At 29.4% G+C, this 66,205-nt stretch overlaps 7 protein-coding genes across 14 annotated transcripts in view; 5 read left to right on the top strand and 2 right to left on the bottom strand.

The window, feature by feature from the left end:
- The first annotated feature begins 7,164 nt into the window (after window positions 1-7,164).
- Window positions 7,165-14,949, top strand: LOC101497505 (protein NETWORKED 1D). Of its 2 annotated transcripts, none has more exons than XM_073367238.1 (5): window positions 7,165-7,454; window positions 7,869-7,949; window positions 8,081-8,296; window positions 9,109-13,313; window positions 13,620-14,949. In XM_073367238.1, exons 3-5 carry the CDS (start codon window positions 8,194-8,196, stop codon window positions 14,685-14,687), a joined length of 5,376 nt encoding a protein of 1,791 aa, XP_073223339.1. In that variant the 5' UTR covers window positions 7,165-7,454; window positions 7,869-7,949; window positions 8,081-8,193; the 3' UTR covers window positions 14,688-14,949. The 2 variants fall into 2 exon arrangements, with proteins under 2 accessions (XP_073223339.1, XP_004495177.1); XM_004495120.4 differs by having other exon boundaries at window positions 7,865-7,949.
- Window positions 14,950-15,438: 489 nt separating this feature from the next.
- Window positions 15,439-20,676, bottom strand: LOC101497174 (sulfate transporter 3.1). The gene is made up of 11 exons (XM_004495119.4): window positions 20,213-20,676; window positions 19,918-20,125; window positions 19,602-19,839; window positions 19,073-19,186; window positions 18,611-18,727; window positions 17,207-17,333; window positions 16,792-17,078; window positions 16,512-16,702; window positions 16,328-16,413; window positions 15,966-16,042; window positions 15,439-15,840 (listed from the first exon to the last, which is right to left on the bottom strand). Exons 1-11 carry the CDS (start codon window positions 20,550-20,552, stop codon window positions 15,655-15,657), a joined length of 1,971 nt encoding a protein of 656 aa, XP_004495176.1. The 5' UTR covers window positions 20,553-20,676; the 3' UTR covers window positions 15,439-15,654.
- Window positions 20,677-35,438: 14,762 nt separating this feature from the next.
- LOC101496848 (serine/threonine-protein kinase Nek4) lies at window positions 35,439-40,221 on the top strand. Of its 3 annotated transcripts, none has more exons than XM_004495118.4 (15): window positions 35,439-35,571; window positions 35,761-35,848; window positions 36,013-36,079; window positions 36,221-36,286; window positions 36,781-36,827; window positions 36,923-36,968; window positions 37,090-37,170; window positions 37,298-37,340; window positions 37,483-37,532; window positions 37,608-37,689; window positions 37,814-37,863; window positions 38,003-38,076; window positions 38,447-38,498; window positions 38,649-39,104; window positions 39,422-40,221. In XM_004495118.4, the coding sequence occupies exons 2-15, from the start codon at window positions 35,763-35,765 to the stop codon at window positions 40,046-40,048; spliced, it is 1,827 nt and encodes a 608-aa protein (XP_004495175.1). In that variant the 5' UTR covers window positions 35,439-35,571; window positions 35,761-35,762; the 3' UTR covers window positions 40,049-40,221. The 3 variants fall into 3 exon arrangements, with proteins under 3 accessions (XP_004495175.1, XP_012569716.1, XP_073223794.1); XM_012714262.3 differs by having other exon boundaries at window positions 35,477-35,610; XM_073367693.1 differs by lacking the exon at window positions 35,439-35,571 and having other exon boundaries at window positions 35,631-35,848.
- Window positions 40,222-40,771: 550 nt separating this feature from the next.
- LOC101496515 (uncharacterized) lies at window positions 40,772-42,405 on the top strand. The gene is made up of 2 exons (XM_004495117.4): window positions 40,772-41,124; window positions 41,225-42,405. The coding sequence occupies exons 1-2, from the start codon at window positions 40,900-40,902 to the stop codon at window positions 42,185-42,187; spliced, it is 1,188 nt and encodes a 395-aa protein (XP_004495174.1). The 5' UTR covers window positions 40,772-40,899; the 3' UTR covers window positions 42,188-42,405.
- A 5,014-nt stretch (window positions 42,406-47,419) lies between these two features.
- LOC101496186 (VAN3-binding protein) lies at window positions 47,420-51,261 on the top strand. Its single transcript, XM_012714273.3, has 6 exons — window positions 47,420-47,817; window positions 48,449-48,574; window positions 49,761-50,436; window positions 50,640-50,689; window positions 50,779-50,836; window positions 50,936-51,261. The coding sequence occupies exons 1-6, from the start codon at window positions 47,485-47,487 to the stop codon at window positions 51,148-51,150; spliced, it is 1,458 nt and encodes a 485-aa protein (XP_012569727.1). The 5' UTR covers window positions 47,420-47,484; the 3' UTR covers window positions 51,151-51,261.
- A 2,433-nt stretch (window positions 51,262-53,694) lies between these two features.
- On the bottom strand, window positions 53,695-55,840 carry LOC101495859 (protein LIFEGUARD 2-like). 2 transcript variants are annotated; one of them, XM_004495115.4, is made up of 4 exons: window positions 55,420-55,833; window positions 55,200-55,313; window positions 54,183-54,340; window positions 53,695-54,089 (listed from the first exon to the last, which is right to left on the bottom strand). In XM_004495115.4, exons 1-4 carry the CDS (start codon window positions 55,673-55,675, stop codon window positions 53,883-53,885), a joined length of 735 nt encoding a protein of 244 aa, XP_004495172.1. In that variant the 5' UTR covers window positions 55,676-55,833; the 3' UTR covers window positions 53,695-53,882. The 2 variants fall into 2 exon arrangements, with proteins under 2 accessions (XP_004495172.1, XP_073224185.1); XM_073368084.1 differs by lacking the exon at window positions 55,200-55,313 and having other exon boundaries at window positions 55,420-55,840.
- A 9,290-nt stretch (window positions 55,841-65,130) lies between these two features.
- LOC101494888 (ETO1-like protein 1) overlaps window positions 65,131-66,205 on the top strand; it is a 5,217-nt gene continuing 4,142 nt past the window's right edge. Inside the window, exons 1-3 of one of the 4 annotated variants that reach the window (XM_073367222.1) lie at window positions 65,131-65,340; window positions 65,870-66,072; window positions 66,182-66,205. In XM_073367222.1, coding sequence (XP_073223323.1) covers window positions 65,945-66,072; window positions 66,182-66,205 — 152 coding nt within the window. In that variant the 5' untranslated portion in view covers window positions 65,131-65,340; window positions 65,870-65,944. Of the gene's footprint in view, window positions 66,073-66,181 lie in introns of all 4 variants that reach the window. The other 3 variants (XM_073367221.1, XM_073367220.1, XM_073367223.1) reach the window with 3 other exon arrangements.

Raw genomic sequence — 66,205 nt, 5'->3', positions numbered from 1 at the left:
GTGATGCATAATTATTTTTCAAACTCTCATTATTTTTTTTAAAATAATCTCAATTGACTAATATTTATACCTCTGTCTCTGTGTTCACTTTGTATAAATCTCTTCTATATATCAGTTAAATTTGTAGATGATTAAAATTAAAATTAAAAAAAAATGAAAATTAGGAAATTTTAAGAAAATAAAGAATGAGAGGAGAAACAACTCTTGTTTAAATACCAAAAAGCCTACTTGAAACAGGCCGGAAGTTATTGGGCTCTGTTTGAGCAGGTCCATTTATTGAAAATTATCTTCCATACCCCTTTCATGTATCCCTCTACCTTCACTTTCTACTCACGTATTACCACTTTTTTATCAAAAAATTTATTTTATTCGCTAGATTTAATTTGTCTTCTGAAAAAAATTTAGTTTTCTAAAAAATTCAATTTAAATTACCAAAAGATAAAAATATTTAAAAAAATTTAAAGCTTTAATTTTTCAGAAAAAAAATGATATTAATAATCATTTCACCAACATTACCTCTTTATGACTCACTTGGTGTGTATGATAACGTAAATATATAATATAATATAAAATTAAATAAGAATAAAATATGACAGTAACAAGATAAATATTATCACATTCTATGTGTTGACGCACGCATGATAATATTATTGTATGATGCAATGTGTTTAGTGTACATTTCATCATGATATGATATAATTTATATTAAATTTGAATAATAAAATTACTATTATGACATAATTACACACAATTTTTTCCAAAGTAACATACAAGACCTAACAAAAATATATTTTTAATAAGTAATAAAATAATTTTATATTTAATAAAATTAATCACACTTTTAAATAAATAATTTCAATTTTTCTCTTTTAAAATCATGAATAATTAAATAACTCTATTTTATTTGTTGGGATAGGATAAATAAATATGATATATAATATATGTAAATGAAAAACTACCCTTATAAAAAAATTAGATTTATTTTAAAAATTTAAATTAATTGACATATTTTTATAATTTTGACTAATAACTTATTAGATTATATAAAATAACAAAACTATCCTTATAATAAATCATACATATTTTCTAATATTACTTATTAATATTTTATAATCAAATTTAATATCAAATTCTACTATTTTTTCTAATTTATATTTTATTATTTTCAATTTTGTGTATTTTAAATTATATTTAAAGATAATTAAATAAATTATTATTTTTATTGTATTTTGACGGTTTCTTTGCTCATATTGAAAATAAATTTTGTACCTAAACAGACAAAATTAGAAATTATTTTAAAACACAATACAATGTCGATAAAACCTTCTCCAAATTACATGAGTTAGCATTTAGTAGTATAATTTGATCCAATAATCTAACTAATTTTTACATTGTATACCTACCCAAAAAAAGAAAAAGAGTCCTCTTAATAACTTGGCGTATAGTGCAACAAGAAGAAATTAAGAAGGCGTACAGATGGGATGGTGGTACCGTGAAAGCTATGAACATAAAAACAGTTGTTGGAAAAGGTATGGCCCACCATGTCCTTCTTAACAAATGATCATATATACTTCAACATCACAACATGATGACAATTAAAGGATTGGATCAACTTTCGGCTTTTCTTATCTTCCATCTTTGGGAATTCAGATCGAGACATCATATCTTCCTTCTCATTGCATTATATATTATATATCTGGACACCACACTATACTGTGTACTGTGTTGGCATGACATGGCCACTATACACTTCCTCTCCCCATCCTTAATGATAATAATAATTAAACAATTAGCCAATTAGTTATTTAAGTTTGTATCTATCTTCCTTGGACTAATGTCCGGACGACACTTTGATAACAATTATTTAAGTATGATAGTGAAATGCTTTCTTTAATTTAAAATATATAATAATAATAATAATAAAGTAACAAAAAAATTATATTTGGTTTAAATTTGAATCAAATAAATAAAACTAAGTACGATTAAAAAAATTAATATATTTAATTTAAATTTTAAATTAAATATAACAATTTTCTTTAATTTATTATTTTATTATATTTAAGATTAGATAAAATACTTATTTAATTTAGAGGGATAATATATGATCTAATTTTTCAATACACCTCGGTGCAAGGAATATGCAACATCAATTATAAATCAACTGTGTATATATATATAGTATATTGATGCATGCACCACAGGTTGAAATATAAAATATATATGAATTGAAAAAACAACAAACATAGTGTTTATTAGTAGATGGAGTGGAATGCAAACATTACTTAGTACCAAATGCTGGTAGGACCTTGACAGTGAGGCCATCAACATCAATCTCTTCATAAGAGATTTTATAATTTACATTTGATACTTGATATATAATTTAGTTTAATTAATACATGGATGCAATCATGGTTTATTTGTTGGGTAGTATGTATCTGACTTATAAGTCTTACATTTAATAAAAAATAAAGGGAATATATAAATAAAAAGATTTATAAATTTAATGTTAAATTTTTTTTTGTTAAGATATGATGTTCAACTTACTTGTGTAATTATTTTTTACTCAATGTGGATGATCTTGAGACTCTTTTCATGATCCAACATCAGAGTTGATAGTTGACCAATGATGTTTGACTGACTCGTTATATCGAAAATCTTTTTTTATTAAAGATGTTCAGATGGTGTTAATACAAATGAATGATATAGTGCAAGTATATATGGATGGAAAAAGCTTTCACTTGAGGGGATAACATCATCAGATGAATAGTATAAACTTGTAGATTGCTTCGAAAAAGTAAAGGTTGAATAACATATGACTAAGATAATCCATAAACTCAATATCTTATGTAATTGTTCTTGCTTAATGTAGATGATCTTCCAAACACCCCACATGATCCATCATTATTTTCTTTCATATGCTCTTGAGCTTATCCCACAAAACCTTTAATTGTTTGATGTTAGGAGTTAGAGACTTAGAGGAGATTAAATCGTACTTATAGCATTTTGTTGGATTCTACTTCAATCCCTGGTGCTCATGATAATTGACTTTTCTTTTGAGCTCGTACAATAATGATTTTATGTGAATCTCGGTTGAACATAAAATACTTTATAATCTCAATCATATTTACGAATCCAATCATATAATCTCAATCGTATATTTATATTTACTTTGTAAATAAAATACTTTGTAAATCGTACTTATAGCATAAAGTATTTTATAAACAATCATTCAATTTTGCATCAATCACTATATAAAAAGTGTCAATCTATTGTGAAAAATACACCAAAATTTGATACAATTTCTAACTTTTTTCTCTTCTCCGGCTCTTGATGCACTTTCGAACCACTTCTCCAATTTCTTTTCGTCATTTTGATTTTTTTTAAATTATCATAATGCCACTTTCCATTTAATTTTAGAGCGATTTTTGTGTCATAATCTATTTGATTTAAGAATGATCTTAAATACCATATTTTAAGAGTGGTCATTATAGCCATATTGATGGTGTAATTTTAAAACAGTTTTTCTATAGTGCAGTTGAATATCAATATAGTGTTAACTGAGTTGTTTTATTCTAAAGACATCGTGGTTGATAATGTACAATTTTAAACAATACCACAAAACATCTTAAAGCAAACGATCAAATCCACGACTCAACACAGTAATATTTTCGATGACTGAAAATTATTTTAAAAAACAATTATTCAAAACTCAAAACAACAAATTATAATTCACCTCAGATTATATATATATATATATATATATATATATATATATAGTCTTTTCATTAAAGAAGGAATCATATCAAGTTTCTATTTTCATTGCTAATCAATAAAACGCCTTTTAAAATTTGTTGATTTGAATATATAATAATATTATACCATGGTTCACAAATTTCATAGGACTTTGCAAATTTGTTCAGAATTTAAGTTTGACATTTTTGCCTCCAACATTCTATAAATTGCACTAATTTGCATTATTTATCACCTCGAGAACAACTTTGAAATAAAAATAAGGATAAATTAAAATTAAATAGATATTCTCTTAAAATTCTACAAATAATGAGTTTATATCAAATACATGTTGTCTAAACCAACTTTGAAATGGTAGAATTGACAAATTTATATATATATATATATATATATATCACCTACAAACCTAAATACATCAATAAAAAATTTCAAAAAAATGATAGTTTACTCGCAAGAGAATAGATACACCTACAAAATAATACTAGAAAGTAAGTATAATTGAAAATTAGAAATGAAAAGTTTCTAAGTTGGAAAAATATAAGAAATTATATTTATATGAGAGAAAAAATGTATCTAAAAATAAATATAAATATAGGTGATTGAATGATTGAGATTATAATGTGATTCCCCTTGTTCAAATTTGTATGTTCAACCGAGGACCTATATATCCCCACGAAAACCATGTGACAGATCAGAAAATTAAATCCCTTTAAGTGGCGATAAATATAATGATGAGTCAACAATAAAGATGATTCACCGGCCAGCCACCGCCAAGAACAACATGTCACTGTCCTGTCGTCCCCATCTCGCATACTCCCATTTCCTATCATATTTAATTCCTCCAAACAAGTGTCATCATTTTTTCTCATATATTTTTCACTCGTTATTTATTATTTTTTAATAATTTTTTATTCTACTTTCTTGTATATTCATTAATTAAAACATGCCACGTCCTTATGTATCAGATAAAATTCTATCAGAACTACTCATGTACTACATTTTTTTTCTTTCACTCGTGAGTACTATAAAAAATGTACTATTTCCAACACTATCCTGATAATCACGCGCACCGGCCAGGTTTGGTAATTGCGGCTTCTGATTTTTATTTGAGTTTTAAATTAGTATTAGTCATAGAGTTTAATTGGTCTAAACAATTTTATACCGATAATTGATATCAGTCATAAATATATAGTTATTAATTAGTAAAAATTATAAATTACAATCAGACATAATATAAGTGGAGAAATGAGAGATGTTTTATGTATTCAATTGTGGAAAAATGAGACATTTTACTAAATATATATATTCTTTTAGATGAGTATTTTCAAAGTGAATATAAGGTTGGAAAAAAAAATTGTTTTTGTGTTAACTCTTGAATTTTTAAGAAAAATAAATTATGGTAATTTAAAATTCGAACGAGATATAAGTGTTGCATTCTTGTGATATGCAAACAATAATTAACGGCAATTGAGAGATAATCTGCAATAGAACCAAAAAATGAAATAAAATGAGGTGTTTGAAGAACTGCCCTTAAGAATTTATCACCTGATGTGTACAACAACTTTGTCTCCAACGTAAAGGAGTTTAAAACAATAAGAACCAAATAAAAGTAGGTCGTATTTAATCCATCCATTTAAAAAAAAAAAATTCAGTGTAACAAAATAGAAAATGAGAGAGTATTTATAGAGTTACAAATATTGACCTTTAATCAAAAGACTATTGCATAATATGGATGGAAAAATGAGGCATGTTTTATCAATTATCCGATTGTGGGAGAAAATCATAGATACCTTTCCTTTTGTGGGCTTAAAGAAGAGACTAAGTCAAAATATAATTAAAAACATGTTTTTCAGCTTAGGCAACTTAAAACAAAAATATTTAATGACCCAAAGTAAAAAATTAAGGCGTCCATAATGGTGCGTGTAGGAAAAAATGAGTAGATTTACATTGAATGTGCACATTTTGCTATAATCGCGAGGAGTCTCCCTCTTTCTAGCTTCTTTAAAAACTCATCACACACATTAACATATAAAGACATAAAAGTTCCCCTAACTATTTTAAATAGAAAATAAAATATTTGTTTATTTTAACCTCTACTCTTTATGAGGTGTATATATTTTCTTCGTACGATTATCTTGATCCGATGATCCTATAGCTAGAACTGTAGAAGAATTTTCTTCTCTGATGTGTGTTCATTAGGCTTGTTGCCATCGAATTTAACATAAATTGATTTTTCCACAATTAAAATATTTTAGTTTCTCAAAATAATCCAAGATAGTTCTTTTATTGTATTCAGTGTCAAAATTTTCAAATTGACTCTCATGATTCAAAATATAACATACATCAAAATGCATAAAAATATAAAATATTGTTTACTTCCTTTCCACAATTTATAAGAAGTATTTTTTTAAGATTGATTTGATATGTATTCAATTTTGAACATGATACACATTGCTAATTGTTTATGTTTAAAAGTGTTTAATTATTGTAGTTTTATTGAACACGATTCTTGTCATCTTCTTAAAAAGTTTATCTATTTTTCGTTTCAAGAACCACTTTTTTATTAGATGTTACATGAGAAAAAAATTTTGTAACATACCACTCTTTTCATAAAATTTCTTAAAAACTCTTATTCGAATAAATATTACAAGACGACTTCATATAATACATTCACAAATATATTTTTTAGTTTGTATGTTCATGTAAAATATATAAATGACTTCAAAAGACTCATTCTTAAATGCAAATAAATTTATCAAAGTCTTTTGATATAGTCATCGTGCACAATCATTTATTTTAATTTTTGTTTCTTGCTCATAGATGTTATTTTGATGGAAATAAATAGATTTATTTAGATACATCAAAACAAAAGTTTTAGGAATGTAATGAAGAAGTTTAAATTTGTTTTATTTTTTAACATCTCTCAAGTAAAAAGTTAGATTTAATTTCTTAACGTATTAATCAATAAAAGTTTGATTAATATTGTTTTTCGGTTTTTTTTGGGCTTGAACCGTTCTTGTTTAGAAAAAAAAGAAGTAAAAGTTGGATCGGTAATTGATATTAATAAATGATTGCATGATAAAAAGTATATATTTTGAAGCTAATTTTCTGAGTGTAATATGTTTACGGAAAAATACTCAAATCTCGAAAAGAAATAAAGTGGTAGGCTTATTCTAAAAGTTAATAATTTTATAGCAATAAGTAGCCTAAGGAAGAGAAAACAAAAGAAAACAGATACATTGGATTGGACAATAAGAAGAATTTAAAAAACTGAAAAAAGTAGTGCATTGAATGCATTTAAAGTTGAGTTATGTAACCTTGAATAATGAATTAAATCGATATTTTAAGAAGGTTTAATAATATTTCAGTGAATTTATTTACCATTAACCTCAGCCACCCTTTTGTAGGCATTTGTCTCTTCGCTGGTGGGGGACAGAGTGCCACCAACCCAGCTAACCAAAACCAAAAAGCCAGAGAGAGAGAGAGAGAGAGAGAAAGAGAGAAAGAGAGAGAGAGAGAGAGAGAGAGATATCATTGCTCACTGTGTTTATGCGCAAGGCACGGAGATCTAACTAACATGGGCTGAGTGAAACACAAAAACATCAACAACAAAAATAATGAAAATTATAAATACTAAGAAAATAAAAGGAGCTCAACTTGTTTATCGCCGCCACTCAATATTTTGATTTTTACTTTCATTTTTGGTGAGTAATGACATCATCTCTCAATCATAATTCTTTCAAACACTGATCTCTTCTCTTTTCAATTCAGTTTCTTTCGATTCTCTCTTTTTTGTGCTTAACACTCATCTTCAGTTTCCTTTTTTTTTTTAAAAAAAAATTTGAAGATTAATTATTTTGATTTGATTGTTCATGTAGTTTCAGTTATATACTTTTGATATCATTGATCATGATATTGTTTCACTTCATCATAATTCTTGTTTCAATTTCAGAACGGATTATTGATTTGTCATCTTCTTATGTACGAAAACTAAAAAGTGTTCTTGTTGATTCAGAAAATTATGATAATTTATTTTTCTGCTGTTTTAATTGAAATTGCCAAATTATGATAGTTTTTATTTTGTCATTTTCGGTTGTATTTGTTGGATGATCAGGTAGTTTGTACTCATTCCAGAATATCAAATATTTGTTCATTCAATTTTGGAATTTGAGAAAGAAAATCCGAGTTCAACCGATTAGGTATGTTTTTCTGTTGTGCTAGCTTTTTCAGATTAATTTGAGAAAAAAAAAGGCATGAACTTGATTTATCTGAAACTGAACATTTGCGATCCTTTCATTTTGTTTGTTCCAATGAATACACACACAAACAGAAAGGTGATGACTTGGTTGACTTTGTAGTCAAAAGCATATTCATGAAGGATTAATTAAGTTCCTACAACATCACAACACTAAAGTGGTGGTGTGAGTGTCCTTTGTTGGAGGGATGGCGACTTTGTCTCATGCAGATTCTAGGAGAATGTATTCTTGGTGGTGGGATAGCCATATAAGCCCTAAGAACTCAAAATGGCTCCAAGAAAATCTTACAGGTAATAACCCCTTAGTAGTTCTTTTTAACATATTATGACTTGAAACCTCATGGTTGGAGGTTGAGTTGCACCATTTGTTGTTTGTTCTTATCTACTATGAAACACTGACACATACATGGTAAATAAAATCAATTACCAGTAATAATTTAGGAAAATACAGCGCGTTAGTGTCCTGTCGGTGTCAAACACCGACACACACACCTATAAGGGAAATAAATGGAAATAATTGTTGGACATTAAACTTCAAAGTAAGTTAAATTGAGCGTAATTTACTTTTTTGCTGTGTTATTAATTACTGATAATGCTATGGCGCCTTAAAAGTTTTCGTGTGGAAGTGTGTTTTTCTGCAAAAAAGAGCTTTTAGAGTATTGGAATGAATCAATGGACAATAGAAGTATATTTCATCAATGTCTGACAATGATATAATCTGATTTAAGTCTATTTGTCTCCCTTAGGAATTTTCTGGCAGTTATAGTATGCACTCAAGTTGAGACTTTATAAAGCTGGGTAATATCGATTTTTATGGAAGCATTTTTTCAAAACTGCAAGTTTGTATTTACATTTATTTTTTAATTCATCTTTGTTATTTTTCTATCTTGTTCAAAATTCTTTTCCTTTTTTAACTATAGATGTTGAAGCATGAGGAGACGTGATTTATGTTGTTTTAGAAAATGTAACCAAATCTGCTTCGTTTATTACAACTTAAATAATATGTTTTATTCGTTTAGTTACCAAGAAAGATATGGCCGTATTTATTTTTTTGCTATCATCCATCATTTGAACTTATCACGATGATATCTTGGGTTGTGCAGATATGGATGTCAAGGTGAAGCAAATGATAAAGCTCATTGAAGAAGATGCAGATTCCTTTGCCAGGAGAGCAGAAATGTATTATAAAAAACGGCCAGAGCTTATGAAAATGGTCGAAGAGTTTTATAGGGCATACCGGGCATTGGCTGAAAGATATGATCATGCAACTGGAGTGATCCGCCATGCTCATAGGACCATGACCGAAGCATTTCCTAATCAAGTTCCGATGATGCTCACAGATGATTTACCTTCCACGGAGACCGAGCCACGTACTCCAGATACGCGCCACCCTTCACGTACATTTCGTAACTCAGATGAATCAGAAAAGGACATTAATGCTTTCAAAAGAAATGGAGCTGAAAGTGAAGAACATAATTCTGCTTTGAACAAGACAGGGTTGAAACAGCTCAATGATCTCTTCATCCCTCAAGAACATGCAAAGTTTGCGGAAGGGCATGCTAGAAGGGCGCTCAATTTTTTAGAGACGAAAGAGGAGAGTAGTGAGCTAAACAATGGAGGCCACGGCACTAAGGCTCAAGTCTTGTCCGAGTCTGAACGCATGATAAAAGCTGAGGCAGAAATTTCGGCCTTAAAGAAAGTCCTTGCCAAATTAGAAGAAGAAAAGGAAGCTGGTTTGCTTCAGTATCAGCAGAGTGTGGAGAAATTGTCTAATCTTGAATTAGAAGTATGTTCTGCACAAGAGAATTCTAAAAGACTTGATGAACGAGCAAGTAAAGCAGAAGCCAAAGTTCAAGAATTGAAAGAAGCGGTAATCAAATTACAGGCTGAAAGGGAAGCTAATCTTCTTCAGTACCAGGAATGCTTGGAGAAAATAACTAATCTAGAGAAAAATATTTCTTTTGCTCAGAAGGATGCAGGAGCATTTAATGAACGTGCTACTAGAGCTGAAACTGAAGTTGAGTCCTTGAAGCAGGACCTCACTCGAGTAGAAGCTGAAAAGGAAGCTGCCCTTGTTCAATACAAACAGTGCTTGGAGACATTATCAAAAATGGAGGAGAGATTAAAAGAAACTGAGGAGAACGCTAGAAGGATTAATGAGCAAGCTAATATAGCTGAAAATGAAATTGAGGCTTTGAGGTTGGAAGTTACTAAACTTAATGAAGAAAAGGACGACGCTGCTCTCCGATATCAGCAATGCTTGGAGATAATTTCCAGTTTGGAATATAAACTCTCTTGTGCTGAAGAGGAGGTGCGTAGGTTATATTCAAAGATAGACGATGAGGTTGAAAAGTTACGCGGTTCTGAAGAGAAGTGTCTTCTTTTGGAAGCGTCAAATCACGCTCTAGAGTCTGAATTACAGTCTTTGGCACAAAAGGTGGGATCTCAAAGTGAAGAACTTAATGAGAAGCAGAAAGAATTGGGTAGACTTTGGAGTTGCATACAAGAGGAGAGACTGCGATTTGTTGAAGCTGAAACTGCTTTCCAAACTCTTCAGCATTTGCATTCTCAATCTCAGGAAGAACTTAGAGCTATTGCTTCTGATCTTCATGGTAAAGTGGAAATACTGGGGAACGTGGAATCGCATAAGCAGGCTCTAGAGGATGAAGTGCACAGAGTCAATGAGGAAAACAAAATTCTAAATGAGCTCAAAATTTCATCATCTTTGTCTATAAAAACTTTGCAGGATGAGGTGTTGAATTTGAAGGAGACAATAGAGAAACTTGAACAGGAGGTTGAGTTGCGACTCAATGAAAGAAATGCTCTTCAGCAAGAAATTTATTGTCTTAAAGAGGAGCTTAATGATATGAATAAAAAACACCAAGCTATGATGGAGGAGGTCAGGTCAGCTGACTTAGATCCACAGTGCTTTGGCTCATCTGTGAAAAAATTGCAAGACGAGAACTCGAAGCTGAAGGAGACATGTGAGGCTGACAAAGATGAGAAAGCAGCTCTTTTGGTGAAATTGGAAACCATGGAGAAACTTTTGGAGAAAAATCATGTTTTGGAGAATTCCCTTTCAGACTTGAATTCCGAGTTGGATAGTGTCAGAGGAAAGGTAAATGTCTTGGAAGAAAGGTGCGAGTCTCTGATTGTGGAGAAATCAATTCTCGCTTCTGAGAAGGCCACCTTGTTTTCTCAATTACAAGCCGCAACTGAAAAGCTGGAGAAAATCTCAGAAAATAACAAGCTTTTGGAAAATTCACTATTTGATGTCAATGCTGAACTTGATGGATTAAGGGCAAAGTCCAATATCTTAGAAGAGACATGCCAGTTACTTGACCATGAGAAGTCTGGTATCTTTTCGGAGAAAGAAGTATTAGTTTCACAGTTGAACACCACTCACGAAATGCTGAAAGATCTTGAACAACAACACAATGATTTGGAACTAAAGCATTTGGAACTACAAGGAGAAAGGGAGTCTGCTCTTCAAAAGGTGGAAGAGCTGTTGGTTTCCCTATATTCCGTGAGGGAAGAACATAGCAGAGTTGTGAAATTGAATGAAGACGAAGTGACGAGCAAGGAATTACAAATTCATATTCTGCACGAGGACGCGAAGTGCCGTAAAGAAGAATATGAGGAGGAGCTGGATAAAGCTATAAATTCTCAAATCGAAATTTTCATCTTGCAGAGTTGCATCCACGATATGGAGAAAAAGAACTTTTCCCTTCTAGTTGAGTGTCGGAGACTTTCAGAGGCGTCCAAAATGTCTGACAGAATGATTTCTAAATTGGAAACTGAAAATATTCAAAAGCAGGTTGATGTGGATTCTTTGTCTGAGAAAATTAACATACTGAGGATTGGGCTGCTTCAGGTGTTGAAGACTCTTGACAATAACGGCATGCATTTCTTTGAAGATAGGCTTGACAAAGACCAGATTCTCTTGAACCATATACACGGAAAACTAGAGGAGAGACAAAAGTCTTTTGACTCAACTTTCAACGAAAGCCATGACATGGCCATTGAGAATTCAATTATGATTACATTTATTGACCAGTTGAAACAAAAGGTAGAAAATCTTGTGATAGAAAAAGGCATGCTTGATAATGAGTCCAGGATACAGTCTAAGCAGTTCATGGCATTGCAAATAGAGTTCCAAAAGGTATTGGAAAAGAATCAGGAGTTGAAGTTAACAATAAACAAAGGAGAAGAGAAAATGGAGGGAATGACAACTGAAATTGGGAATCTATGCAAAGAGCTATCAGACTTGGAAAAGAGTCGCAAAAACTTACAGGAAGAAAGTTGCACGATATCCGAAGAGAAGAAATCGTTGATGGGAAGATTTAAAGATCTCAGTCAGGAGAAGGGTAACTTGGAAGAAGAAATTTGTGTCCTGTTCCGTGAAACATTAGTTCAATCTAATATTTCAGTTGTTTACCAGAATATTATCTTTGAAAAACACCTGGAACTTAAACAGCTTGGTCAAGAACGTGATAACCTCTGTTTAGAAAATAATAACCTTGAGGAGAGATTGAAGATAATGGCACAAAAAATAGAAAATTCAGAAATGGAAAATTTTCATCTTAAAGAGTTATTTGTAAAGTCAAATGTTGAATTGAATTTAGTTGAATCTGTCAATGATCAATTGAGTAGTCAGATTATGAATGAAAGGGAAGCATTGTGTCATAAGGAAAATGAGCTTTTGGAAGCGGCCAAGATCTTCCATGCTTTACACACTGAGAAAACAGAATTACAAAGTACGGTGGAAGATCTGAAGATTAGATACAATGATGCAAGTGGGAAACTTGAAGAGAAAGCTAACCAAATTTTCCAATTGTCCTCCGACAAGGATCGTCAGAATGAAGAGCTTGAATGCCTTGGTGAAGCAAACCAGAAATTGGAGTCTGAAATGAAGTGCCTACACCAAGAACTTGAAGAAACTAAACTGAGGGAAACAAAGCTAAGTTATCAAGTTCATGAAGGAATAAATGAGATTGAACAATGGGAAACTCAGGCTGCAGAAATTTATACTGAACTGCAGATTTCTGCTGTCAATGGAACACTATTCGAAGGGAAGACCTGTGAGCTAGCTGATACATGTGAGCATCTTGAGCGCATAAACTGCTCGAAAGACGTGGAAAGTGAACAGATGAAAGAATTAGTTAGCAAGTTGGAAGGTGAAAATGGGAGACTGTGTGATCAATTAGCTGCTTATGTCCCAGCTATCTGTGCTTTGAATGATTCTGTAACATCTCTTGAGATGCAGACTCTTGGATATGCAAAACATCATGACTATGTAAAACCGGAGGTATTAACATATTTTTCCAGTACTTGGTTGTGACTTTGAAACTCGTGACTTAGTTAGAACCTTTATGCCAGGAATATGTGGTAACATAATCGGAAACTATTTTCCCCCATATTTTTTGTGTTTCAATGCTAGGGAACTTTGTAGTAATGTAGGCTGCTGCTTCCTTGTATGTTAATGACATGTCATTGGTCGATGATTTTGTGACAGAGCGGAATTACTTTCCTCCTTTTTCACCTTGCAGCCAACTATTATTTCCTTTTTTTGGATATAATTTGATTTTATTCGCCCTATGATCACCATTTCCAGGTTAAAAATTTAGTGAATTACCAAAACACTGAAAATGGTCAACAAATTGATGATCAGTCTACTACGGCACCAGATCCATTCCTTGATTTCCAACACCTACAGCGGAGGATCGATGAAATTTCAATGGCAGTTAAGAAGTTAAATGAAAGTTTCAAGCATGTTGCTCAAGTGGACGAAGCAAAGGAGAATGAACAGAAGATGTTGATGTCAAGGCCAGATAATCCTGTAACTGAGATTGAAGTACTTCCAAAAGACATCATGCTTGATCAAATATCTGAATGTTCGTCATATGGCATAAGCAGGAGGGGAACTCTTGAGGCTGATGATCATATGCTTGAGTTGTGGGAAACGGTTGATAAGGATGGTGCTATTAAGTTAGCGGCGGAACCAGCAGAAGATTATCCTAAAAAAGGAGCAGCTAAGAAACCCTACAATAAACATCCTTCAGGAGATTCCTTGGCAGAAAAGGAATTGAGTGTGGATAAGTTAGAGATCTCAAGAAGATTGACACGGCCGCGTGAAGAAGGCAACAAGAACAAGGTTTTGGAAAGACTTGATTCCGATGCGCAGAAGTTAACAAACCTTCAAATAACCATACAAGATTTGATGAATAAAGTGGAAACTACAGAGAAGAGCACAAAGGGAAAAGGTGTCGAGTATGATACAGTTAAAGGACAGCTTGAAGCTGCACAGGAGACTGTCACAAAGTTGTTTGATGCAAACCACAAGCTGGTGAAGAGTGCAGAAGAGGGTACGTTTTCTTCAGCCGGGAATGCTTCAGAAGTGCCAGATGAGAGTGGAAGTGTTAGCAGGAGGAGAGTTTCAGAACAGGCACAGAGAGTATCAGAAAAAATAGGACAACTTCAGTTGGAGGTGCAAAGGCTGCAGTTTCTTCTTTTGAAACTCAATGATAGAAAAGAAACCAAAGAGAAAACTCGTATGGCTGAACGAAGTACAAGAGTACTTTTGCGGGATTATCTCTACGGTGGGACAAGAACCAACCACCAAAATAAGAAGAAAAATACACCTTTTTGTGCATGTATAAGACCACCAACCAAGGGAGATTGATTTTGACCATAGTTTCAAGTTTTTGAGACATTAGCTTTCTTGTTTGTATATTTTCCTTTCTATAGATGCTTTTTAAGACCCTATAAATCATGTTTTGATCCTGCTGTACATGTTGTGCCTCATGTATTCGTAAGAAGAGGCTAGGATGAAACTTTGCCATTTCTTTTTCTTATCTTTTTGTTTATATTTGATTTTGAATAATGCCTTCCTTTATTTCTGGTTTAGTGCAGTGGGAGATGTATAAAGTCATTTTCTTGTGATTGGTTACCTGTATCATATTATAATTGATTGTACCTTCAATCCATAGTTTGATCAGAAGTGAAGACATTTGACTTGAATGCATTGGCATATTTAATGAGATATATTAGTATGATTTCTAACACGTTTTTTTTTTGTCTAACACTTCTCATTTATATATCACCAACTCTTCACTTTTCTGGGATCTAACACGGACACTTGGGGTTACTTTCAATGGTTTCCATTTTATCAAATATATGTTAGTGTCGTAGTTGTGTGTATGTCTACATCAATACTTCATAATTCCGCATCTAAGATTTTATTTATTTATTACTGGTAATTTATTGTCTGATATTTTTATATTTACTTTAAGATATGTATGTATTTAACAACGTTGAAGGTTTTTTTTAGGTCCTACCTTATGAAAAATAATCCGCTTTAATTTGCTCCAATTCCAAAACGTTTTCAAAGGGCATTTTCAATTTTAACATTTGAATACATTAACACAAGCATGTTGCATAATTACTCAACAACTTATATAGGAGATTTTTTCCAACTTAGGATGCAAGTTTAAAAACTTTAAGACTCATACATCTTTCATTTTCCTATGGCTCTAAATATTTAGTGGCATGATTCACAAACTCTCATGGCACATATTGGTATGTAATACATAAATGAGAAGAAAACAAGTAAGCTTATGAGCTCTTTAAACTATGCATTCATATATGGCTCAGACATTGTTCCATCCCTCTGATTCATCTCTTTTGGGATTTGTTTTGCATGCATGGAGCATAAAGTTACATGCTCTAACAGCCTCTTCAAGTGTCAGATAGATCCATTTTCCTCCTATATCCTTTTGGAAGTTGGATTTGTTTAGTTTCTTCATCACCTCACTTCCGGGATTGACCAAAACAAGCTGCACTCATAGGAATGAAAAGATTTCAAGGTTAACAGCAACAACAAAAATGCTACAAGTACAATAAATAGACTATAAGAAAGTTTTGGTTCATGATTAACAAATGACATGAGAGAAAGAATTACTTGCTGCTCTCTTCTTTCAGCAATTTTCTTAGTCTCTTCAAGCATACTTATTCCACTTGTATCAATATTCCCAACAGCTGCCAATAAAATTACACTGCAAGTTAGACTGGAAGAAATTCTACTAAACCATGTTTTAATTGAAAAGTTTAATCTTCATACACTATCAATATAAAAAAAAATTATACCGTAAACAAATCACAATCAATCATACATGTAAATTTTAAAATAATTATGACTAAAATCAAATGTTTTTTATGATATGATAGTTATGATTGATTGACATCGTAAATTTTGTCTACACTAACACCGTATACAAATTAAATCCTTAATTAGTTAAGATATCCCAAAGGGTCATTACTCACCACTCATATCTATTATAATATACTGCAAATTTGTCTCCCCTGTAGCTTTAATTCTATCTTCCTCTTCATCAATCCACCTTGTGATCCTATGAACAATAATAACAATTATCTCGTGTGTCACAATTATTCTAGGCCAAAAAGTTTACATGATAGAGAAAAAAATCCAAATTATAAAGTAGCTTACCTTTCTCTTAAATAGCTTGCATTGGCAAAGTAAATTGGTGCATCAATCTTTAGAATTAGTATTCCAGAAACACGGTTTGCATTTGGATAATGCTCAACATTTCTGTATATTTCAGAATTTGGAATCTTTCCTAAAACAAATGTCCTTGGTCTTGCAATAAATAGCAGTATCCTAAGAACAGATATTGCAACCTAAATATACATTAGGAAACACATATTAATTTCACAAACGTGTATATCAAACTTAGAAATGGGAGAACAAAGAGGTCATTGATACATACTGCTATGACTAAGCCAATTTCAACACTGCCAAAGACAACACCAATATATGCACTAATGCATACGAAAAAATCGAATTTGTCGACCTTCCACAGATGGATGGCTGCTTCATAATCTATAAGGCCAAGCATTGCAGATACAATTATAGCTGCTAGTACCACAAGAGGAGTGTAATAGAACAAAGGTGTCAAGAACAACAATGTCAACATGACTGCAATTGACATTACAATGTTGGATGCTGCAGTCTTGCATCCAGCATTATAGTTCACAGCCGAACGCGAAAATGGTCCTGAAAATATAATTATTTTTATACCACAAATGTCAGTAATTGATCATGTAGTAAAAGTAATATTGATTGTTCTTGTGGATGAAGTGGATTGTATATATATATATATTGCATTTGGTGATTATCTTTACCTGTAGTGAGGTAGCAAGAGGTGAAAGAACCAACTATGTTCATGGTTCCAATAGCTATCATCTCTTTGTTGCCATCAATATGGTAGTTTTTAAACATTGCAAAGCTTCTTCCAACAGCTATTCCTTCCTGAAAAATATCATTAATAATATTCAACACTCAAAGATCCTTTTGAAATCTACATTAACAAAATTAGCAGATCTAGGACTTTGCCTATTACATATATCATTTAATTGGAAAAAAGGCATTGCATATGCCATTTCATAGATTTAAAAATATACTCTTGATTTAAAAGGATGTGAGTAGCAGAAGTGCAACTCTTTCTATTATAATCTTGTAATAACAGCTATGGTATTGCCATATTGATGTACATGTTTGTCAGCTACCAAAAAATTTCCTATATGCACTTAACCTTAGCTTTAGAGTTGTATTGTTTTTACACACAAATTTTGACAAAAATTTAGATTGTTGACAAAATTCAAATAAATGGTTAATTATATTCAGTTTAATAGATGGTTGACAAATATGATAAGATATAGCAATTTATTAACCTTCCATTGAATATAAATAAATAAGATTTTGAACGTTGTTATCAACAATTTTTAAAAGTATATTTGAACAAAAATAATAATTAATTTTTTGTGTATTCAAATATGTAAAAATTATGTATATTCAAAAGCAATTTAGATGGTTAATGAATATATATATATATATGAATATTCAAAAATTATGGTTAATCATATTCAGTGGATGGTTAATAAGATCCGCCACCTTATTATATTCATTAATCATATACAAAAATAATTAATCAAATTTTGTATATTCATTAATTATATTCAGTAACTATCTAAATTACTGTGAAATTTTGTGTAAAAATATATTTGTGTAGCTTTAATATTCCACTTATTGGACTAGTGCTAACTAAGCCAAAATCTATTATTTCAGTGAGGGGACAATTTTTGTATTTAAAGACTTCTAACAAATGCTACAATATTCCATATGACTATAACCTCATCTAAACCTTGGCAAGGAACAAGCTTGCAACCAAGCATAAAAGAATATAGATATAAGATAGAGAGACAATGAATGATATATGCTCTAGGAGCATTGATGAAGGACATGTGATCTGGTGGGCATTTAAATAACTTTGTAGTACAATGTTGCTTTTCTTTTGTTGAAGGCACAATTTGGCTTGTATCTAAAAAATTGTCAAATGAAAGAGGACGCTATGATAACATTTAACAAAAAAACAAAAACTCCACTAATAATAAAGTTATTCCCTTGTGTAGTTTCCTTTTATAGTTGTTTGGTTAAGGATGTGACATTTTATTATGTTAAGTGAGTCATGTTATAGTGTTGCCGTGTAGCAAAGTTTATTATTAGGCAAATTGAGAGGTACTAATTACCGCAAGAGCTATGATGCCAGTGACAATTCCTGTTTTGATAGCCGTTGTCATATAAGGCGACACAAACACCAATTCTGTGAGTGATGCTGGATTTACTCCTTTCTTCAATTCTCCTATCTGAATTAATCAAATCAACGTGTGCCAGTTAGTTACACAATTACAATACACAAATCACTCGAAGAATAGTTTAAAAGTGTATGCAATTTTATAAAAAATGTGATTCATGTGCATGGTCCTACCGGATAAGAATAAAAATAGTGATTGAATGGATGGCATGGGTTGGACCCAATAGAAGTGAACAAACAGTGTTTGATTAAGTGCGCGCGTTGGGACAAAAGATACACTATGCAAATTCATTCATTTTTATTAGTAATTCGATTGCCTAAAAGATTGCATAGTACTGTATCTTTTGTCAAAAGATACAATCTAAATAATAATAATAATAGAGAAATTAATGCTCACCACTTGAACGCCGTGATTCTCAGCATGAGTGAAATAAACCAACAGACTTCCCAATATAACGGACATCAACGGCGTCATTGCTGACACCCAGAAGAACTTCGGTTGTTTTTTACTCTGCAATTTAATCAACGTAACAAACCAGCGTTACTGTTAATTCCTATTTTAATAAGTTAAATTAATCTAGTTAGGTAGTATACACGAAATAGTAATTTCATATTTTTTATTAACGTGAATTGCCGCTGAGTAAATTTGCTGACTTTGTTTATCTATATCTTAACAAGAGTAGCTAGGGTAGGCCTGATATTAATATTAATATTAATCTTAATCAAACCTCATTTTGAAATTCCATTTCCAGAAACATTCATTATGTGTAAAAGTCATAGCTCTTGGTGTGAAAAGAATGAGCATCTAAAATTAGCTAGAAATCTACGTCACGCATAAGTTAATAAGAAACAATATTAATTAATACATATAGTAGTAAAATATTAGTATAATTTACGCAAATGAATATGTGTTAGGTAGTACTTACGAAGTATCTTGTGACAAGGAGAAAGAAAATGAAGCAAATTCCTAACACAGCGCTTTCCCACCTCCAGTGATGAGTTTGGGTAAAAACAGAGCGCAAGACTGAAATGAGATCCGCAGCATGGGTGAAATGTTCAAGACCTAAAATCGATTTGAGCTGCTGAAGACAAACCACCGTGGCTGCTCCTCCCATGAATCCTACTATGGCTGCATGTGATAGGAAATCCACGATAAACCCTAACCTGCATCATGCACCCCCTCATGATATAATTTGAATATATAGAAGTTAATAGAAGATTGATTAGAGAATTGTTAATTACCTAAAGAGACCCAAGGAAGCCTGAAAAACGCCAGCAAAGAATGTGGCGGTGAAAGCAAGGTGGAGAAAAAGCTTTGGATTTTGGTTGGGATTAACTTCACTGCCCAACATGGAACCCATTAGAAGAGATCCAACTGCCACTGTCCCAACTGCTAAATCCCTTGAACTACCCATCATTGCATAAATCAACGGTGGTATAAAGCTCGAATCTGCACATTAATTAATTAAATATTTTACTGTTGAGTTTATAAAGTTAAATTTATTTAGAGAAGATCATTTATCAAGTAGTTAGTTACATAGTCCAAGAATTGGAGGAAGGTTGGCGAGTTTGGCATAACTAATGCCTTGAGGAATAGCTAAGCTAGCAATAGTGATTCCAGCTATGAGATCAGATTTCAAGAACTGAAAACTGTAGTTAGGTGCCCATTCAAATATTGGGAAGAAATATTGAAGAGCGAGGATAAACTTTTTTGAAGGTGGTTGATTCTTAAACCTCCTCAAAGGATCATCTGGAAAGAAAGTCTCTTTCAGTGAATATTTCATAGACTTCAAAAATGGCTGATCAGGTGGTACAGCTACTCGCTGCACACTCTCTTCAACCGAAGAACATGTGTACGCATAGTCTACGTTCCCCATCACAACACTATTTTATTTCTCTTTTTCTCAACGCTAACTCTTACTATATATCTCACTTTTTTTTTTATTATTCTCAACAAATGTTCACTAACAAGTCAAGAGGATGAGGAGCTCTTGAGACAATGATGAACTTCTCCTAACATGGCTTTATATAGTGCTTTTTATGTGCATTTCCACATTATTACTATTATTATTATTATTGATTGAATATACTAATATTAAACCATCAATCATTTCAAGTTGTCATTTTTATATTTATTTATTTATTTTTTTTATTTTATAATATCGATATTCACTATTTTTCAATAGGTGTCATAGATTTTAAATTATTTATTTTTATTAAAATAAAATTTATTCATTCAAATTAATATACAAAAATATTTTATTAAAATTAAAAAGGATAAAATTATTATTATTGTTATTATAGATTATTATTATTATATATTATTATTATTATATTTTTATTTTTATTATATTTTTATTACTATCCGAAATGTGACATATTCTTAATGGGTAGTTAAACCCGGGGATCACCACAATTATTATTAGACTTAATAGTATTCTTCGTTCTTTTATTTTATTTAAAATTAATTTTTAGTCTTTCTATTTTTAAAAACGAATTTTGAAAACTAAATCCATATTAATTAATATCTATTTCATTATTTCTTATTCGAAAAAATTTCAAAAACATAAGCCTTAAACACAATTTTGTTTGATCTAATTCTGCTACATTATTGTTACATCATTAACGAGTAAATCGCGATATAAAAAAATAGAAGAGGACTCTTAAAAGCTCAAAAGTTGTAAAACATGAAAATTAAAAACTCGATTTTAAAAATAGGAGAATTAAGAGTTTATTTTGAACAAAATAATAAGATTAAAAACGCATTTAATTATTATTATTATTATTATTATTATTATTATTATTATTATTATTATTATTATTATTATTATTATTATTATTATTATTATTATTATTATTATTATTATTATTACTGTAGTGCGGTGTGAGGGTCCACAGAAAATCGTGTAAGGGGTAGTGGGGGAGGCTACTCAAACATCCCACATTTGTATTCTCAGAATAGGATTGGAATTCTGGACCTGCCACCTTGTGCTATTTTAGTTTTCTTCTTTATCATATGAATCACATAAAGTTTACGATTTATGTGCCGAAGTGTGGAAGCAAAATCAATGAAGCTCACGCATCTTAATTTATTTTGAGTTTGGAATATTTGGTTAATTCAGTCCTTGCAATCATTGAACCTTTTTACCACTAATTAAGTGACGTGTAATGTGAAATTTAACAAATATGTTTCACAATAGATTGTGTGGGTTTGTCCATTTTATTTCCAAGATTCTTCTTCGAAAATTAATAATTAATAATAAATAAATAAATAAATAAACAAATAAAATAAGTTTATGTGAATCAAATGTATTATTTGCATGTCACATTCACATCTTTGTACTTTTTATTTAAAAAAGAAAAAGAAAGAAATTGAAGAAACCATGAGTTAGTATATGTCTATGTAAGTATTGTTGAAAAAGGTAATATAAAACTAATGAAGTGATAAAAAAAGTGTTTGCAATTTGTTATTATTTGAATAAAAGTTATTCCAAGTCAATCTTACCTAATGATCGTGTAAGATTTTTACTTGAGAGACATTCGACGTTGAAGCTACCTGAACACCAAAAATATCTTTTATATATGTGTGTTGGAAAAAGCACTCACTAATTACAATAGATCACACACTGTATCACACTAACACTCAAAACTCAAATAGGATATAATAAAAAAGAGAGGAAATTGGCACTCAATAATATTGTCCCACTAATGAATTTTTTATGAGGCGTGTACTGAGGCAGGGGATCTTTTGTCCTCATTTTAATCTTTGATGGCAGCTGAAGGGTTAAGTCCTATGTTAAGGAAGGAACATTTGATGGCTATAAAGTTGGTGTTGATTTGTGAATGATACTTTTATTTTTAGAAAGAAATTTGGACAATTATTAGAGTCATTAAAGTAAATTTGCTTATGTTCCAATTGATCTATGGATTAAAGTTTAAATTTTTATAAAAATATTTTGATAAGTCAGAATGTCTAACGATTCTTGTTTTAAATAGACGGTTACATTGTTGAATTGGAAAAAAGAAAAGACTCTTTTGAAATATCTTAACTTATTTATTGATGACAATCTGTGACGAATTTTTGAATTCAATTATTAAGAATATTAGTAGAAGGTAATCGAAATGGAGAAATTGCAATCTTTCGATGGGTGATCATCTTCCTAAAAGGTGTTTTGTCCGCCTTATCGGATTATTTTCTTTCCTTCTTTAAGACTTTGTCATGTATTATCTCTAAGTTTGGATCTCTCTTTAAATATTTTATGTGAGTGGGGTGAGGAGGCTCATATTCATTGGATAAAATGGGAATGGATTTATCGGAATTGGGTAAATAGTGAATTGATTGTAAGAAATTTACGTATTTTTAACATTGTATTATTGGATAAATAGTGTTGGAGACTTAAAACGTATAGCGTAGGGTTGTGATTTAAAGTATTATCTACTAACTATAAAATTTGGTTTAGTTAAGGGGAACTAGATCACTAATTGAGTCAATTTGGTGGAAGGATGTTCATAGTCTTAATTTAGGTATAGTGGATGGAGTTGTATTGGTTTTCGAGATTTTTTTTAAGGTTGTAGGTAATGGAGAGAATACAAGTTTTTGGCTTGATCTTTGGTTAGAAGAAGGAGTGTTATTTTGTTGGCTAATGTTGTATTGCAATATGACAAAGATGATATTTGGCATTGGAACAGTTCACAGTTTTGGTTACATAGTGAAAAAAGCGTATAATATTTTTTGATGCAGAACTTTGAAGGCATGAAAATTCTTGTGTATGAGATCACTTGGAATAACATTGCTCTTTAAAAGGTCTTGTTATTTTCTTGGCGGTTATTGAATATATCATTTGCCGGCAAAAGATATATTTTATAACATTGGTAGTGATTATATTGAGTAGTATTTATTTTTATGTTGTAAATTTCATTGTATCATGTATTTGAGTATACTTAGTTTTTTTTAATCATGTTTTAATCAACACTTGGTTATGATTTGCGAACAAGATATAAGTCTTGTTTAATAGTATCACAATAGTTGGATCATGCTTTAATTAATATTTAGTTTTGATTTGTGAACATGATATAAATTTTATTTCAGAGTATTGCAATAATATTTCGATTAAAGACTAATATTAAATATTTAAAAAATGTATTTATAATAATGTTTTCATATATTTTTAGTTGAAATTTTCATATAAATACAAAATTAGAAATACTATGTAGAAATTTAAGCAAATATCCTGTGGATTTTTCTTTGAAAATAATTCTGATGCAAAACTACTTGCGAATTTTCATGGGAAAAGTATTTTGGTGCAAAATTTCATGTAGAGATACCTGCAGATTTGCTGCAAAATATATTTGTAGGAATAATACTGCAGATATTTATGCATTAAATGTCATAAGAAAATGCTTAAAGGTTACTAAAAACTTGTTGCAGAATTTATTTATTTTTCCTGCGAATTTATCCGCATGTATGTTACTTGCGATACAGAAATCCTCATGAAACGATTATCTATAAAGGTTTTACACGGTGATATGGCTCCGCCAATAAATCTGGAGATAACGTGTGTTCCTACGGATTTTTAATTCAAATCTGCAAATAAAACATTGCATTCTAGTAGTATGGGAGGATGTGGTTTAAAGGAAAATACACGTCACTTATTTTTTATTGTCTAATGTTGAGATCAATTTGGGGGTGGGGTGTGTTTTGTGTTGGTGGGATTTTCATGGTGCTTTTTCAAAATATTGCTCTTGAATATACCTATCAATATGGTGGCTAAGGTGGGGTGAGAAGAAAAGGATCAGAGTTTTTTAATCTTATTTAGTTACCATGTATATGATGAATATAGAAAATGTGGAATTATATTCTATTTCGTCAACAAGATTTCAATGTTAAAGAAGATTTTGGACGATAACTTCTCATTTTAGGCCAGAAAATCAACATTTTATAAATAAATAAAATCTGAATTATGATCAAAATTTCAAAAAATTTGAAAATTGAGGAATTAAAAATTTAACTTTAAATTGAAGATACTATTTTCGTAAATATAATTAAATAAGATGATTAAAAGTACAATTAAACACATATATAGAGATGCAGAATACACCCCACCAATTTTTGTAAAAAAGTATTTTAGTAATATGCATATATATCTTGTTAGCATACTCCCAAAAAACAGTGAATGTATATTCAACTATATTTTTAGTTATAATTTGCTAAAGTAAGCGAGTATGCAATACCAAATTTCATATATATGCCCTTCAAAATTGAGGAGGTGTACCTCAACTTTAAACCGATATGCCCTTTGAAATCACAACTAAAACCTTAATTTACGTAAAACTCAAATAATTCAGGAATAGTCCAACATGAGAAAATAATGTAGGGATTTTGACTGTTGAAAATAAAAATAAAGGAGTATTTGAAATTTGAGAACAATACGGATAGAGAATTAAAATATGAGGATATTTTTTCTTAAATTATTTGCACATGTATAATATAATAATATGCATTTATCAACATCTCCCATGTTTATTTTTCCTCATGTTTCAAATCTACACCCTTAATTAACCTTTATGCATCTCAAATTCTAAAACACTGTTCCATATCCATAATTTAATGGTTAAATGTAATTTTAATAGTGCAAATAATATTTGTGGTTTTCAAATGTTGACCTTGGTTAAACATATCGAAATAAGTTTAACATCACCCAATATGACAAAAAAAGAGAAAGTCAAAATTGTATATATAATTTTTCATTACAAGATGCATTTCTAAAAATACTTTAAAATTTATATTTAATTTTATATTTTTATATTAGAGTGATATACAATTTAAATATTTATTTTGAAGAGTATATATCCTAATATGTTTGATAGAAATTTATGTGGTTGTAAAATATTTTATATATTATTTGTATAATTATATATTTTTGTGATGTGATATGATGTAACTAGGCTCTTTAATTAATATTCGTAGGTCTATTGTTTTCCTTAATACCAAATAGACTTTGGATTGGATATTGTGGTGTAACAACCGTACTAGATAGATGCCTAGATGGTCCTGTTTTGTGTGCACCATAACCATATGATACGAATAATTGAGCATATGGTAGTATGGCTGAGTCGGTGCTGCTGATCAGTTAGTGACTCAGTGGTCCCATTTCCCACTTTTCGTGGTGCACCACCGTTCTGTTGTGTCCACTCTTCTTCCAGAAACTTCTTCTTCTTCTTTTATTCAAATATATTATTACATTATTATCATCAACAAGACTTTCCATTCCATATTCATTATAAAAGAAAAACAATTCAACAAAGCTTTCCTTTTATAGATAAAGTTCTAGATGTAGTTGGAAGAAATCTTAGTTATATTATGGCTATTTTGAAAACTCTAGCTTGTATGAGTTTTTAACCTTCATTTTTGCAACACTTATCTGCATGTCTCATCTGACATTTGACAACACCATTACGAAATCTTATCACAAAAAAAGAGAAAAAAGTAAAACAGACAAACCAAACGGTGTTATCAACAGTTAAATCAAAATCAACATGTATTCCTCTTCCTCGTGAATGAACTCTAAAACAATAATTAAATTCTTCTTATGCACAACATTCAAACCTGTATCATAACTAATTTTGAACCCTAAATTATTTTTTCTATTGAATGGTTGGATTAGGAAACATGAACTTTCCTTAAATTCGGGTCTTCAAATACTCACACTCGCATTGATCCTAAGAATCAAATAAGTCCACAAGCTTCAAAACAAAAACACGATCAAGCATTTTTTTTTATTTGTCTCTGTGAACCCTTGTAATGCAATATCATACATAGAGATGGGAATAGGCTAGGCCGCCCGGGCCTATCTGGCCTATTTAATAAAAATGTTAGGCTCAAGCTATTTTTAAAGTCTATTTAATTAAATAGGTCAGACTCAAGCTTATAAAAAAGAGGCTATATATATTTTATTATTTATTAATATTATTTTGGCTAAATTACATAGTCCTTTAACTTAATTTCAGGTAACGTTTTAGTCCTTTATCTTTTTTTTCTTCCGATTTAGTCCTTTATTCCTAACAATATCAAATAAAGTATGAAAATATGAGTTTATTTGAAGATTTGCGTTACGAATTTGATAAAATTTATATTATATTGAAGAATATAATTAATTTTATGAGTTTTGATTGAATTTTTTTTTTAATTTTTGTATAAAAAAAGATAACATTGTTGAAATTTTAAAATATAAAATATCAAATTGTCACTTAAAATTAAAATAAAGGACCAAGTCGGAAAAAAAAAAAGATAAAGGACTAAAAAGTTACCTGAAATTAAGTTAAAGGACCACATATGTAATTTAGCCTATTATTTTCTATTTTAAATTTTATTAACATTCCATATTCGGTAGCCGTTCAATTAGTCAATCACTCGTTCCTTATTTGCTTAAGAGGTAACAATGAGTGTGTTTGTTTCAGAAGAAAAAGAATTTATTATTTAACACAAAAAATTATTTTTTAGGATTTAAAAGATATGTTTGTTTCATATTTTTTTAAAATTATTTTAAATAGGCTTCCAGATCAGGCCAGACTTTTAAAAAGGTCAGCCCAGGCCGAAAAAAAAACATATGATAGATCGTAAACCAGACTTAGGCCTAAAAAATAAATCGTAGGCCAGGCTCAAGCCTTTCAAAGTCTGGCCTGACGCATATTCCCACCCCTAATCATACACAAGTTGTTTTTAAGCCCAAATAAAGGAAATTGACCCGAAGATTTAAACTAGTATGTGGATTGGGACATCAACTAATATTGAGAAAGGAAGTCAAAAGTTTGTCTATAAAAAAGTAAAGGGTTTAAGTTAAAAAAAATACTTCCTTTCAGACTCATTTAATGTGTTAATTTTAAAGTTTTTTGCTTAAAGTAACATTGATGATAATTTTTTTCACACCAACTAATATAAAAATTAATTGTGTATCTTGTAAATATTAATTGCTATAAAAACATTTAAGCAATAAATAATCTTTAAATTTTTAACTTAATATAAGAAAAAAGTTCCAAAAGGTTTTTTGTATAAGTGATTAGAGGTATATTATTTGTTACGTAACTACCACATAATTGTTAGATGCAATAATATCAATATTTAGCGACTAAGATTTGAATTTGAAATGATCTGTTTCTCTATATTAAAGTGTGTAATTTTAACCACTATTTGACGTAAAAAAATATATATATCATTTTGATCCCTTATATTCAGTAATTTATGGATTATTATCTATTTTTTAATCTAAATCTTTAAATTTTGTTTGAAAATTTGATGTAATTTAAGAGTTTGACCAAGATGGTTTTGACTAGGAATCCAATTTATAATATTTTCAAACTTGCTTGGATGGCTAGGTGTCCCACTCTTCCACTCACACACAAAAATTAATTTCTATCGTCCAAGCTGTCTCTTTCTGAAATGAATTATTAATCGGAAACAAAACGAACGAGGTGCAAAAAAAGTATACAAGGGGTATTAAGTTGACTTCGTGATGTGAATTATTGATTGACTTTCCTGTGTAACATTATTCAAGAAATCAACATAAATAGTGAATTTCCCCTACACAAATTTGGGTGGATATAACTTGAATCAAAAACATGTGGTTACATGATAATATATTATGAATGAAGAACATGGCACCCAGCCTCCCACGTTTAATTTTTTGTAATTGGATATCTTGTACTGTGCATTGTACCATTGAAAAATGTGTAAATGTATTGTCCTGGTAAAGAGAAGATTAATACTATGGTCCAAGAGAAGTGATCTAGGGAATTAACATCAGCTGGCAGCAATATGGAATTAGAAAATATAACAATATATTCAAGGACTAATTCATTAAACTTTTTAACCTTTAATAATGTGCTAATTTAGAATAATGCTTACAATTGCAATTTGCAAACCAGCTGCCAATTCTGTAAATTTTTCATTTGCAACTGACTACAAAAGGTTTTCGAGATCATAAAAATATATATAATCTGATTATATTGATCCATGATTATATTATTTTCTACACAAATAGCAACAATAATGGTTTATAAAATGCAAACGGATCTAACAATGATAACTAAATTGATTCGCAATAAGTCACGGAAAATATGAAAAAGGAGAAAGAAAAATAATATATAAACTATCCCGTGTAGTTGCTTTCATGCACGATGATTTCTTCATATCTCAATCCATATCTCCACATTCTCTTTGTTGCGTTTCTTTTTTGTGATTGGAACATGGAATGTTTTTCTAGCCAATAACAACAACTAATAGCAACTAATAATTAATATTTATCATGATTAAAAAATTTGTGACTAGAAACAATCGAAAGGGTCGTGAAATGAAATTAGTAGAATGTTGTAAATGCAAATTGAGTTGAATAGTGGTCCGTCCAACCATTTGGATTTTCTGAGCAGGGCATCAACTCCTATATTCGCCAATCTCTAAACCACAAATATATATATATATATATATTTGGTTAATCATTATAAAAATTAGTTAATAGTAAATAGTTCATTTAAATGATGATAAAAAATAGTTAATTTCACTGTATAATTAATTATATTTCTTAATATAATATTTATTCAACTGAATTAATCATATTTTTACACATAAATATATATGATTGATCAATCGTGGTAGGTGTATATGAAAAAACATTGTCCATATAAATTTTTTTGTATTTTTAAACTTTTATCACATGATAACTTTTTGTTTGCGGTGGATGTATACATCACATGATATATAGTTCAAGGTGACAACACCATGTCCAACTAGCCAATTAATTAAGTTGTTGCTGGAAGATTTGGGAATGTACTATAAGTATTCCTCGGCAATAACAACCGAAACCAATCACTTTCTCCTCCTTAGTTGGTGTTTAATTGTTTAAATATATGTGTACCACTAGAAAATAAAATGTTTATGGCTTATAGATTATAGCGTTACTATTACTACTTCTCTAGTTGGCCATGGACCATGTTGATTTATAAAACACCAACAAAAAAATTATAATTTTAAGCTAAAATGGAACCTTGGAACAAAGTGTGGGATTATGAAGATAAATGGTTTGATGAGATTGTATTTCGTGATGAAATGTGATAAATGAGTAGAGCATTGCTCGAGTTTGTAATGGTCTTGGTTATTGACTAATACAGTAAAGAAGAAACAGAAAAGCCTAAAAATGTTAAAACTAAACTAACTCATATATCCTCAACACGGGTTTGGGGCAATATTGAGATATGTTGGGCCAGTATTAAATTTTGTTTGGGCTAACACCCTCCTCAAGCTTGAAAATGTAGTGCAAGTTAGAAAGTTAGCTTTTGTACGCCCCATTTAAACTTGTACCCCACATTTTAATGTTTTTTGAGTGAAATACCTAAAATAACCTTAAATCAAAACAGAAATGAGTTTTTCTGAAAAAAAAAATTTTACCGGAAATTTCAAGAGGATTGAAATTTCCGGTAGTTCAAAATCAATACCGAAAATTTGAAATTTCCGGATGCCTTCCCGGAAATTTCATTTTTTGAAATTTCTGGTATGCATTTTTAACTACGAGATTTTTCAATTATCCGGTTTGTTTACCGGAAATTTCATTCCTTTTTGAAATTTCCGGTACACTGCTTAGCTTTTTGGGCAGGAGCAGCAAATTTTTTAAATTACCGGATTTTTGAAATTTCTGGATTAACTACCGGAAATTTCAAAAAACGAAATTTCCGGTGAACAAAAACGAACTATCGTATTTTTTAAAATATTTGAAATTTCCGGTATTGAAAATACGAAATTTCATTGACCAAATTTCCGGTAATAAATATAACTACCGAAAATTTAGTTGCAAAAAATTACTTACCGGAAATTTCAACGAGGGGTCACATTTTGGCAGTTATCATTATTATTATTATTATTATTATTAATTTTTATTTATAATATAACAAGTTGTTTGTTTTGACTCATCTATTTAACTGTATTTTTTTTCTCTAACTTAATGTATTTTATTTTATTTTAATAATAGAATTTTGATTTTTTAATAATTATTTTTAATTTATTTAAAAAATCAAAATACTATTAATAAAAAAAATTAAATTGAAGAAAAAAAAATACATCCTAAAATTTTGCCACAAACAAAACGTGTCCCTAATATTTTGCCACAAACATTCATCCTAAAATCAAATGGTTGACTAAATGTGCCACAAACAAAACGTGTCCCTAATATTTTGCCTATAAAATAACAACATATTTTCTTAACAACTCACTCCTATTTTTATTGCGAATATTTTATAAAATAACAACTTATTTTCTTAACAACTCTCTCCTATTTTTATTCCGATCTAATAAAAAAATTAATAAAATATTGTTAATATAATTAAAAAATAATAATAAAAATATTTAAAAAATATATAAAGTTTTAATAATATAATTTACTTTACTTTATTATTATTATTACTTTTATTATTATTATTAATATAATTTATTTTATTAATTAATTTATAAATAATATTCGGTATTCATTTATAATTACCGGAAATTTCAAAAAAGATATTTCCGGTATTCATTTATTACTACCGAAAATTTCATTCATAAATTTCCGGTAAAAAAAAAATTATTTTAAATTTTTACAGTTTTAACAAGGATAATTTGGACATTTAAAAATAAAATTTTTAAATGAGGGGGTACATGGTTAATTGAGGGGTACAAAAGTCAACTTTCTGCAAGTTATATCAAAAGAAAGTAACAAAAAACTGAATATAAAACAACTCAAATATCCATCCATATTTACTCTTATTCTACAAAGCTAGAAATTTGAACTTCTAACTCAACTCAAGTTCACACCGTCATTTTTGTAAATTTAAACGCACATTGAACTGTTTACACTTAATAGCACTAAAAGCATATAATACAACTAGGTACACTCGTATAGTGAATATCTTTTCTTAGGTGCTACTCTATCTCTACACCTCTTGAAAATTACCAACAACTTGAGCGTGTTTGAATGCAATAATTAAATTTTTTTAAGGAAATTAAAATTTTACACAATTCAAATGTTTTAATTGAACTCCTTTCATTTTTAAATTTTATTGTTTGAATAAAAGAATTGTACTTTTAAAATTGAGCTATTTTTTAAAATTTCAAAAATTTTTGGGTAAAAATGAAAATTAAATTAGGGTCAAATTGAATTTTTTGAAAAATTTGAGAGACAGGTTTGCAAATTTTTAGAGACAAATTTGCAATAAACAAATAAAATAAAATATATAGGGACTAATATACAAATTTTACAACATATAGAGTAGAAATTTTAAGGACCATTTCATGATTCATATTTTATAAAGTAATAAGAGAATTTGAAATTCTTAAGTTTTAGGTAGTATTTAAAATTATTTAAATTTTATTTTGACAAAATACTTTATCAAATCCCTTCATTTTGAAAATTCTCCAAATTAATTATCCAAACAAGGTAATTTGCATTGAAGGATTTCAAATCCTTTAAAAAATTACACTCCCTCCAATTAAACTCTATATTTATTCAAGAATTGATAATCTAATTATACACGTTACACACCATTCAACTTGTCATTTTAGAGCTTATAAAAAAAACTCTCGTTTTAAAGCTAGAAACTAAAAATATGTACAAATTTTTGTTTCTTTTTCTGATAGGTTCCTCCACTTGAGATAATCTTTTTCGAAGTGTGTCGGACATTAAATATAGATATCCTTTTAACTGAAATTTGAATCCAAATTTACCATATTATGGAAGTCTACCCCTTTTACTAAACTTAATATCCATTGATGTTTCCCTTCTCTTTTAGGTTAACAAAATAAAGAGCTTGATTTCTCCTTCATTTTACCATTCAATAATAAACATACACCATCAACAATAAAATCAAACCTCGTCTTCTTTTTTTTTTTTTTCTTAAAAAAGATAAACAAATAATTTTCTCAAGTGCTTCTAAAAAGTTGAATTTTGACTAACTGGAATTTTTAAAAATACTCTTAAAGTATGCTTGAAATAAAATTCATTTTGTCCCAACTTAAACGATGTTAAAAAAAATATAACTCAACTTATTTTTTTAGCATTTTATCTTTGCAAACTTTGTACTTAAGAGTTGAGACCGTCATTGATTTTAAGCACATCGTCCTTATAGGTTTTGTGCTTAAGAGATTGTGATCTGTTATAAAGATATCAAATAGTTTGACCCATTATGCAAATGTCAGAACATTCAAATATTACAATCTATAATTCGAAAATAAATAAAAGAGTCATGAGTAACACATGTATTTTACCCGATCAAATCATGAAAAACTAAGATGTGGTCACACTTGAGATAGTGGAAAGTTGTTTGAATTCAAGAGTCTACTATATGAAAAAGTTGGATTGAATATTAAACAAAAACCTAAATGACTCATTCACAACCTAGTGCTCAAACATCTCAAATTGTACTTGTCACACCTCATTAGTGAAATCCAATATTTTTATCAAAAATAAAATTACTTTTGTTGGAACAGTTTAATAAAATAATAATCTCTTTTAGGACTCTTTTAGACAAATTTTTAAGGATGATCAAAATTACATAGTGAATCACAAACAACTTACTACATTTTCTCATGTTTTTCTTTTGCTGAGATCCTTGTTCTTTTTTAAAATGTGAAGGTTAAAATACTGTAAAAAAACTGGGAAGGTTAAAATATAGGCCATCAACCCAGTAAGGAGTTGTAAGAATGCCAAAATGTTAAAATGTTGGCCCTAATTGAGCTGAAATGACGCAGCCGTTTGTATTTGTTGAGTAAAACCATTATTAAAAGAATTGTTAATTAATTAATTGTACCCAATAATTAGTAGTGTATATGTACAATTTCTTTTTAACACAAAAATATTATCTGTAAAAGATGTGTTTCATAAAACTTTAAGTTTATGATATTTTATAGATAAAAAATTATGATATACAAATTATATACCGTAAATTAAATACGCATTTTAGAGGAAATCGAAAGGTGGAGTATGAGTGAAAATGAAATAGATTTAATGGATATGCACTGTGTAAATAGTTTTATATCGACAATTAACACTAATTATAGAGTAAATAATTATTAATTGGTGGAATTTATAATTGTATATAATTAAATTGATTATTCTTATTAATTAACATAAAATTCCATTAAATAGTTATTGATCTGTGAAAATTATAATTATATAATAAAATAGTTAAACCAATTGTTCTTTTTTCTTTTTACAAAAATCAATTGTTCTTATTTACCAACATAAAATTTCTTTATACCATTAATGTATAGGCATAGTCCTTTTAATTGTTGGGGGTAAAATTAATAATTGATATTTATGAAGTGTATACGGCCCTGAAGCCAGAAAAGTTTATCAACTGAAACGACCTGGCCCATGGTTTAGAACTTTTAAATTAACTGAAGTGTTTTTTTAAAATAATTTGAAGTGACTTTAATTTATTTATTTATTTATCAAATACCTTAAAACTAAACTTAATGAAATAAATATTTTTATGAAGTATTTTAATTAACTTATATAAGTCAAACTGTATTTGTTTCTTTTCTCATCTCAAGTTCTTTTGAAAATTTATTGCTCCCAAATTTTATTTCTTTCTTTTTGTATATTTTTTCCGTACTCTCTAAAATATTATATTAGATCTCATAAATGTGACTTAATCTTATTTGTCTATTAGTTCATTAGTTTACATAAAAAAAAGGTATTTAATACATTTTCCAAGTGATATATCTAATTTTTTTAGAATAACTTATTTATTTAGAATTCTTTATCAAAATCATTGGAACAACTGTTATCAAAACTTTAAAAGAATGTGATGAGTAAAAAAGAAATTTGAAATTGTATTATATTGATGAATTTGAAATGATATAAAATGAAGAAAAGGAAATTTACATCAAGTAACTACCTTCTATATATAGAGAACCAACTACTAACTAAATAGTCTCTAAGTATGGACTACTAATATCTCAAATATAACTCTATGGTTTAGAGAATGTGTCCATCCATATATAGTTTCTTTGTAGCTAGCCTTTCTCATGGAAAATCCATTTATAACAAGTTCTACGACGTCCATATTTGACAAATTATGTGAAACTTTAATAATGATTATTCACAATTTCCGAAAGTAAAAATTCACAATTTTTCTTGTTCTAATGTTTAAAATACAAACATGTTAGTTTATAAAAAAACAAGAGAAACCACATACATATATATATTATCGCGTGAGAACAAAGAGGAGTGTAAATTTTTACTTCTATATCAGACAAAAAAAATTATTTATTACTGTTTTGAATAATTTTTTAAGAGTGAATATGCAAATTGATTTTTGAAATTGTAAATCGCGGTTAAATTAATCTTTAAATTTTGTGAATTGATAAATACATAATTGAAATTATAAAATATCAATCAAAATAATTTCAATTTTAATGTGTACTGTAATTAAATATGCGACTTATTCAGATTGTTATCTTTCTACGAATAAATTTTCTATTGAAATTTTGTTATTTTATAAATAAATTTGTGATTGTACAAGACTAAATATAAGTATAGATAAATTAGTCGATGAAATATTTAAATCTCATTATAAAAATTAGTGTACTATGATGACATTGATATGATATGAATGTATACGAATGAAATATAAAATTTGTTACAATTTTATAGATATAGGATCACCTTTATCGAGTATGGATCTGTATCCATATCCATGAGTATGAGTTAAATTTTTACCCTTGAAGAGACTCTATATATATTCTGTAGTTGTAATGTGTAGAAGCAGATTTAAAAGTTGAATGAAGAGTGAGGAATAGGAATATAGGCGCGGGTCAAAGTCCAAAAAAGTGTAAGGCCTGGAAAAGGACTAAAGAAAGAGAAATACACGGAGATGGTGGGGTGCCCAACGCTGCTCCTCATTTACTTCCCACTCGTACTTCATATGAATTTCACTCTTCCTTTTTATTATTATATTTATACTTGCTTCTTCTCTTACGCTTATTGTTCTAACGAACTACACTCATCTTTCCAACTACAACAATGACACGTTGCTATCACTGATTTTTGTTTTATTACTTTGAAGATATGGAGCAGTATGAAGTTCTACAACAGATTGGGAAGGGCTCTTTTGCTTCTGCTCTACTTGTAAGACACAAGCATGAAAACAAAAGGTAAACTCACTCTCATTTCTAACTCTTAATTATTACTTCATTTCCCTTTAAACACTTTCATGTGTGTGACTTCATTTCTGTAATGTGTTTGTTTTTCCTTCATTATAAGCTAAGCTAGTTCATATTAATATATAGTTTTATTTTATTTTTTAAAATGTATTTAGGTATGTGCTCAAGAAGATCCGACTTGCCCGCCAGACCGACAGAATCCGTAGATCTGCTCATCAAGAGGTCATACTATTTTTCTTTCTTTCTTTTTATTTTCATTCTAAAACCAAAATAAATTCAAATGTGGAACTGGAAACTTATTTTGTCTTTCTAAATTTATTACTACATTCTAAGATGCTTTCTTGTTCACTCCTTGTTTTGCAGATGGAACTTATATCTAAAGTTTGTAATCCATTCATTGTGGAGTATAAAGATTCCTGGGTAGAAAAGGTCAGCTTTTTATTAAAGAAAACACATTTTGATTTAAATTGGTTTTAGTTAAAAGTGAGTGTTAAGTGATTTACGTTGGATATGTTCACTTAAAAGTGACTTCAACCTTCGTACATTTGAAGGAAAAAGTCAGTTTAGCTAAAAGTCACATTTGAAGGCAAAAACTACAAATTCTAACTTCAAGTTAGAATTAATTCTAATTGAGAACCTTCTATCCTACCTAAACCAATTTGAAGTCTTTAGAATCACTTTTGGCTGTCCCAAAAGTTAATCCAAACATGCACTTACTTACTTTCAGTTCCAAAAGTTTAATTTTGGTTTATGTTGACATACATGATTTGTTATTCACTTGCTTCTCTAGAAATGTTGTGTTTATTATTACTTATGATCGAATGAAGATTTCAATGGAACTCCTTTTGTAAACAGCATATGAGTTTATATTTCTTGGTTAATTTGTGATTCTGAAATTTGATAGCTGTTACCTTTACTTTCAGGGTTGTTTTGTATGTATCGTCATCGGCTATTGTGAAGGAGGGGATATGTAAGTCCTTATTCTCATTGAATTCGAGTATGTGAGGAATTCACACCATTTTAATGCTGATTATTTTGTCCTTCTATACTTTCTTTGTTGTCAAGGGCTGAAGCTATTAAAAAGGCTAATTGTATTCATTTTCCTGAAGAGGTTGGTCACTCTTGTAGAAACTCCTTATACTTCTAATTCTAAACCTGGAGTGAATAATTTTTGTTCCTATTTGAAAGCTTTTTTATGCTTAGTTAATTGATCAATATCAACTTTTATACAGAGGCTTTGCAAGTGGCTTGTTCAACTTTTGATGGCACTTGATTACTTGCATACAAATCATATTCTTCATCGCGATGTCAAGGTGAATGAATGATTTCTGTACATTTAATCAATAAGGTGTTATGTAGCTTGGTATCTGAAATGTTTTCTTGACAAAAGATATATTCTATCCTCACTTTAAATTGATGCTTTATCCACATTGGTTTCAGTGTTCAAATATATTCTTGACAAAAGATCAAGATATACGTCTAGGTAAGGCTTTCTACATTCTTTGCTCACACTACAATACTACACTTACACTTCAATAATGTGTTTGTGTTTGGAGTCTTAGCATCTCTTAAGTTCTGCCATGTTATGCATCCTATCTTTATATCTATGCTATGTATGGATGCAGGTGACTTTGGTCTTGCTAAAATGTTGACATGTGATGATCTTGCTTCATCGGTAAGTTTTATGGTTAAATTTATTATTTGGATCACTTTTACTTAATATCTTACTGAGTTCATGCCCTACACTTAGATTGTGGGAACTCCAAGTTATATGTGTCCAGAGCTTCTTGCTGATATACCCTATGGCTCTAAGTCAGATATCTGGTCTTTGGGTAAGTAAGATAAGGTTTCGTTTGCGCTCACAAGACCTGCTAGGCTTCATAACCTTTTCCTTTCCCTTTTTTACTGTATGCTGTAAATTGCAATTGACATTGGTTATAACATAATATTTGTCAGGATGTTGCGTATATGAAATGGCTGCTCACAAACCAGCTTTTAAAGCTCTTGTAAGTTACTTATTTAAGGGTGGCAATTATTCATTTTTTTGACGAAGCATTATTTGTACAATAATTAATTTGAGACATAGAATTTTAAGTTTTTGCAACATCAAGTCAGTGACCTCTTAGCTGTCTTTTATTTGTGCAGGATATGCAAGCACTAATTAACAAAATAAACAAGTCTTTAGTGGCACCACTACCAACAATGTATTCTGGTACTTTGTGAGTCCTCTATTTCTTAAGAATTTCTTTTCTCTTTATCTGTCTGTTGGTTTTGTTAAACTGTTATGCTAGTGCTTATACCTACAAAACTTGACTAATGTCTATGCGCTTTTTATTAGGACATGCCGATACTCATGTTTATACAAAACATGACTCGTGTTTATGCGGGTTCAATACATTCATATTTTGTCGGGCCTGCATTAGATTTTGCCTAATCTATGGCTTACTGGATTTCAAAATTGTTGTGAATTATAAATTTAAGTGCTCTTGCTTCAAGATTTGGATAAATCTTATTGAATCACATTCTAAATCTTTGTTCAATGACATCATTTGTATAACTTAGTGTCGTATTTATTTTCGCTTCTTTCAGTCGAGGCCTGGTGAAGAGTATGCTGCGGAAAAATCCCGAGCTTAGGCCAAGTGTATGTTTTCTCTCAAGTATTTATTTGCATTTATGTACGTATGTGGATTAACTCGTGAAAACTATTGTTACTAGTCTATATGTGCACATAGCATTGTCTGCTTGATTAACATAATTTTTTAGATTTATTAAACAAAGTTTACTTTGGCAGGCTGCAGAGCTACTAAATCACCCACATCTTCAACCTTATATACTTAAAATTCACCAGAAACTAAATAACCCAAGAAGAAGTACTTTTCCATTCCAATGGACAGACTCAAACTATGCTAGGAGGAGTCGATTTGTAGAACGGGAATCTGTTTCTACTCCCTCTGGCAGAGTTAAACGATTGTCATTCAGTAATGATAGGGCCTTAAATCCTAGTATTTCTGGAACTGAAGTAGGTTCTCTGTGTTCTACTCAAAGAGGACAAGGTTTCTCTACTTGTTCAAAAGAGAAACATTATGAACTATCCATTGGCCGTGTCCGTGAAAGACGGGATACTAACAAATCAAAAGACTCAATTGTTGATCGGATGCAAAGACTGAGAGAAACTAAGGAGTCTGCCACCCCGCGGCGACAGACACCACCATCAAAGATAGCGTATACTAGTTCCAAGCGTGATTCAGTAAGTTTAAGCTTTACACTACCTAATAGCTTCAATTATTGTGTCATCTAAAGATAATAATCATGTTTATTTATTTTATTCTAAAAAATAGGAGAATGTAGGTTTGAATTTACCCATAAGCATGTGAATCATATCATTTAGGCATAGCATGCATGCATGTGTGGATAAATGTATGTAGGACAATAATTTCATATTAATTTCCAGCATAGCTTAACTTGTGGTGTGGTCCTTTGCCTGAAATAATGGAGAATATGTATATATTTTTGTAAAGAAATTCAGTCTCTATCGATTTATTGATTTGCCAATCATTATTTCAGCTTCCAGCCTCTTCTACTCCAGCTGGTAAATTTACCCCATCATCTCGCAGAGCTTCCCTTCCACTTCCTACAAGATCCAAGGCCACAACTACCCCTTACAGAGCCAATGTCGGTCTTCTTCGAAGTGTGGACTCTCCTGATATTTCTGTTAATGCACCACGAATCGACAAGATTGCTGAATTCTCTTTGGCCACTGGTGAGGATCATCCTCTCTTCCCTATTCGTGGAACATCATCAACATCAGCTCAGTGCTCTTCTAGTTCCCCAAGGAATGCTGCTGACTACTCAATCACAAAGGACAAGTGTACAATCCAAGTTGTGGACAAAGCCAGTATTCCTACCAATAGTGCTCTAGTTTCATATCGCAATGAATGGTCTGAACATGGGACAACTACTGCTGTTTCAAGCCAATCATCTGCTGATTCTAATCAGCGCAAGTTTGACACCTCGTCTTACCAGCAACGCGCGCAGGCATTGGAAGGGCTGCTCGAGTTCAGTGCTCGGCTCCTACAACAACAGAGGTTTGAAGAGCTTGAGGTGTTGTTGAAGCCATTTGGGCCTGAGAAGGTTTCTCCAAGGGAAACAGCCATTTGGTTGACTAAGAGCTTTAAAGAAACTGTGGTCTAAGGTTTTCTCATGCTCTTTTATATCATTGACGTGACAATAGTGTAAACTAGTGTAGTAGTAGTAGTATATATATGACGCTATAGTCTGCAGAATAGTTTAGCCTCTAATCTCATTCCTATCGAAGAAACTTCTAATCTCTTTTATATCATTGACACCATTAGCATTTTCTGAGATGCCCACACTTGCTCAAACAGTTTGAAATAGGCTAGATGACATTACCAATATGTCTATATTAATATTTATATTAATGTTCAAATTCTGTTTGCCAAAAATTATTAAGTTATTGAAAATATTTATATAAAACTGAGATATTATTTTGAATACTTTGGAGGTTGTCAAGCTATTTGGGGATTTCTAAACAGATAATTGAAATAAAAAAAAAAAAGTCAAAAAAATAATATTTAAATGTGAATTACAAAATTTATTGTGATAGTAATATTATTTTTGAGTTTAATAGATACACTTTGACGATGTAAAATAGATTTAAATTGATATTCAATGATAATTATTTCTTTTATTGTATTTAATATTAATAATAATTTATAATTTATAAAAAAAAATTGACATTGTAATATTTGGCCAACTTTTTTTTTCTATAAGTAAATAGGAAACATAAGACATCTTAAATGCTTTCTTCTTATGATTGATACATACAAGCTCTTAGTTTTTGAATGTGAGCATTTTAGACAAAGAGGGAAGCGGGGGTGTATTTGACAAAAAAAAGTGATGCAAATAGTAACCACCAAACTGAAAAGTTAACAGCCCAACTAGGCCCGTAATATAATCATCGCGTTCGTTGAGAAGTGTTTTCTTCTTTCTCTACTCTGCAACTTCGAACTGCGAAAATTAAGATGGAAGAATGCGAAGTCGTAGATTTATACGAACTTCACTATTCAGACTTAACGTCATCACCTTCAACGAAACTAGATTCCATAATGGAAGCACTCGGAGCCAGTGGTCCAGGCCTCCTCGCCGTCACCGGCATCCCCAACGTAACCAACCTCCGCTCTTACCTTCTCCCACTCGCTCGAAAACTCGCTCTTCTTGACCGCCAAACTCGTAATCGCATTCTCAAGGTAATTATTCTAAGTACGTTGCAATTAACATGAAGCTAGGGTTTATTTTTAGGGATTAATTTTTGTAGGGATTCTGTTCTCACTGTGAATGATTTTCTAGGAGCATAATTTAGGTAGTGACGTTCCTTTGAAAATTCCACATAGGAGTGTGTCTTCTTTCGCTATGAAACTTAATTATGCAAAAACATGTTCTCAAGATAAAGATGGAACTCAATGTTATGGTAATGGATTTGAGAATCTAGGAAATGCTTTTCAAGAGTTAGGGTTTTGCATGATGGAAGTTGGACTTTGTCTTGCTAGAGTCTGTGATAAGGCAATTGGTGGCAATGAATTGGAACAAAGCTTATTGGAGTCAAATGCTGCAAAGGGGCGTCTTATTCATTATCATTCCCATTTTGATTCTATATTCCTTCAACAACTTGATATTAACAAAAGAAGGGCTAAGAATAATAATATAAAGTCATTAGAAGAAGGGCCATGTTTGAAATCTACTGCTTGTGATGCAGTTCATTCTAATTTGTGGCAGCAGTGGCATTATGATTATGGTATATTCACTGTTCTAACGACTCCTTTTTTTACAACACAAGATTCATCTACTTGTGTTGAATGTCCATCACCAACTGGGAATACAAATTTGCAGATATATGATCCCAATAAGAAAAGGGTCTTTATGGTTAGAGCACCTCCTGAAAGTTTTATTGTTCAAGTTGGGGAATCGGCTGATATAATCTCGAAAGGGAAGCTTCGATCAACCCTACATTCTGTTCACAGACCTTTCAAGTTTGAAAATTTGAGCAGAGAAACTTTTGTTGTGTTTCTGCAGCCTGCATGGACTAAAACTTTCTCTTTATCGGATTATCCTTTTGGAAAATCGACATTCGATGGGGTTGATGATGAAGAACAGCGGTTGGTGTGGGATAATAACAAAGTGAGTCTTGAAATTCAGAAAATAGTTCCACCACTGTCATCACGGATAAAGGATGGGATGACTTTTGCTGAGTTCTCACGTGAAACAACAAAGCAGTATTATGGTGGTAGTGGTTTACAATCAAATAGATACTAGTTTGTGTAAATGTTTTCAAATTCGAATCAGATGGTACAATCAAATCAGTTGAACGGTAAACCATCACTGTCTCTATGGTTCAACTGTTGTTTCATTAATTTCTGATTTGGTTTTTAAAACATTGGTTCATGTTAAGTCCATTTCAATGTCCCCTTGCCAAAGCATTTGACATTGAATAGCTAACCTTACTGATTATGTATTTCAGTACCCTTTTTTTCTTTGTTGAATAACCATATTATGCAAGGAGAGATAATGATATTAATTTATGGAGACCTTTATTAAAAAGTTTTAATAAATTGATTTTGAATGAATAAATTTGAGTTAAAAGTAAGTATAAAATAATGTGTTACAATATGTTTACGGAAAAGTGAATTAAATAAATAATTTAAATATAAAAATCATGTTTAGAATTAAAAACTACACATTTTAGCTTCTACTTAAAATCAACTCTTGAGTCAAAGTTAATTTCACTTAATAACATCTAAATATGTCGAAACTAATTATCCATTCTTAGAATCAATTTTGAGGCATCTTAAATTGAAACTAACAATACACGAAATTTTCACTTCAAAATTTTCTTTTTTTCCTTTTTGGTCTCCTCTCACCCCTCTGTCTTTTCATTATTTGATTGGTTGTACATGTGCAAGCGACCTCCAACTTTGTTATTTGAGCCTCTATACAGGAATTAGTAGAAAATTAAATAATAATAAATAAAAAAAGCATAAAACAGCTGAAAAAGATTTATCATACAAGTGAAAGAAAAAAATAAAGCTTTCTCTTCCATCTGCTGGCTAATAAAGAAGGGATGTGCATTTAATGACTTTGTTCTTGCACCCTTTTTTCTACGCTCACATTTGATAAAGTTATGATATATCAGCAAGGATGCTTCGCGCCTCTGTCTTTGCTCATTCACTCAAAGGATATGGATCTTTAGAATAACTCCCTTTTTGAAGGAGAAAGTAAAACATCTTAATACTAAGCTAATATACCTATAATATACCTATAGTTTGTGATAATGAAATTAATTTTGAATGAAATTAATTTTGAATGAATTGATTTTAAATTGAACTGAGTGTAATATAATTTATATTTAAATAGATTTATATAAAAGTTATTTGAATAAAGATTTAATATTAAAAATCTATTTTTGAAAGAAAAAACTCTAAATATCAACTTAAGATCAATTTTAGAAGCAAAACAATTCTACTTGAAAATTTTTTACCATGTTAAATTCAATTTAATGTTGGAGAGAGTTCGGGGGGCAGACGCAATTATGAGTCAAATTATTGAGTATCATAAGAGAATTTCTCACTACATCTTTATCAAAAACTTTAAAATATTAGATATATGGTTCATCACTCTTATATATCCAATATTTAGTCTATTTTTAATCAATATGATACATAATCACTCACACTTTGGTTCGCTTCCAAAATTGACAAAAATGGTGTCAATGAAATGTGGTCGCCTTAAAAACAGAAGTGGTCACGTGATGCTAAGCCAATAATTGCAAGAGTTTAACTATTGTACATTGTTAGTACATCAAAATTGTTTATAGGTATAATTTTATATTTGATTATGATAAAAGTCAAATATCTTTAATAACTTAACGAGTATGATTGCCTCATAATGTAAAAAACTATATATAAATTAAATCATAATTGAAAACATGAATTAAAGCAACATTATGCACACTTGGTATTGCTGCGTAAAAATGTTTTTTGTTGTTGTTAGTGATGGTATTAATTTGTTCTATTTCATACATTACGAATTTACGATACAGAGCTGGAAATGAATGTGAGTATGGGGCTATTTTGCATCAAGAGGTCATCTATAGTAAATAAATAAGGCAAGAAAATTGACTGGCCAATGTCTTTTTTTTTAAGATAGGTTTGAAAGAGAAGAGAAAATAAAAGAAAAAGTGAGCCTATTATACTTTGTACAATGAATTGCCCACTCCGTAATAGTTAGTAGGTCTCGCTTTCTCAGTTTTTACTTTAGTGGTCCAAAAGGGTAACCAAAATTGACTTTAATCAAAATAAATTCAACTTCCTACTAACAAGAAAACACATTTGAAGTGAAATTGAAATCCAAAAAATAAAAAATAAATCGCAATTATCATTGAGAAAAGGAGGCAAAAGGAATAAAGTTTACATCTTTTTGTCAGCATGAGCAATGAAGGATGGACATAACAAAATACAAACAAAACCAAACATACAGCTAAGGCTGTTTTTCCTTCTTTCTTCAGAAAATTATCAAATGTTAGAGGGAAATGGAATTGTTGTGATAGAGATTGTGTAGATCCCCAATGACCATAGCATGGGTAAAAAATCATCACATGATGTATGTATATACTTATAATCTATGCACGCGCATTTTTTTAATATAGGTCCCCTACTATAATTTAATTCAGCTTTAATGTATGTACATCTTACATGCACAACATTGAACAAAAAAAAAAATATTGATATTAATCATTATTTAATTAGCAAATATTGATATTAAACATTATGTCTTATATCTAAAAATAATTAATTGTGTTTTTCATCTAGTCTCTAAACAAAACAAAAAAAAAAATTGTTTGGACTTCATAAGATGTCGTGGTCTTGGACGTTGATAACTCCTACGACAACATGGAACCATGTTACTCACACCTCACTCTCATTGCCTATAAACCTCTCTCACATTTACCTATCATAGTGTCAGAGCTTTAGACACAAACTTATTCCTTTTACAAACAAGACCTTAGCTTCCTTGAAATCCTCTAATAGCTTGGCTATTCAAACCAAAATGTCTATTTTGTTGATGTCATCATCATGTTTTCAATTAAAGAAACTCATTTATTGTAAAAGTAACTTGGATTTTAATTTGTGTAATTTAGTGGTGGAACTGAATCTTTATACAGAATTTCAAATAGTTTTCTGAGAGAAAAATCAACTTCATTCTTCCAAATAAGGAATGAAAATTTATGGCTATGGTGAGAATGGGTGACACAAGCTAGATTCTTATGGAGTTCTATTCTATCATAGCTCCTTTGATTGAATTGAAGTTTTTTATTTGTATCTTCCGCGGCTAGTGCTAGCTTTATTATGCATGGTCCAATTAAAACTATAGATGCTAATGAAAGCAACAATGATTTTCATGATGTCCATATACAATGTTTACACGTCAATTCTAATTCAAATAAACAGTAAGCATATATGTTTATTTTATTTCAAATCAAGAAAATTAAATGCATATTAGTATAATCTTTAATAAATGTGAAAATATACACTCCCAAGTAAATATGTAAGTATGATTTTGTTTTTGGAAAATAATTAGTAAACACTCGTAGACCCTATTAACTATTTAAGAGAAAAAATAATATAATATATATAATATGTTAATGATGTGATGGAAAGAAAAAATAAAAAAATATTGATTGATGTACAAAATTATGAGTGTTTATATGTTATTGTTGGTTAATTTTAGCATAATTGAAATGCAATTGCATTATTACATTACGAAAACTAAGTAGACCCGAATCATGTGTTTTTCTCTTTGTTGATAATAGAGTTCCTTCTTACACAATAACCAATATTTGTGTCTCCCATTTGGGACGCGGGTGTACCGTACATGTATTCAGCATTATACGCACTAGATTCTTTTTTAAATTAGTTTTATGCAACAAAAATCCGTACTTGGACCCACCTTGCCCCCCTTAACATTGATATCAAAATTTTAATTAGACTTAGTTTAGGAACAAGTTTGTTTAATTACATGTTAATCATAAGGAGACACATTTGGGAATTCAAATATTTAACCTCAATCTGATAATAGTTAATTGCTAAGGCACAAATGACAAGTCTTATTTGGTGATGATTTGTTGAATTAGACACTAATAATACTATCTCAGTAGAATATCTAGCACTGATTTAAATAAATTTCTTTTAGTCAGAACAGTGTATGATTTCAATTAAATAATGTTAGAGTGTGCCAAAGAAGCCACAAAGTTGTGTTAAAATAGTTGTCATAAAATTCTCCCTATGCCCTATAGTCTTTAATATAATGTATAGCCACAAACCTCATAACAGTACTTTATCTTTATTTCCTTCTTGCTTTACAGTATGAACTTCAGGACAAAGTACTTCATCACATGCTGTTTGACCATTCCTTATTCTATCCCAGTTTTTCATTTGCTGACCAGACATTGTCCTCACTCACAACACAACACAACATCACCATTTAAACTCTAGTTAGCAAACAAACATTTGGTTATATTACAATCTAGTAAAGGATATTAATAAATAAAAATTATAAAATTTAATAAATTTATTATAGAGTTTAATTTTATATTCTGAACGTGAAATTATATGTTATTGTTTTTATAATGTAATATTCAATTAATTAAAATTATATGGTTTAGTTTTCCATTTTTGTATATAAAATTTATATTTTAATTTTAGTTGAGGTTTTTAGGTATTGGATAAATTAATGAGTCATATTGATAAGTGGTACTTAAAATTGAAGACTTTTGCACGCTAAACAAACAAACTGACTTTTAGTTATTTTAGTTGGTTGTAATTGTCTTTCTATTACTATCTAATGTAAGTGACTTGTGTTTATAAGACCTAATTTGTTGTTATGTATGTCCAGAGTTGAAAAGAGAACTGCTTAAATAAAATAAAAAACTCGTAAATTTTTATTTCATATTAGTGATTTTTTCATGTCCTCAAATTTAAGAGTTTAACTCTGAACTAAGTTAACAGTTATGTGTGTGTTCATCTAGCATTTTATTGGTTTGCATGCAATTCTGCAATTATATTCTTTTATGTTTTACAGAATCACTTCATTAACTTAAATTCACTTTTAGTCTTTGAATTTGGTTGATTTATTAAAAAACTAATCATAAAAAAATAATAGTAATTTGTTTAATCAAATATGTCCGTCTCATGTTCGTCATGTTTTTTAGACGAATTAAACAAGACATATCAACTTAAATAGACGATTTCAAATCTTCAACTTAGTCCACTTAAATGATGGACAAAACGGATGAGACTGACGTGTTTCAACCGTTTTGCCATTTCAAAATGACATGAGTCACATATTTAACCACATATATTTAATAATTAAAATAAATATTTTACATTGATGACTTTTAAAATTTAAAAAAAAAAATAAAAGAGTTTGAATATTATTGATAATATTTTAGTCTAGATGAATTAAATTCCCATTATATATATACATAGACATAAACCCTTTAATGCTTCCATGCTACCACTCTAAGCAATAACAACATAGTGTAGTTAACCACTCACATGGAACCAAAGTTCACAATCAATTGTCCCAGAAATGAGTTCCTTCCAACACCAACCAATGGAACTCGTTTACCAGAGAGTCCAAGAATACCAATGGAGTTTCTGTCAAGATCATGGAGTGCCTCTGCATTTGAGGTTTCTAAAGCCTTATCACCTCAACCACCACCTCCTTCTTCTTGCTTACCTTCTAAACCTTCTACTAACTCCATTCCTGAAGAAACTACTAACCTCTCTAAAGAATTCTCAACCATGTGTGGAAATCAATTCTCTTTTGCTTCCTCTGCTACTTCTCAGCTTGTCCTTGAACGCATCATGTCACAGTCCACAAGAGAGGTATATAAATTCATTGCATATCATGTTTTAAATTGCAAGAGTTGCAGTTACCTATTAATCTTTATATCACAGTAAAATGTGGCCAATGCAGCTTAAATTGTGGTTGCAATGCGGTTATGGAGACTTCAAAATCCGTAACATTGCAGTTGCGTACTGTAATTACATCTATTCAAGAAAAAATTTATTTTTTTTCACACCCCTTTTTAAAGTCTATGTAGTAAAGGAACTAAAGGGTGATGGTAAAGTATATACATTTAAAGGGTCTTGCTAATATGATTAAGGGTAGGATTCTAAAAGTAGATTTTTTTTTTTTTTTTTTTTTTTTTTTTTTTTTTTTTTTTTTTTTTTTTTGTTGAGAAAAACAACATTTTGAATTTTCAAAGAGTGAAATGCAGAAATTTCAAGATAAAACTCCTATATTTGATATCTTAAAATGTGTCCTTGAAGTATAGGTTAGCATTTGTCATATTAAAAAAAAGTTGTTTTTTTCATACCCCTTTTGAATTGTTTGTAGTAAAGGACTGAAGGGTGATAATGAAAATTGAGTTGTGAAAAAAGAAAGATATACATAAGCTTGAGATTGAGAAATTGTCATTTTTATGTTATGTTTTGTGTGTGATGTATGTAACAGGAAGTATCTCCATTAACATCAGGTAGATTGTCTCATAGCAGTGAACCCTTGAATGGTGGTGGTTCTTTAACAGGAACAGATAGTCCACCAATTTCTCCTTCTGATGAGTATGATGATGTTGTTAAGGTATCTCTCTGTTCCTTTCCCATTTTTTGGGTTTGAGTGGGGCCCTTATGAATAATAAGGAGGATGGTGATATTATTGTACTGTTGCAGTCAACAGTAGTTGTTTTGGTTTCTTATAAGTGCAAAATAATAATTTTGTATCTAACTATTGCATTATGCAACTAGTGTTTCTTACTCTTGCAACCTCACTTTTGGATCACATGTTTTTGTTCCTTATAACAATCTACTACTTTCTTGTTTTAATATGGGAAATAATTGTTTGCTTTTGTCTGTAGTTATAATGTTGATCCAAATTGCATTTATAATGTTGCTTGCATTTATAATTTGACATATGAAATCACATTAAAATCAATTTTGGTTTATGGTTTACCATTTAATATTATATCATTAAAATCAATTTGACATATGAAATCAACTCTTAAATTTTCTACCGTGAAATTAAACATATACGTTTGTCGTTTGTCTATAAAAGTAAATTTTATACCGTGAAATCAAACATATACGTTTGTCATTTGTCGTTTGTCTATAAAATTAAATTTTATACCGTGAAATCAAAGATACACCTTTGTAGTTAAAAGTAAATGTAATGCTTAAAGCACAAAAGTTTTCAATGAGAGTTTGGATATCTTTATTTTATTTCCTCCACTACCTGATAAAAAAAAGGAGCTATAGGCTAGAGCCTAGTGTTATAGAGAGGTGTATAAATTTTCTTTTAAAAATTGAACATTTTGAACTTTGAACATAACTTTTGGATAGTAGTGGACTGGACATTGCTGATCAATGTAGAGGACTGGTTTCCTGTCAACTTAAACTTACCTGCTTGCTGATTGTTAGACCGCAGGACAAAGAATTTGACTGTCTACAGTACCTTATCTTCACATTCACGCAAACAAAACAACCTTCTCATTTTGGAAATTTTCTTGGTACCTAGAAAAAGCTTACTTCGGCTTTTAACTAGAAAAGAAAAATCACAGAACACAGATTGCACAAGAAATACTATATATTAAAAAATAATTTATGTTATAATATATTAATGTAAAAGTAGTTTGAACAATAAATTGCATCTAAAAAAGTACTAGTATGAGTTGTTGTCAGAATTTTTTATTTAGATGGAAAAAATTTATATATTGTTAAAAGGTGGAGAACCCGAGAATAATGGTATGCTTTATATATAAATGTATTTGCAGTTTTTTCGTGCAAACAATTCAATACACCCTTTATTCAATGGTGGAAGAGCCAAGATGAGTAATAGTAGTGGTATTGGCAGTGCCACTCCAAGCTCAGGAGCTAAAACAGTAGGAAGATGGCTAAAAGACAGAAGAGAAAAAAAGAAAGAAGAAAACAGAAGCCATAATGCTCAACTGCATGCTGCTATTTGTGTAGCTGCTGTTGCCTCTGCAGTTGCAGCCATCACTGCAGCAACAGCTGCTGCATCTAACAACAAGGATGATGAGAAGATGGCTAAGACTGACATGGCTGTTGCTTCTGCAGCTACACTTGTTGCTGCTCAGTGTGTTGAGGCTGCTGAAGCAATGGGAGCTGAGAGAGATCACCTTGCTTCTGTTGTTACTTCTGCTGTCAATGTTCGCTCTCATGATGATATCACTACTCTAACTGCTGCAGCTGCCACAGCTCTAAGAGGTGCAGCAACATTGAAAGCAAGAGCATTAAAAGAGATGTGGAATATTACTGCAGTGACACCACTAGAAAAAAGCATAGGGATTGGAATATGTGGTAAAGGAAATAACAGTAGTTCTAGCACTAGTGATAGTGGAGAGATTATCAATGCAGAAAATTTCCTGAGTGTATGCAGCCAAGAACTCCTTGCTAGAGGAAGTGAATTACTCAAACGGACCCGAAAAGGTAATTTCAATAACAATTATCGTATGAAACTATGCTTTAGCACTATATGAATCACATACACTGACCACAACATTGACACCGGCACGTAGACATTATAACAAACACACCTTCAAAATGAGATGTTGGTGCTACATACTAACAAACTATGAATCTATGGTTTCATTTGTAAAAATATTAAACTCTATTTGGTGATATATCTGCAGGTGATCTTCACTGGAAAATAGTTTCTGTTTATATACATAGAACAGGCCAGGTAATTTTTATTTCAAAATCTTCATAGAAATAAAAATTGGGTTGGTTAGTATCAAGTCTATTCATCAAATGCTTGTAAACACATTCCAGGTGATGCTGAAAATGAAAAGCAAACATGTCGCAGGAACCATTACCAAAAAGAAAAAGAGTAAGCTAATTATTAGCAATATAGTACAATACTTAATTTTCCTTGCAATTTCATAGAAATAATGACTCGTTTGGTTAAAACATAATATTGTCTGTTCAGATATTGTGTTAGATGTGTGCACAAATTTAGCAGCATGGCCAGGAAGACATCTTTTAGATGATGGTGAAAAAAGAAAGTATTTTGGATTGAAGACAGAATCAAGAGGAATAGTTGAGTTTGAATGTAGAAACCAAAGAGAATATGAATTGTGGACAAGAGGGGTTTCAAGACTTCTTTCCATTGTTTCACAGAGGAAAAACAGAAATGGGATATAAAAGAATCTCTATCTATATGTTTGTAGTTAGCTTTGTTTTGCATCTCTTATAATGGAAAGTAATGGATTTTTGTTGTAATATTAGAATGAACAATGTGTGTGCTCCATCTCATACCAGACTTCGAAAACTAATGCACTATGCAGACTAACAATTTCCTTCTACTTATAACTCAGATAATATTAATATGTAAAATAAGAGAGATACTTAAACTTGAATCAGATGAATTGAATAAATGTCTCAATCATTGGTTTTACTGATTATTATTAAGAATAATTTTTACTTTTGTCTTGAACTAGACACCATTGTCTTACCCTAAATTTTATGTATAAAAAAAAATAATATATACTATTATTCAAAATCGATAATTGGAGTCATAGACCTAGATATTCAATCCAACATTGAAAATTTCTAACTTTTTAATATAAAGAATCTAAGTTAGGTATGACAATGTAGTGGCGACGAGTTTTGTTTTCGCCACGTTACCTTCAACTCTTTAGAAAAATTGGATTAATCGGAGTAATCTCGCGCATTTTAATTGTAGACAATTTTTTCATTTTTTTTTAGAATTCTGCCGCCGAACCCTACTCTTGGAACTATAGTTGACAAAATATAAATACAATTTTTTGCCCTTAACCCTAATCTGATCTCGCCCCCAAATCGCTCCACTATTAACTAAACTACAGACAATGAATTACAAATTGATACAGAACAATTTCAGAGCATCAAATAGTAACAACATCACAAAATATGAATTGTAAATTGATGTGATATCGATTTTTTTCAAGCTCAATACACTATATTATGCTACCAACTCATCTCAAGAACCACTCAGTGATCTTCTCTTTCCATCAACCTTTCCTTCCCCTTTATCATAGTTTAATATTGCAAAACTCAAATAAATAAATAAATTATTTCGTTGATTGCACCCTTATTTTTTAGGTTATACTCAAATAAAATACCAGAATTCAGTTCAGATAACTAGTCTATTTATGTGCAACTGAAAAAAAACAAAATAGGATGGACTATAAAAAATGTAAAACAACATCCTCCATTGACAAGTAAGATGTTTGATGGCCATTTCAAGAATAAATGAAGTCTAAATCAATTTCGAAAGAGATTAAGCCCCAAGGCCCATCTACCATTAAGCAACTAAGGGAATAAATGAAGTCTAAATCAATTTTAAAAGAGATTAAGCCGGAAGACCCGTCTACCATTAAACAACTAAGGCTAATTTGATATCAATCAAAAAAGGAAAAAAATAATATTATTATATGTGTTTCAAACTTTAATAAAATAAAAATGATCTCATACGCAATAGAAATATCCAATATGAACTAAAGTATTCACTGAAAATAAATATATATCTCTCAAAGGTTTGCTCAAAAACTCATATAACCTTTTATTTGGATTAATCTCCTAATCCTTAGGCAACCTTATTGGACAAATTTGTCCACATTATTTTAGTATTTTTATGTGTGAATTTTTATGAATCCAATTCAGTATCCGAATTTAAAATATATACAATTTAAGCTGAACCTTCTCATCTAATAGAAATTAATAATTAATTATAAATAATTTTTTTTTATTTGGTACTCTACATTTAATGACTTCAAATTTCACCTTTAACTATAGATGAGACGTCAAACACAATCTAATGCTGTTGAAAAACAACATAAAAATACTCCTTTTGCAAGTTAAGATCCTTTTTTTCTAAAACTCAAGGAAAGATTATCATCATGAAGAGTTGTCTCCCTATTTAGAAGGGAAATACAAAAATTCAGCCAAATATGAGACTTAGTTACCTTGTCGTGCAAGCAACCCAGCAATCATGCACCTCTGTTCTGACAGCTCTTAATCGAACAATAACGCGCAAAACCAGCATGAATGTAAGTTATGATACAGGAGCAAATATACAAATTTGACATGGAAGTTTGCCAACATTTTTCCTCAGGATGTGACTTATTATAACGTGTTAACATTTCTTCACGACTCACCAACACACATGACATTATCAAGAGTTCGGTACGCATTATTATTACTATACTATAGTAAATAAAATCATCTTTCTGAAAATATCAATTTTGCATAACTTCAACTAGAGGAAACACCGCAGAAACTTACTCTAAAATATGTTAACTTTACATCTCTGATTTAAAATAAATTGTAACATCATTTAGAATAGTATTAAAATATGTCAAATTTAACATTATCCTTTTTAAGAGATCAAATCATCTGGATAACTCAAGAAAAAGTGATATATTGTTCAAATTCTGGAATGTTTCTACCCCTTCAATATCTTTCACATGCTTTTTAGGAAATAGAAGATTGTGATTGTCCCTCCAATTTCAACAGAGACAATCAACCCCAAGCAGTTTTAGTTGCTTCAACTTAGAAGACAAAGGAGAGAGTAATGAACCAATAACCACAAGCATCTACCAATCAAGAAATATATATGTGTGTATATATATATATATAGGCACCAACTAAAAATCACAACATAACAAGAACACATGAATTGAGAGAACAATGTTCAAAGAAGGTATATACATTCAAAATAATTTTTTTTATCAACTATGTATTAACAGCATTAACAATAATAATTCAGTACGAAACACCTAGAAACAGGGGCAACAAGGAAGCCACAAAGATTTATTACTGGATAAGAATCTGTTTTCAAAAACCACCCGCCCCCATAGAAAACAAAATAGTATGTACGCAGAATTACAAGGATCTCAACTATCGGCGGCTCTAAATATAGTGAGCAAAGACAGGAAAAGGTTGATGATGTCCAAATACAAGGAGACAGAAGCCCAAATGAATTCATCATAGGAATATCTCTTGATCAGGTTGTCTGTATCATATAGGATGTAGCCACAAAATATAATTGCTGCCAAGCATCCGTAGATCATCGTAGATAACTTACCCAGTGGAAAGAAAACCTGAAGGAAGGAACACATTATGAGAATCCAACCAAAACCATTAAATGGTGTAATAAATACATATACAGCAATAGTCTTTGAAGATCATAGTACCTGAATCAGCCCGAAGACCATAAGAACTAGCACAGCACCAAACAAGAAGGGGCCAAGGAAGTTGAAATCATAGCCTCTCCGTGCAGCCCAAAATGTGTAAAGAGTAAGAGCGATCACCACCACAGCAGTCAATATGACAGCTTCCAGAATAACTTTCTCTGCATACAATCCTCATTCTCGTTAGGAAAAGTTCAGCATCCCACATAAATGTAGGCAATTCTCAATGGTAAAATGCATCGTGAGCAAACCAAATGGCACAAGCCAAAATAGTAAGGCAGGAATTTCCTAACCCCAAATTACAAATTGGTTTTAAGTTTTAATCTCTTATTTTATTTCAATTGCACAATTGGTAACTATGAGTAGAGATCCTCTCCATAAGAAATGGAAAGCTATATATAGTTTTTAATGAATTAAGTATTTATTGAATTTATACACACAACTAGTATAAACTATAGTAATGGAACTTCCCATTACTAAACAAGCACTCCAGATCTCAAAAATAATCAAAACTAGTAGCACCATTCTCAATGAAAGGAAGGAACTAACTAGTAGGTCAAAAATCAAAAGTAACCACGGAAAAGAATTAGCAAATAACCTTGTCGTGAAAGTTGATTGATCACTTCAACCCATTAACACAAGCATCGTTATTTGGATACTCACAATCTACACTGCCCCCTAAATCCCAAATTATAATAATTCGAATTCCTAAATGCATATACACTTTGTCCATCACCCCTATATTAGAATGACAAGTAAAACCCTAAATTTAAACCAAGCATCCCAAACTCAAGTTCCAACTTCCAAATTTTTCCACATTTGGTTTATTGTTTTCAGTAACATAGAATCATTGATAATTAACAAACACATAAATAATTACAGATTATAAAATAAAATATCCCAAATTGAAACCAAATAACACACAATGTGGAAAATAAAATCATCATAATAATCAGAATTACAATAAAAGGAATTAATAGCAAAAGGAAAAAAACAGAAAAGGAATTAATAGGATCTTACCACTAGTGAAAGCACAACTCAATCCAACGACAAAGGAAAGAGAAAGAGTGAAAACACCTAAGAGAAGGTAATTAACAGGATGCCTCTGGTAATAATAGTAAAGAGGACACAACGCTGCAATTCACATTCAAAATCAGCAATAATTAGAAACAAAAACTCAAAACGAAGAAGAAATAGAATTCAAATCAATTAGAGATTAAAAAAAAAAAAAAAAACTCACTGATAAAAGGAACGAAGACGAGAACGATGTAAAGAGCCAAACCAGCACCCGTGGTAGCGAAGAAGGTGGAGATTGGATGAACGGTGACGACGACGGCGCCGACTGCGATTGTGGCGAGTAACTGAAGAGCGATGATGACGTAGACTTTTCTGATGAAGGACCACCGTAGTTCGGGGCTTTCAAGCATCATAGGGTAGAGAGGCCTTGTCCTTGACCCGCTCTCCAAATCGGTTTTTCCGTATGGTTGATTCCACATATTGGCGAATTGATGTTTGTGTTTTCCGGTGAAGTTTCTTGACTGAGAAAGTGAAGGAAAGTGTGGGAGAAAATGTATAGGGATCTTCGATCTCTTTTTATGTTGGACGAGATTGTGTTTTTGCGGGATTATAAATAAATAAAGAACCGCGCCATGAGGGTCGTGCGGTTAACTAATTAAGTAAGAGTTAATTATTTCAAAGAAATTTAAAGAAACTTCGCGAGACATCGCACGGCATATTTTACGGGGTTTTCTTGTGTCTCACCGCATTCATTCTTATATATAAAATAATATATTTAATATTTATTTTTATTATAATTAATATAATAAAATATTAATATATCTCTAAATTAATATATTCTATATTATTAAATTATTTCATTAATAATTAAATAATATAGTTTCATTAATATGTATTATTGATTTAATCCATCTTTAACATATCATATATGAATATTGAAATAGATGAATTAGTGATAAATTAATTTCATTATTAATAAATTTTTTGATAATATCAATATACTCTTTTCCATTTATAGTATTATAGAAATTGTCTAATAAAATAATTATTATTATTATACTGTAATAAAATTTAAAAATATTAAAACTACATTCATAAAAAATATATTATAATTTTTAATATTTAAAAATATTAGTTATATTAAATATATACATTTATATAAAATTTAAAAATAATAATAATATTATTAGTAATAAGAGTTCAAAAAAAAAATATATATATATATATATATATAAAGTGTTTATTAACACCCCAAATTCATATTTACGAGCTTTAATTTCACCTTCCTCCAATTAATACAATTTTCCTCGTTTAAATGGAGAGATATGCGGGTTGAATTGTTATTTTTAGATATAAATGCAAGTAAAGAAATGGGAAACAATAACATGCATTGATGATGACCATAGTTTGTGGTGTTCTTGAAACTTCCGATGGTAGTTAACAACTCACCAATATTATTTTAAAGTTATTTTTTATATATTATATAATATTTGATAGTTGTGATTTATTATTAATAAAAAAATATATATATTCGTGATAGTTGTGATTTATTATTAAAAAAAATTAATAGTTGTGATTTATTATTAAAAAAATTTATGTCATATTTTTTATTCATATATATTTTATATATTATTAATGTTCAAGTAGACATTATTATATATGTATGTCTTTTTTTTATTATTATGATAAAGTGTGTTGATAAATTATATTATTTTATATAATTTATTATAGTTTTTGTGGTCAAAAAATAACATTAATGTAACTTATAAAAGTAAAATATGTGATTGGAACTTTTTTTAAAAAATAAACTGTTAAAAGGTAAAAAATTGTGGTAGATATAGCTTATTATTAATAGTATGAATTATATATAGGCTAAATTACATATGCGGTCTTTTAACTTAATTTCAGTTGACGTTTTAATTCTTTTTTTTTTATTTGGTTTTTTATTTTAATTTTAAGTGATAATTTAATCTTTTAGGTTTTAAAATGTCAATAATATTATCCGTTTTTTTTTTTGCAAAAATTCATCAAAAAATTCAAACAAAACTCATAAAAGTAATTATCATCCTCAATATAATACAAATTTCATCAAATTCATAACTTAAATCTTTAAATAAACTCATATTTTCAACTGTAACAACATCAAATAAAGAATAAAAGACTAAATCAGAAAGAAAAAAAAAATATAAAGGACTAAAACATTACTTGAAATTAAGATTATATTCAATTAAACATTAACGTTATATTCGATTCATTAATTTTGAGGTCCTCTTTACTAGTTTTTCTTATAGTTTTTGTAGTTGTTCTTCTATCTTTAGCGATTTAACTACTCATAATTTGATATACTCTTCTCGTTACATAATATACATGGCTTATCTCATTATGTTCAAATCACTTAAGTCAAGTTTCCACCATATTTTCAACATTGTTTTCTTAATGTTCTTGTATATTGAAGCTTCATAAGACAATGTTTGAATTTACATGAGAAAACTCACATTGAGTTGTATACTTCAAGGATATGCTACAATCGTATAAAGCCAACTATAAGCATCATCTCTACAAAAGATTATCAAGATAAGAAGGTTAAAAGTAAAAGGATGTTAAAAAATAATGTTGCAATGTTGGTTCTTCAATAATAATATAAGTATAGTTGCATTTGTAGAGTGTACAACGAAGGTTGTACCTTGTTACCATATAATTATAAGTATTATATTATGTTATCATTGTCACACCAAAGTACACAACTAAAAGTTGATGATGTATTTGTTATCTTACACACTACAACATCAAAATTATGATCAGTTTTATGATGAAGACATTCTTGCATATACAAAACAATCTAAAAGATACTCAAATAACAAGACACCAAGTATGCAAACACTAAGATAGATTGTGAGAAGCATTGATTAAAAAAAATTAGAATGATTGACGAAAAAGATATTATTTTCTCATATAAAAGAGAACATTCACAACTCTGATAAAAGAATGTTCTCACGATGAACATATTCATTGTACTCAAAAATATTTATAACAACTCAACAAAATGACGATAATAAACTTTGAAGGTTTAAATATGTATTTGGTCCTTGGAATTATAACTTTTTTTTTTTATTTTGGCCCTCGTAAGTTTTTTGTTTAGTCCACATACCTGCAAATATGGTTTCATTCTAAATTAATCTTTTCATCCAATTTTTGTTACAAAAATTGTAACTCCATTAAACCTAAATATGATTAAAACATAACTTTTTTAGCCTAAAAATAAATCCCCTCGTATAATTAAATTATAATATTTTTTTAATCTAAAATTAACCCTCAAATATTTCACTATTCTTCCATAAAGACCCGAGGATATCATTATGGTGGAATATGGAGAATATGGGGTCGACTGATTTCATTAATAGATTATCCCCAAGTAAAGTTCATCGTCTACCTAAATTCAAATCTGCTCATGCCGATATACTTATTTCCCTTGAAGAACTCGACAACAGATAGAAAGGTCATAATCACATCTTCATGTTTGAAGGATGCAAGGTGTGATACTATAAAGTCTTTATGGCAAAAGTATTTTCTTAGTTGTGTGGCTAAGTTGAATAGCCTCGAGAACTTGGACATAGAATTTCAGGAGTATCTAAGATGAAGAAAATAAGGATGAAAATTAAGGAGATTGAGGGTAAGTTGAAGAATCCCATTCGTTGGTCGGGGTCGAGCCAAAACCGTACAAATTATAAAACAACTGAAACAAGGCATTTTAGGTTGCTCCCTATTGAGAAAACTTTCTAGAGACAAAGCAGTCGAAAATTGAGAAATTGTCCTAAACTACTTCACTGACATCTTCACTGTGGATAAACTTGAGGACATTCAAGCCATTTGTGAAATAGTGAAAGATAAATTGAAGAGGAGCGCCGAGTGTGGTGAGAATCCAGTTTCACAAGAGAAAAGATTACAATAGCCATTAATCAAATGCATCCTTTGATAACACTCGGTCTGAACGACATTCCAACATTTTTCTTCCAGTTTTAATTATATCTAGATTTAACAGTATTATAGTTTTTGTAACAAAAATTATATGAAATGACTATTTTAAAATAAAACTATATTTGCAAGGATTTGAATCAAACAAAAAAACTTATGAGAATCAAAATAAAAAAAATGTTATAATTGCAGTGATCAAATACATATTTAAACCAATTTGAAAAATAAATCATTTCAAAATCGAATCGTTTATTAAGTCATTTATTGATGAGAATAATTGAAAAATAATCAAAAGAACGTTATCTAGGACATTTAATTTGCTATGAAAAATGAAAAAGAATCAACTTTAAAGAATAAATCATTTCATAATTAAATGATTTATTAAGACATTTTTATATGAGAATGATTGAATAATAATAAAGACAACATACTCACGAAGATTATGTCATGAATGACTTAACATTATCTAATAGTGTATCGACACTAACTATTACTTGTTTTGGACCAATGAAAATTCAACAAATCAATTTTTATCGTGAAGAAAGTGTCTCATGTTTCCGATAGAATATTCTTATCATCTTATATTAAGAGATCATAATGTTATCCTCTTGTCTAGCACTATAAGACAAAATAGTACTTTTAAGGGTAATAGTCTCGAACATTTATTTTGACTTACTTCTTTAATAAAATTGAGAATGTTTTGGTGAAAAGCGTTTTGACCCTTTATCAAAACAAAATGAAAGAATGATTGGTATATTAAAAAATATACCCAATGATTATATTTGTCTTCTACATGGGAGACTTCCAACATCTATAAATACAATAAGTTTCAAGTCTTTGAGACAAATGATTACATATGAACCATAATCCACTTTTTAAGTCCAAGTATCATAACACTTTCATCTTCAATGCAATTAAACTCATAAAATATATGTTGATCAATATTCTAAATGTGTTTCTATATCAATATCATTTATTTTGAGTTGTAAACATATCCTACAAATCTCTATCATATTCTTGTAATTTTTGCAAGTCTTTCTTTTTAAGTTAGATCGAAATAAAATCTTGTAAGCTTATTGAGACTAAGAAAATACATACTTTAAGACTTTTGTGACTAAGATAATAACGTGTGTAAGCATGTTGATGCTAGTAGAATACAAGTTGTAAGATCAATAGTGATCTATAGTAGAAGTGTTAAGAACATAACATTATTTAAAACATTATAGTGAAAATCTCATAATTTATGAGAGTTATACCAGTCCACATTGAGTAAACCAACCACGATATTTCTTAGGTATGAATTCTGTGATCCTTACTCTTTATATTAAGTATACATAAATCACCTTAGATTCACTATTTGTTGTAAACAATTTTAAATTTTTTATTAAAAAAATTCAAAACGTTCTCCACAAAAGAAGATTCTCTAACAAATTATTGTTTATCCATATATACACTTGATAAAGATATTTACTAAGTGCAAGATCAAAATATAAAAGTGTAACAATTCTTTTTTTTTTTTTTTTTTTTATGATTCATTTCACTTCTTCTATGTGCTATTTTCTGTATATAATTTTTTCATCATACCTCATTTTTAAATTATTATTATTTTGTTAGAAACTAAATTCATTTTACCTTGAGTTTGAACATAATTTTTATTGGATTTGTTTAAGTATTTATACTTTTTTATAGCAAATATCTACTTTTAAATATGTTACAAGTAGGACAAAAAATGTTGCCTTATTTTATACCAATGTGTCATTTTTTAATAAAACGTACCGATTTAATCCCTACATTGAAAAATAAAAAATTTATTTAGAAATTAGATATCATGCATTTTTTGAAAAGGGGTTCCTCAAATAAGACATTATTTTCTATTTTAATAAAATCTAAACAAAATTATATCTAAGATCTGCTATGTTATTTAGATGTAACACATTCACTTTTTTTTTCCTGCATGTATCATTTATCTCTATAAAAATTTAAAATTTAAAGTGTTTTTTTATCAATCCATATATATAATATAATTTAAGAAAATTTGATACTGAACAAAATACTTGTCTTTGTTAAAGTAAGTGTCTCATATGCAAATTTATGAGTAATTTAGACAAGTTTTAAACTTTGCACAATTTTTTAGGTTGTACTTTTGCTGAAAAGAAAAATATCAAAAAAGAGAAAAGTCAAAATATTATATTAGCTTCATAAATTATTTATGGTACTGCTTAAGTTAATAAAAACTTTTGTTAATTCTTTTTTTATTACCTTTAATTTTAAAAAGCATTATTTCGTTATTTTAACTCTCTTATTTATTATTTATTTATTTCTCTTCATACTTGTTGTTTTTAAAAACACTTTTTTCATCTTCTCTTTCATACTTTATTTTTTACTAAAATATATTTATTCAAATTAAAAAAAATATATTGACCCAGAACAACACAAATCAAATTTACTAAGCATGAAAGATATTTTTCTCTCTTTCATACTTTTAAGTTGTTATTATACACTAATTATAAATTTTATAAATTACAGTATAAATAATAAACGAGACAGTTTATCACTTGTGAAATTAAATCATCATAATTCATACACGAGATTAATTTTCATTGATAATATTTTAATATAATTATCATACACGAGATAAATTTTTATTTATGAGATTAAACTATTATACACGTAATAAATTTTCAAATAACTATACATGAGATAATTTATCACTTATGAGATAATTTTATTTTCTAGTACACAAATATTTTCTTCATTTTTATTCATCAACAAAAATATTATACATATTTACCAAGAGAAAAAATTATAACAACAAAAAATCATGCTCTTTATTTGTTGCTAATAAAAATCTTAAAATAACTACCATACACGAGACAAATGTTTACTAATGAGATCAAACAATCATACACGAGACATGTGTTAATTGATAAAAATTCAAAAATAAATATCATACATAGGATAAATTATCAATATAGAGATTGAAATATCATACACAAATAAGTTTTGAAATAAAAATTTCAAAATAATTATCATACACATGACTTATGATATTCAACTATCATATACAAAGACAAGTTTTAAAGTTCTATTTATCAATTAAGGAACTAAACTTTCATACACATGATAAATTATCACTTATGAGAGCGAACTATGATACACGGGATACATTTTTAATGACAAGTTTTTTAAAATAATTATCATATATGAGACAAATTATCACTTATGAGATTGAACTATGATACACGGGATACATTTTTAATGACAAGTTTTTTGAAATAATTATCATATATGAGACAAATCATCACTTATGAGATTGAACTATCATACACATAAGAAGTTTCAAAATAACTATCATGCACGAGAAAAGTTCTTAATGATGAGGTTGAACTATCATACACATGACTGATTGTCGCTGATGAAGTTGAACTATCATAAATGAGACAAGTTGTCATTATTAAAAAAAAAAAATTAACTATCATATACATGACAAATTCTTACTAATGAAATTGAAATATAATGGATGTAACAAAGTCTCACTAATAAATATTTCATAATAATTATCATACAAAATATTTATTAGATTAAACTATCGCACACGAGATAAATTGTCATACGAGACAAATTTTCACCAATATTTTTTTTAAAAATAATTATCATACATAAGATAAGTTGTCGATTATGAGATTGAATTATCAATACGAAATAAGTTTCAAAATAACTATCATTTATGAGACAAGTTATCAGTTATGAAATTAAACTATAATACATAAGACAAATTATCACTAAAATTTAAAATAACTATCACACACTCACATTATCATTGTCATACACTAGACAAAATATAATACATTAATTATTAAAGTATGATACTTTAATTATTTTTTATAGATTTAAATATATATTTAGTACTTGTAATTATAATCGTTTTTTATTTTGGTACTCGTAAGTTTTTTTGTTTGGTTCAAATCCCTGCAAATATACTGTCATTTTAAAATAGTCATTCCATTCAACTTTCATTACAAAAACTGTAACACCATTAAATCTAAATATAATTAAAACATAAATTTGTTTAACCTAAAAATCCCAATATAATTAAATTATAATCTTTTTAACCTAAAATTAAGTAGTTTCATTCTTCTTATCTTAAAAAATATAAAATTAACAACTTCAAAATGATTTCTTTTGTAGTCGTTGATTCAAGTTTAGAGTATCAACACTAACACATTAATTGCAAAATAACAATCTGTATTATATTTCAAATATAGTAAAGATATAAAGATAATATCGGCGCTTTCTTTTAAAATTGTTGGTTCAACAATTTTTTAGTTTTTACCTTATATAATAATCGTTTCAAGGTGAAATATGTTTTGGGAATTAATTGGTTGACCATATTTTTCAATTAATTGATCAAATTATTGGTGGAACTGGAACTACTGGAAATCGAATTGAGAATGTTAATTAGAATTGAAAAATGACTGGATTTGATAATTGATGAACCAGAATTCAATTCGTTGATAAGAGAATCAATCGGTTCATTGTTTTGAACCGATTCCCAATCGCTATCTTCAATTTCATTTTTTTCCATCTATCAACACACAAAATATTGAAGCGAATCAATCAAAAGAAGAAACAAACATTCGTAGTTTGTATTAATATTGCATTTGGAACCCTGACTTTAAAGAGTATAGTTTTCTAGGGAAGAATAATGAAATATTTGAGTTAATTTTATGTTTTTTTAAAGAAGAAGAATGAAACAGTATAAGTTAATTTTAGATTAAAAAAAGTTATAATTTAATTATATTAGAAATTTATTTTTAAGTGAAAAAAAATTATATTTAGATTTAACGTTGTTACAGTTTTTGTAACAGAAATTAAATAAAACATTATTTTAAAATGAAACTATATTTACTTATATGTGAATTAAATAAAAAAAATTTATGAGGATCAAAATATAAAAAAAATTATAATTATAAAAATTAAAGCTATATTTAAATATTTTTTATAAAAACTCTACACCAGACAGATATCGACCTACAAAATGATCCATACCTAATATGCGAATACACGAACAATTTACTAGTTTTTCTTAAAAATGATGAAATATCAAGGTTTAAATTGTAAACATTAAAAATAGATGTCTTATGTAGGACTGTAGGAGTGGTCCAGATTCAATTATGTGAATAGTTACATGCTCGAGTTAGTTCTATTTTTTCTGCTATGTTTTTGAGAGTTCAAAATAATAAATAAAATTAGGTTTCAAATTTAATCATTGCTATTATAAAATTAAATCAATACTCCTACAATTTTTTATTGCTATATGAGGAATTTAAACATTTTTGTGAATAAAAATATTTCAAAAACTATTCAGAAATAATTATTATTAACTGAAAAAGAATGAAACAAGACATCAATTTCAAACCAAGAAGAATATTTAGGATTTTGTTGTTGGCAATTGAAAAGGACTTCCTAATGCCTGTATTAATTTCCTTTTAAAATTTCAACTTGTTTCATTATTGCTTCTTCTGTCTATTTTGATATATTTTACTTATTTAAAGGGAGCAACAATTTCATCTTAAAATGTGAAATAAATAAAATTAACATTTAAATAATAGATTAAAAATAAATATTACGAATCATGAATTATAATTAATCATGAATTACATTTAAATAATAAATATTAATTATTATTATAATTAACCATGAATTTGTTAAAATAATCAAATTTAATTTTTTCACATACATTTCACTGAGATTCAAATCAAATCTTATATTTATCATTTTTTAATAAATTTTGATTTTAATTTTTATATAATTTGAAATTTATATTTTTTTTCTTTTCCTAATTTGAAATTTTCAATCAACCGATCCAACTTCAACACTATCATTGTTTTTTCTTCTTTTATTTAATGTCCAAAAAAATAAATATTAAACAATTAATTTATATATATATTTTGGCAAGGTCCACTTCTATGAAATAATGGGTGCAACTTCTATGGTGTCCAACACACCAACAGAAGGAAAGTGAGGGAGAATGAAAGTAAAAGCTACTTACTTTCCCTTTCACCAAACAGTGCAACAAAAAAGTAGAAATTAGTTAAAGTTCAAATTTTTAAGTTAGATCCTTCGTTGATCTCAAAAACCCTTCATTTGTTTCTGCAGATTCAATCCACAAGTGAAGTTTCTCTCTCTCTCTCTCTCTCTCTCTCTGTGCTGATTTGTTGAACCATCTACATTGAAGACTGGTCATTTTTTTTTCTCTTCAAATTTTTGTTTGGTCAAAACATTCATAGTCATTTGTCACCTTTTCTGGATATTCCTTGATTGTTGCTAAACAGAAGATACCATAAAACAATCATTAAATGCTTTTTCTATTTTTGTTGAATTGAATTTGAAATCTTGACTTAGATTTTGTCATTAAGGACAACCTATTAATTTTTTTTTTTTTTTTTTTTTTACTTCAGTGGTTTTTATCAATTAACAAAAAAAGACGCAAATTTTGAGATTAAATGTTTTTATTTCTTATATATGGTAAACAAAAAGGAGCAAATGAAAAAAAGATTTGATTTTGCTTTCTGGGTTTAGGGTATTTTTGAGTTTTAGGGTAGTAGTGGAATGTAACCAGTTGGTAGAACTAGAAACTGCTTCTTTTTTTCCCCTCTCTTGATAGGTTTGCTTCTTTCATTTGTTCCCAATTTGTAAAGGTTTGATTTTTTGAAGAGGAATCATATAGTGTTGGTGTAGTGGAGATCTGGGACTATTTTCGTGTATTATGCCCCATGAGGAGTTTCTTCACTGCAGAATCATCTAAAGAAGAGCACTCAAGTGCTCTTAATCCTCAATCATGGCTGCAAGTTGAAAGAGGGAAACTTCCTAAATTGTCATCACAGTCCTCTTCTACATCAATGTAAGTTTTCTTTTTGTTCAATTTTAATTTGGAAGCTTAACTTTTTAGTTTTTAGTCAATTCACTGAATTTAGTGGTTTGATAATTTGATTTGATGTTAACTGCTATAGAGAATCATTAATCAAGGTTCAGCA

The sequence above is a fragment of the Cicer arietinum genome, chromosome 4 (assembly GCF_000331145.2).
Source record: "Cicer arietinum cultivar CDC Frontier isolate Library 1 chromosome 4, Cicar.CDCFrontier_v2.0, whole genome shotgun sequence".
In the NCBI taxonomy this organism is placed as follows: domain Eukaryota; kingdom Viridiplantae; phylum Streptophyta; class Magnoliopsida; order Fabales; family Fabaceae; genus Cicer; species Cicer arietinum.
Note: the sequence above shows the minus strand (reverse complement) of the source record. Positions and strands in the feature narration are given on the sequence as shown.

Coding starts and splice junctions, on each gene's coding strand:
- LOC101497505 (XM_073367238.1), top strand. CDS start 8,194: ATGGCGACTTTGTCTCATGCAGATTCTAGGAGAATGTATTCTTGGTGG. Junction 8,297..9,108: donor GCTCCAAGAAAATCTTACAG/GTAATAACCCCT, acceptor TGGGTTGTGCAG/ATATGGATGTCAAGGTGAAG. Junction 13,314..13,619: donor ATGACTATGTAAAACCGGAG/GTATTAACATAT, acceptor CACCATTTCCAG/GTTAAAAATTTAGTGAATTA.
- LOC101497174 (XM_004495119.4), bottom strand. CDS start 20,552: ATGGGGAACGTAGACTATGCGTACACATGTTCTTCGGTTGAAGAGAGT. Junction 20,126..20,212: donor TCCTCCAATTCTTGGACTAT/GTAACTAACTAC, acceptor ATTAATGTGCAG/ATTCGAGCTTTATACCACCG. Junction 19,840..19,917: donor GCTTCCTTGGGTCTCTTTAG/GTAATTAACAAT, acceptor TGCATGATGCAG/GTTAGGGTTTATCGTGGATT.
- LOC101496848 (XM_004495118.4), top strand. CDS start 35,763: ATGGAGCAGTATGAAGTTCTACAACAGATTGGGAAGGGCTCTTTTGCT. Junction 37,690..37,813: donor GTCAGATATCTGGTCTTTGG/GTAAGTAAGATA, acceptor AATATTTGTCAG/GATGTTGCGTATATGAAATG. Junction 38,499..38,648: donor ATCCCGAGCTTAGGCCAAGT/GTATGTTTTCTC, acceptor TTACTTTGGCAG/GCTGCAGAGCTACTAAATCA.
- LOC101496515 (XM_004495117.4), top strand. CDS start 40,900: ATGGAAGAATGCGAAGTCGTAGATTTATACGAACTTCACTATTCAGAC. Junction 41,125..41,224: donor CTCGTAATCGCATTCTCAAG/GTAATTATTCTA, acceptor ATGATTTTCTAG/GAGCATAATTTAGGTAGTGA.
- LOC101496186 (XM_012714273.3), top strand. CDS start 47,485: ATGGAACCAAAGTTCACAATCAATTGTCCCAGAAATGAGTTCCTTCCA. Junction 50,437..50,639: donor ACTCAAACGGACCCGAAAAG/GTAATTTCAATA, acceptor ATATATCTGCAG/GTGATCTTCACTGGAAAATA. Junction 50,837..50,935: donor CATTACCAAAAAGAAAAAGA/GTAAGCTAATTA, acceptor TTGTCTGTTCAG/ATATTGTGTTAGATGTGTGC.
- LOC101495859 (XM_004495115.4), bottom strand. CDS start 55,675: ATGTGGAATCAACCATACGGAAAAACCGATTTGGAGAGCGGGTCAAGG. Junction 55,314..55,419: donor CGTCTTCGTTCCTTTTATCA/GTGAGTTTTTTT, acceptor TGTGAATTGCAG/CGTTGTGTCCTCTTTACTAT. Junction 54,341..55,199: donor GAGTTGTGCTTTCACTAGTG/GTAAGATCCTAT, acceptor GATTGTATGCAG/AGAAAGTTATTCTGGAAGCT.